This window comes from Eurytemora carolleeae, unplaced genomic scaffold (genome assembly GCF_000591075.1).
Source record: "Eurytemora carolleeae unplaced genomic scaffold, Eaff_2.0 scaffold459, whole genome shotgun sequence".
NCBI classification, from domain to species: domain Eukaryota; kingdom Metazoa; phylum Arthropoda; class Copepoda; order Calanoida; family Temoridae; genus Eurytemora; species Eurytemora carolleeae.
Window position 1 is genome coordinate 179944 of NW_019396361.1, and position 66186 is coordinate 246129.

At 33.1% G+C, this 66186-nt stretch overlaps 3 protein-coding genes across 3 annotated transcripts in view; 1 reads left to right on the forward strand and 2 right to left on the reverse strand.

The window, feature by feature from the left end:
• The window catches only part of LOC111701718 (latent-transforming growth factor beta-binding protein 4), a 22120-nt gene extending 4249 nt beyond the window's left edge, over positions 1-17871 (reverse strand). Inside the window, exons 1-12 of the mRNA XM_023473123.1 lie at positions 17687-17871; positions 14725-14845; positions 14403-14452; positions 12596-12668; positions 11881-11954; positions 11207-11302; positions 9953-10065; positions 6364-6431; positions 4756-4835; positions 2867-2976; positions 1248-1376; positions 348-458 (exon numbers count right to left, since the gene is read on the reverse strand). Of these exons, the coding sequence (XP_023328891.1) occupies positions 348-458; positions 1248-1376; positions 2867-2976; positions 4756-4835; positions 6364-6431; positions 9953-10065; positions 11207-11302; positions 11881-11954; positions 12596-12668; positions 14403-14452; positions 14725-14823 (1003 nt within the window). The 5' untranslated portion in view covers positions 14824-14845; positions 17687-17871. The remainder of the gene's footprint in view (positions 1-347; positions 459-1247; positions 1377-2866; positions 2977-4755; positions 4836-6363; positions 6432-9952; positions 10066-11206; positions 11303-11880; positions 11955-12595; positions 12669-14402; positions 14453-14724; positions 14846-17686) is intronic.
• Positions 17872-25336: 7465 nt separating this feature from the next.
• Positions 25337-35298, reverse strand: LOC111701726 (alpha-(1,3)-fucosyltransferase C). Its single transcript, XM_023473135.1, has 13 exons — positions 35210-35298; positions 34736-34789; positions 34360-34439; positions 33965-34062; positions 32136-32205; positions 29865-29953; positions 29005-29191; positions 28233-28401; positions 27483-27509; positions 27374-27426; positions 26903-26962; positions 26140-26211; positions 25337-25429 (listed from the first exon to the last, which is right to left on the reverse strand). The coding sequence occupies exons 1-13, from the start codon at positions 35259-35261 to the stop codon at positions 25337-25339; spliced, it is 1104 nt and encodes a 367-aa protein (XP_023328903.1). The 5' UTR covers positions 35262-35298.
• A 311-nt stretch (positions 35299-35609) lies between these two features.
• LOC111701727 (uncharacterized) lies at positions 35610-56816 on the forward strand. The gene is made up of 5 exons (XM_023473136.1): positions 35610-35859; positions 50724-50775; positions 52474-52506; positions 55136-55235; positions 56706-56816. Exons 1-5 carry the CDS (start codon positions 35610-35612, stop codon positions 56814-56816), a joined length of 546 nt encoding a protein of 181 aa, XP_023328904.1.
• Positions 56817-66186: the final 9370 nt, after the last annotated feature.

Consider the following 66186-nt stretch of genomic DNA (forward strand, 5'->3'; position numbering starts at 1 on the left):
TTTTTTAAAGATTTGTTCAAAAACATCGTTCGATTAGTAAAAAAATGATTCTTTTTTCGAAACTTTGGTAAAAACAATTGATCTTCAAAAATCAGTTCGTTCAGTAAACAAATGATTGTTTTTTTCAAGTATGTTTGATTGTTATTACATCGTTTGCTTTTGATTTCTTTATCGTTGGTTTTTTAAAAACAAAAACTTTTTCTTTTCTCTGAACAAACTATGTTGTTCATCCATCGTTCGCTTTTTTTCTCTAAACAACACCCTTTTTCACAAAAATTGTGTACACTCTCAAAAATTGTGTTTGTTCAAGAAAACGATGCTCAATGGTGGACTTAAAGGTTTCTCACCTGTTAAACACCCTTTTTTATCCACCCAGTAATGCCAGTATGGTTCACAAAGACAAGTGCTTCCCAATACAGTGTTCCCGCACTTGGCATTAGCATAACAATTGGGCCTATCTAAAACATAAATTTCAATGGTTTACATCTTAAAGATTACTCCAGTTAAAAACATTTAATTTAGTAAGACATTAAACCAGAATATTTTTCAGAGAAGACAACCTGAGCCCGCGATTTAAAAACTCCGGCTTGAGCCGTATTTCCTTAAACCTGACTTTAAGACCCAACTCTGACGCCAGCTTGTGTCACTTGATTGCCAGCTGCAAGATCTTCGGCTCGACTTAAGGAGTTAAGCCCAATGAAAATAAAACCGACCTTGGTTGGTTTTAGTGGAGAATAAGGCCCAATGTTTAGTCTTGTTCTCATAAGAACCCGGAATGCGCCAATTCCTACCATGAAAATCCACCAAATAGAATATTAAACCAGTTTTTTTTAACTCAACTCTGTTGAAAATAAGATGCAGCTTGTATCCGAAAGCTCAAACCGTAAATAAGGCCCAACGATAGCTTATACCCAAGCCCTATTTTCTCGAATTTTTAAATCGCGGGCTCTGAAAGAGAATGTTCAAGTAATTTTAAGTGACCCCGATCCATGCCAAGATGGCAATGACCGATTTTCAAAAGTATTCCCTTAAATTCTTCAACTGATCAATGTTGTGGGACTTGTTCTCATTTTTCTACAAAAAATATTTTAAGTTTTAAAACTATTAATATTCATGCTTGGAATTTTGTAGTTTTTGGAAACAGTTTTAATGTAAAAAATTCAGTAATGTCCAGTTACGAAAGTAGCGCATTCAGGTCTATTTACTCAATGAACAGTCAAAGGGTTTTAGGTATCATTGAAAAATACCTATATAACAGAAGTCTCTGATGCAGCCTCCTACTGGAGTCCAATCTGTCCAACCAACCATGCAGTCGCAAGTGTAGCTTCCAATATTATTATAACAATTCTTATAGCCCGTCCCGCAAATCCTAGGATCTTAAAGTAAAGAAAAGAATGTCAGATATCAATTTTGAAAAATTTATGATGTTGTTGTATGATATACATTTTAGAAAAGCTTACATACTTTTAAAAACCTTTATTAAATACCCTACTGAGAAGGCATTCTACACAGAAATTTAGCTTGGTATTAAAATACATAGTTTTACCATTTAAAAGTAAAGCCTGAAACTGATATAAAAAAGTCTAAAGAGTATAGGAAAAAAATATATTTACATTATGAAAAAAAGAACAAATAATGTTTGATACTATTGAATTAAATAAAACCAGAGCTTTTTGGCTGACTCTCCACCTGTCTTCTGCTTCATATTTAGGTTTAAACCTCCTTGCTTTAGATCTACCCTATTTTGGCCTTAGCCTGATGAATCCTAGCTATTTTCTCCACTTCTGTGGTGCAAGCCTATTGACTTGACTTTAAATAGAACTCTGGGGTTAAGGGTGGCTTGGTTTTCCACATTTTCAAACACGAGTTAAAAGCATTTTCTCTAGGATGGTATCTTTTAACGGATACATATCCCAACACATTACACTCAAGGCTACTTATCATCCGCCCCACTTTATGTCCATTCTATAGCTCTATACAAAAGAGCTGCTTAGCTCCGGGTCCGTATGAGGACTGAAGGGGTTACATCAATGGAACTATGCAATTTGAGCCTAGCTCCGGGTTTGTATGAGAGCTGAAGGGGTTACTATCCCTATTCCAAGCTATTGAGCTCACATAGCAATTCAGACAGTTTATCCAAGTGCTTTTTGAGTAAGCACAGATTTAGGCCTAAAGCCTAAGTTCAAGAGGGTTAGACGGTAACATAACTTTAAATTATAATGCCAACTAGAAAATTATGAGAATTGAACATTGTACAAAGAAAACACTACATAATATTAAGGTCATTTTTTAAGCACGTTCATCGGTTTTAGATACAAATACATAATGCATCACTCCTGTATGCCGAGTCCATTCGCGCCTAATCCAATCAGGTTTCAGTCATGTGTTTGATGTCTATTCTGAACCAATAGAAAAAGTTTGGCGGTAACATCTATCTTTCTTTCTATCTCATTATCCAATTAGAGTTATGAAAATTTAATCGGCGCTATCAGTAAATGGAAATATTTACTTATACTGAAACTATGGTGGCATAACGGTTGTATTAAAGGAGAGGAAGACGAGTAGGTCCTCTCTGGGTCCAGAATCCAATGCTAGTAATTTTCGAATTTATAATCCTCTTTCGGGGGTTTCATCCTCTACAGAAGTCTCGCTTAAATCGTCTTTAGCATATAGGGAATTCAAAACTAGGCTGGGAACCTTCCAACTTTTTTTGAAATCAATCAGTTCGTTTCTAGATTTAGGGCCTTCAGCTAGATCGTTTAATGTTGGCATAAAATACTATAGGAAAAAGCAGGCTCTCATCTATATTAAAGTCCCAAGCAGGTTGATATTCATATAATTAACATATTTCCCCAATTATTTATACCTGCACATTCATCAATATCTGAACAGCCTTTATAAGGTTTAAAATTTTCAAATCCAACCAGACAGTCACATCTGAAGCTTCCAACAGTGTTCACACATGTAGCCTTAGGCCTGAAAAAGGTGAGATATCCATGAAAAGGTTTTTTACGACAACAGGACATGGTCCTAAGTGTTGGATAAGTCAAGCAAACTTTTGAATTCAGCTTTTCCTTTGAACTGACCCTCTATTGTGTCCCCAATATTACTCTGTGTATGTGTATTGTGTACCCTGTGTACCCAATATTACTATGTGTATGTGTTTTGTGTACCCTGTGTAGTGTGTACCCAATATTACTCTGTGTATGTGTTTTGTGAACCATGTGTGTACCCAATATTACTCTTTGTAGGTGTATTGTGAACCTGTGTACCCAATATTATTCTGTTTATGTATATTGAGTACCCCGTGTACACAATTTTACTCTGTGTATGTGTGTTGAGTACCCCATGTGCCCAATATTACTCTGTTTATGTGTAATATTGAGTACCCTGTGTACCCAAGTATTAATCTGTTTATGTGTATTGTGTATTCTGTGCCCCCATTATATCTCTGTTTATATTTTTATTTTGTACCTTGTGCCCCCGATTTTCATCTGTGTATGTAGTATTTATTGTGTATCTACAATGTTACTCTGTGTATATAGTGGACACCATGTCCCCCGAGGGAGGGAACCCCGGACGCCATGAGCCTCCGCTATGCAGACACGAGCCTCCCAGAGTTGCTAGGCAGACCAAGCCTCCGCTTTGCAGAAATGAGCATGCGCAACACATCAAAATGTACAAGTGTAATACAGGAGGTTTTTTTAAACTTGTGTTTTAAGTTTAAATAGAAGATTTTTTAAAAATTTTTTAGACATAGTGGCATGAGAGGCTTCTCAAAGATGATAAGTATTTATTAATTATCATAAATAGTGCCTAATTATGACTAATAAAGTGGTTTCTAAAACTTTAAACATTTTTTACATAAAAAGGAAATTATTTAGAAAAAAAGTTTTAATTTCAATTCATCTTTTATAATCTTTGATTTTAGCGATACCTTTTTTTGAAGTTCAAATTAAATCTAAAAAATTTGTATTTATTATTTAAATCTTAACATTTTTTCAAAATAAGGTATTGTTTAAATCAAAGATTACAACAAAACAAACCAAGTTTACTCCAGAAATATTTCTCCAAATATCTTCCTTTCTGCGTAAGACATGTTTAAATTTTTAATATAAATCTTATAAACCACTTTATGAGTCCATATATGTTTCTAATCATGACAATCAATGAACAACTCTAATCTTTAGTAAAAATTCTTATGCCACTACGTTAAAAAAAATTGTTAAAAGTTGTCATCACTCATAAAAACCAAGATTTATGGTGGAGGCTCTTTTACTGCATAGCGAAGGCACAGTCTGCCTAGCGTAGGCTTTGTCTGCATGGTGGAGGCTCAGTCTGCCTAGCGAATCTGGGAGGCTCGATGTCTACATAGCAGAGGCTCATGGCGTCCGGGGGTTCCCTCCCTAGTCCCCATGGTGCGGCGTGCATATTATTGTGGACCTTATGTTACTCTGTTTATTTATGCTAAAATGAAAAAAAATGTTAAACAAATTTTGTTAAACCCTGATTCTTGGACAGAGCAGGGTGCCTTGCTTGTACAACTACTGGAAATCGTGTTAAATATATGAAAAAAGCCAGCTTCAACTTTAAAGTGTCGGAACGTCTTTGCCTTTGATTTTACATCACTAACTCACTTAAATACTTTTTGTAGCCCTAGACATTTTTGTGTGAGAGCATGCTCATGTTGGTATGCATTGTAGTGTATAGAACTACTGTGATGTTAATCTATGTTATATATTCATTACAACTCACCCACAGTAATCCAATGTTCCTTGTTGAGCACATTCATTCATATCTACACAGGCACCAACTTTATTCTTTGCATATCCAACCTTTAAAAACGTATAATATTCTAGGTTATCAAACTAAATAAATGTTTCTTCTCAATTTCATTGTGAAAAATGGTGCATGATTTGTGCACCATTATAAACCGAACACTTTACAACCTATTTCCTCACAAGATTTAATTATTATCCGACCATAATTAAATAAATATCAAAATGTCTCTAGGATGTTAAGATTCATGGCTAAAAACTTATCGGATTTGGTCAACACTTCTCTGCATAGAGGATAGCTTTATCTCTTGGGGATGGAACTGATCAGCTGTAAAAAAAACTAAGATTTATATAGCTAAAGGAGGTCCAAGACCAGCTTGAAAATGGCAAAAATCTGTTTAAGGCATTGATAGTTACTTGCTAGTGTCCGTGTAGATATTGATAGCTGATCGAGCCCATTGCTTTGGCATTAGTTGATTACGAGCTCGTGTCCTGGTTGACATTGATAACTGACAAGATTCTGTCCGGGTTCAGACATTGATAGATAAGTGAAAATTGTACCTGGATAGATACAGGTTCGAGAAATCGTTATGGAGTAGGGTATTTAATACATGCAGAGCCAGTTCCTTTACCTCTTCTACTGTAAGGAGAACAGCTGTTGGGGACCATTGCTATAAGCTGATGGGACCATATTTTATTGCAAGAAGGAATGTACCTTACTATACTAAAGCTTTTCCTTGTGTAAATCAACTCTATACTGGTCTCAGTGCTCAGGTTGCCGGCAAGAAAAACCTATAATCAGCCATCGCAGCCAGCCTTTTACGTTGTCATCAATAATATAAATCAAAGTTTGGTTTAAAACTGACAATGTCCTAACTCCTAAAAGTTTAATAATGGCTGGCCTATAATTCAGAATATATGGGCCATGGTAAAACAGAAGATTGCAAGGAATCAATGTGAAAAGCTCTATTGTCTGAAGCATTGTTGTGAGAATAGGAAATCCCAGCCGGTAGGCTGATACAGAGCATTTATTCAGACCAGGGTTGACCGGTAGGCTGATGATTTATTCAGACCAGGGTTGACCGGTAGGCTGATGATATATTCAGACCAGGGTTGACCGGTAGGCTGATGATATATTCAGACCAGGGTTGACCGGTAGAACAAAAACTTAAGCAAGTCTTAAAGAAAAAAAAGAGGCAATTTAAAGATTTTTAAAGTTGAATTTCTTGCTAAATATATTTTTTTTTATCATGATTTTACAAAAAAATCTTATAGTTTTATAAGAAAAGTATCTGCTTACTACCATAAATACCTATGTTAATAAAAAATTCACCTATTTTTCAGCAAAAACAGGCATTTTATACGTTCACCCCTAGATGTCCCACAAAAAATTTGGGCCCGATCGGTTCAGCCGTTTTGACGTTTATTGGATACAAACAGACAAACAAACAAACAAACAAACACCCAGACAAGCCAAATTTATATATAGATAACTTGATTTTCATTGAAGTAGATTGAAGACAACATGAATGGTGATGAAAATGATACTACGTCAAGATGATTTTGTGCATGCTTGATTATTTACCTTGCAGGTGCAGACATAAGAACCAGCTGTGTTCCAGCAGTTACTGTTAGCAACACAGTTATCTGTTCCTAAACAATCATTAAATGCTTTACTAGTGTTACCTTTTTAATCAGGATTCAGGTTATTGTTATTTTAAGTTATATACTTATTTATAGTTTATTTTGTTTGTTTGTAATTAATGTTGATTTTGTGTTTGGGTGTTTATAAGTGAAAGTGTATATGGAGGCCAATTTAAAGAGTTTGAAACAAGGCTTAAACTAGGGTTTCCACCGGAATACCGGGTTAAGGTTTACGTACGGAAATTATCCGGAAATTTTTTCCGTTTTACGGAAAAATCGTTCCGGAATTTTCCGGAAAAACGTTGAAGACATCTTAAACTTATGTAATAGATATAACTAGTAAGTAATGTTATCTAAATAATACTAGAATGTGCGCGTGGTTTAGTTAAAGTAATACTACTGTGAATTATCATGAAATAATATAAATCCTGACTGCCATGTCTCAAAATAATTTCATCAACAGTAAACTGTGGAAAGAAAGACGACATATATTAGCAATCTTTTAGTCTATTTGATGTTTTTTACAAAGTAAATTGGTCTGCATACTCTGTATACATTATAGTATACACTATGTAATTGCCGTGTCTCATGTTCATTGTACTACTTAAAGTCATAACTTTAGTCTAAAAGTCGTCCTCCTATCCCAAAGTTTTCTGGTTCTCACTCTATTTATATACTTTGCTCGTCTGTTTGTTTGTTCTCATTAAACGTCAAAACAGCTGAACCGACAGATTTCAAAATTTGTGAGGCAACTCACATGGCCCAAGTGAAGGCTTCAAAATGTGTGCGAGAAAAAATGTCGGAAATTTATTATTTGTTTTAATTCACAAATTTAAATTCTAGTTTTTATAAACTCTTATTTTAATGGTTGATTTCATCCCATCCTGATCAAATACGGAGGAGAGAAGAGGGAGGGGGTAGCCTATCCGATGACCCTCTTGAAAAATAAAAACTAATTTGTCAAGAAATATTGTGGGCAAAGTGAAAACTGTAACTGTACAATAGTCATGATGAACTATAGTAAAATATTTGTGAATATATAACTATAGAAATAAATGCGTATTTAATATATGACAACTATAAATAAGTTTTAACTTTTAATGTTTTAACATTGCTTTCTATGTCTAACGTTGTGTTGAAATGGTTAAAACTGAAGGGGGAGGTGTGTCCATGTAAGGGAGGTAGGTGTTCCCATGCACTACACTGCAGAGTGGAAACCTATGGATAAACATAGAGTCTACGTCTTATGGAAAACAAGAAATTTTGAGTGTACTACACAAATTCATAATCCCATTCTGGTTTCCAGAATGTTAACCTGGAAGTTTTTCCGGTTCACGGAATGAAACCTGGACATTTTCCAGTTTATATTACAGAACCAGGATTTTTTTGGTTTGCGGAATGGAAACTGGAATTTGTCCGGTTTACAGAATGAGACCCGGACATTTTTCCGGTTTACGGAATAAAGCCCTAATTTTTTGCTGAACATTCCGGAATACCAGAACATGGTTCCGGAAATTTCCAGTTTCCATTCTGTAAACCGGAAAAAAAATCCGGATTATGTAACTTAAACCGGAAAAATTCTGGTTTCCATTTCAAACAAATTTCTTAATCATTTCCGAAATGGATATTTTGTTCCGGAATAATGGAAACCCAAGCTCAAACACAGCCAGTTGGTTCCACTTGAAACTGTATTTAGTGTTATGAAATTTGAGCTGACGCTCAATTAGAACCAGATTTAGGCAGTTTAGTGACGTGGTTTTATTTGGAATTCGGCCGCAGGTTTTCAAAAGCATGTAATAAAAATAGTAATAAACTCCATATATTGTTAACCTGTGGCCGAATTTAAAGAATTTGAGCGACGGTTTAAATTTATGCTGTGGCTTAAATATGGTTGGTTCCAGTTAAAATTATATCAAATGTTTCAAGATTTAAGACGACGCTTAATTTAAACCGCGGCTCAAATTCTTTAAATTCCATCTTTGAACATACCTGTACATAAATATATTATGTTAAAACTTAATGGTACCCTAACTACATTAATTAATTTCTGAACAGGCCCATCGGTCCATATTATTGACATGTAACATTAAACCCAAAATATAGATTAGTTGAATATGAACTCTGCTTGATTAGGGTATTAGGTAATAAGTTCTTGGTAGAGAGTATAGATTTGTATCTTGTTTGATAGATACTGATCAATACAGAGAGTGTTGTATCTGTATTGATACTTACTTGAGCATAAAAAAAAGTTGTATCAGAATTGAAACCAACTTTAGAATACAGAGAGTGTTGTATCTCGATTGAAAGATACTGACGAATACAGAGAGTGTTGTATCTGGATTGATACAGACTAAAGTATTATTGGAGAATTAAGAGTTTGAGAGCAATTTGTATCTGGAGCGATACACACTTAAGAATACAGGGAGGGTTCTACCTTGATTGATGCAGTCTAAAGTATTGTTGGAGTAAGGCATTTAGTACAAGCATTTTTGTGTTTAAAAAAATCAATGTAAGAAAGTTTGATTAAATGTTAAAGAATTGTTTTGAACACTTCAATTTCTGAATTTATGAATTTATGAATTAAATATGAAGTATGTCACATTTTGACTGAAAGAAAACAAAAAAAAAACTATAAACATGTATCAAACAATTGAAACGGGTATAGAAGGTTACGAATTCTAGTTTGTTTAACTTTTGTTCTTTCATATTGTAAAGTTATCTTTTATCATGAGGTTTGCAATTGACACAATTTAAGTGCACCATTTAATTGCCCAATTGGCTGATACATGATTTATACTGAAATAAATTATATGGCAAACACTTGCAATTTTTGGCTTAATTTTGAACAAAAATTGCACATAGTTGATCACAAAATATTTAAATCTTAACAAATTTTACAGATAAGGGAATTATCTACTTGTTGCAGTACCTAAATAACATTACACAATCTTTTTAAAGCATGTTTGGAGATAAGAAAACCTACAATTCTAAAATTTTAAATTATAAATCAGCTTTAATATTTTTTTTTTTTTTTCCAATCAATAACACTATAATATTTCTCAGATATTCTATTTTTAGTAACTAAAACTAAATATCAAATATGTGCAATTAAATAAAAATAGAATTAAATAAACTGGATACATCAGGTTTCCACTTAAATATTGCAATAGTTAAGTGGAGCTAAATTATTTACATGTACAAAATGTATCATTGCGGCAAAATATTTATTTCAAAGTGACAATTTAGAAATAATTTTAACTAAAAAAACTCTTAACATGAATCAAGTTTTAAAAGATGTTTATATTTGATTTAATGAAATATGTTTGTTTTAAAATTGGCTACATTTCTACATTTCAACATAATTGACGATTTGGCATTCAGTTTTTCTATGGGATTAGGTATTTCCCCATTGGATTTATTTTTACCAAAATATCTAAACTGAACCCAGACAAAAAATAGCATCAGATACCGACAGAAAGAGTGGCTTAAAAAGACTGAAAATTACTGAAATTGTATATAATTAAATTTACCTATAGCGCATTCATCTATATCTACACACCCATCATGCATCTGCCAATCTGTAAACCCAGGCATGCATTTGCAGCTGAAGCTTCCAATTGTGTTAGTGCATGTGGCATGGTTTCTTAATACATTTTTATTTTATTTTTATAAAATATTTTGAAGTTTTTATTTATTGTTGTCCAAAATATCTATGTAATAAAACAAGACATTCGTATATATATATATATGCTGCATATGGCTGGCCAAACAACTGTTCCGATTGGGCTGAAATTTTTTGTGGACACTCATGGGTTAAAAAATTGATTTTTTTTTCAAACAATTTTAGATAAAAAAATTTTCCACGGGCAACGCCGGTTTGATATAGAAAATTTAAAGTTTAAGAAAACGACATTTGGTTGAAAAGATATTGGGGTTAGAAAATTAGATTGTGTGGCAAAAAATCAGTTCATTTGGCTTGTTTATATAGCCTTGTTTGTGCATATGACCTCAGGGAAACGGTTGTTTACATTGTTCAAATGGAACAAATTATCTCAATAAATAAGTACAATTTGATTTTTCTTTTCTGAGAAAAATTACGCTTTGCCTTAATTATCAATAAAAGAGACAGTAGAAATAATAAATAAACCCAAGGACTTAGTCCAGCACATAAATTACCATGAATGATATATAATAAAAAACTTTTAGGCCCTTATAACTAAACAACAATAGACAGCTAAGGGTTATACATATGCTTATATATCTTGATTAAACATCATTTCACATTTTTACTATTTTTTGCCTAAATATTGTTTCTGGTTTTCACTATCTTCTTGGCAAATGTTGTTCACATTAAACAGTGATCTTAATAATAATTTGGAATAAAATCCTGTTTTCTGTCTGGAAAAGGTTAAATTATAATGATTTCTCTATTGTTGCACAAGTGACTTTTGCAGTGAAACCTCAAATAAAAACCTAAAAAAAAAAGACAGAAACTTACTCAGACAAAACTTTTATCGATTAGGCAAAGCTTTCAATTGTGTCATTGTGAATTTTACTGGGAACTCTCTTATAGCTTACATCCTTATAGCTTATTTCAATCCCAGGGTACCCACTACCAATTGGTTTCCTTAAAAAAATGTTAGCCAATTTGGTCTTGTTGCTTTGCTGCCAGCTATATCTAATATACATATGAATATATGTATATATAAATGTTATAAGAAGATTGTTGCGTTTCAACTGATATATATATATGCAAAGAGCTTTATTATGCATAAGAAGATTACCCACAATGAAGAACTCCTGGGTAATGTCCATCCCTCATACGAGGAACAGGATCACATTCATTTATATCTTCACAATATGGTGAGGCTACATCAGTTCTAAACATTCATTTATATCTTCACAATATGATGATGCTACATCAGTTCTAAACATTCATTTATATCTTCACAATATGATGATGCTACATCAGTTCTAAACATTAATTAATATCTTAACAATATAATGATGCTACATCAGTTCGAACATTCATTTATGATCATATCATCCAGACTGAACATACACTTGGCTAAGTTAATTTCATATGAATAATCTTAGCTTGGTTAAAAAGTTTTAAGTTAAGTAGGTTGACTTTATAAAGAAAACTTAGATTTCAGGCGAAGCTGGGTTCCCAAGCTAGTATTTTTAGACATAATTAGTTTGAGAACCCATTATTGCCTAGGGTACTCAAATTCAACCTTGCCATTTACCCATGCTTCTTCATAAAATACGATTTTAGCTATTTTTCCGTTTGAAAGTGGACCCACTCAAATTAGAATCTCTCGGTACGAACCTTCACATGGTTTTCCCAGGTTCCACAATCAAAAATTTGAGGCAAACCAGTCCAGGATTCATTAATTATATATGATCGGATTACGGGACAGAGACATTATAACTTTATATATATATAGATACATACTTGCAGTATAGACCAGCTTTACAATCCTCACTTGTAAGGCATCCAGTTGAACCATAGAGACACAGATTGTACTTCTAAAATTCGGCTTATGAGATTTAACTTCTTACAATACCCATTAAAGCATGAGCATGAACTACCAACAACTCTTTTAACACCTCTTTTTGAAGGATTTCTGCCGAAATACAATTTCAATAGTAAATGTATTAGTTTAATGATTTTGCAAAGTAAAAAAAAAAAATTCATGGCTGCGATGAACTAGAAAAAAAGGTTAAAAACTGAATAAAAACTGCTTTAAATAAATTGAACTTTCAGATTTCTTCAATAAGACAAGCAAAGATACCATTATAAAATTTAATTTAGAATTTACGAAGCATTTAAAAAAGCATTTTTTTATGAAAGCTTTTCAATCGGTTTAAAGTTCCGGATCCAGACTAAATTGTATCCAGTTAAGGATAATTGGTTAAAGTCCTTATAGGTAAAGAGAAGAAAAGGAGGGGAGTAAACCCATCCATATGAGGATCTTGGTGTTCTCTCTGGGGACATATTCTAAAAACAACCCTTTAACCAGTATTGATTGATTGCTAAGCATTTGGCATTTTCAATCATGTCCACCTTATGGAGGCTATGAGAAGGAGTAAAATTAGTCGCAATCAAATCCTAATTAATCAGAATTCAGTCTATAACACAGTCTATAATTAAATGTTCCAAAGCTTTCCTTGTCACATTTTTTGTAACAGCATTTATCTGAAGATGAGTAGAAGGTTTCAGAGTTTCCAAAGAACTGAGTTCTGAAAAAGGGACTTTTATTGAAAAAACAAAATTCACATTTAAGAAAGTGTTCGCCAAAAAATGAAAGTGGGCATGGGCTGAATCCCAATCAATTTTTGATTTAATTGCTACAAATAAGTAAAAAATCCAATCAAAATTTGATTTAGATTCAGCCATTTTATTTTTCGCGAACACTCCCTTCAACTAGTCTAAAATTTATGTATACAGAAAATTAAAGAACATTTTGGTAAGCTCCTAAATTCAAACGTATATACAGTGGTAAGCAATTATATCAATACAATAAAGACGATTTTTTACAGTTTTGATTGTTAACGATTATTTTACGAATTTCAGGGTTATAAGTAATCAAAGAGAAGCTTTTTTAATTGATAGCTTCTTTTAACTTTTATGTTTCAGTTTATCCATGAGTTTAACAGCTTGATTTAAATCAAAATTGACATCAAAAGTCGTTTTCATTGTATTTATATAATTTCTTTCCACTGTAACTAAATTAAAATTCATTTATATAATACAGGAGTTAAAGTATAATGTGTATACACTGTACACTATATAGTTGTTAAAATTAATTCGAAATATAAGGAAGACGATTTTTCCGACTCAAATGCCGTAGCCTTTTCTCTAATCTCCTCTACAAGAGGATACTCACCCTGTTCCAAGGGTTCTAACTCTCCTCCACAAGAGGATAATCTCAACTCTAATGAGTTTACTAAGCGAACCTGGAGAGAGAAGAAACCTGTTGTTCCAGTTCTAGTGGATCTGCACCACCAATATGAAGTTATACATTACCAACATGAAGTTGCTGCTGATGTCTGTCGTTTGCCTTTATTAATTTCTGAACCAACCAATTTACAATCTTTATGTCTTGGTCAAATATTTCAAAACAATATTATTTTTCTTAAATAAATGTTATAGAATATTTTTTTTTTTTTTCTGATTTCTTTATTAGAATATTTTTGACTTTTTTAAAGGTCAACAATAGTAATTGATTGAATTAAAGGGATTAACAGCAAGGAGTGCTAGAGTGTAGCATTTATGTATGAAATATTAGGATTAATTCAATGGCAGCTATAGATAAAAAATGTGCTACACCTGAACGGACTCCACATTGTGAATCCGCCTGGAGAAAAGTTTATAAACATTTGAATAAATTGTAGACCCCCCCCCTCTCCTTCCTCTTGACCGCTCAGCCAGCAGTATAAAACGAAATATTGAACCAGGATTATTCAGTTGATAACGAAGTCCGAGGGAGAGGGTATCAACCCCTCTTTCCTCTCCCTTGGCCTGTTAGAGGTAACCAGCTGGTTTAGATGAGTTTTATCACGTTTCAAAGATGATGTTGCGTAGATGACCGCTCAGCCAGCAGTATAGAAGAAAATATTGAACCAGGATTATTCAGTTGATAACGAAGTCTGATAGAGAGAGTTTATCAACTCCATTCTATGCCATCTTCTCCAGGATGAAGAAAGGATGGATAAAGAGGATAACATCAAAGAGTCTAAAGTCTGCAATAGAGTCAGTGTATTTGGGGCATGGTCCAGTCCTTTTTTTTGAGACCAGAGGGCAGGGTCAAGCAGCGAGTCCTCCAATTGACATTTTAAGTTGAATTGTCCTCTTTTATTTCATCTTTTAACATGTCACTGATATCAAATTATTCCTAATATATCACTATTTACTACAACACTCTCTGTTCCACTACCCATCCTTGGGGGTCTCTCCCTTTAGAAAGTAAATACCTGGGAAAATATGTGGTATCCAGACAACTAGCTCCGCATAACAGATTTCCCTAGAAAAATATAAATCAAAACAAAACAGTGTAATAAGAGGAATTAAGTATTTGCAACAAACTCTGATTGTCTAATACCTAATTGCAAACCAATGCGGTAGACTTTAATATGTCAAACAATGAAATAATTTAAATTTGAAATATCAAAAGTATCCATCGTCAAGATTATAACTATAAGGTTGTGAAACTTTTAAGCTTTTAAATAAATTTTCAATAAAGGAAAATGTGTAAAATGTTGTATTTATAGCTGGATTTTGAATGACACACATCACCTGGCAATCTGTGTTTGATGTACAGTGCCCTTGTCCTTCTGTACATGGATGTTTAGCAGTGCAGCGTTGTGTACAACAATCATCATCAGCATCCCACATCCCCCCTGCACCAGGGTGCAGACTGGAACAAATAAAATTATAGATTTTACTTTTCGAGATAAATTTTATCGGAATAAAATACTTGTTCAAATAATAATTGGTTTGCAAAGTTTTGACCCAGCAATTCCAACCAAGATTTTTTAGGCCTTGATCACTTTACCAGCCTAAAATACTGCTTTAAACTAATAGAAAACTATCTTTAATGACATCTAAAAAATTTTGTTATAAAATATTTAGTATGTTTCATACAAATGATGATGAGTAATAACATCACAATTTTTGCTTTACTTTATCAGGAGAGCCTCCAATTCTATAACTAATTAAACAAATTTAGAAGTTTATAAACATTATAAACATTATAAATTGCTGACCATTTTTAGTGCCTACAAATGATTATTTATTTGATAACTAGCGTTACACACTTTTCGGATAAATTCCCAATGCAACTAGGGTAGTAGGGAACCAAACACAGGCTCATCAAAAGAAGAGCTAGGCCAAGTGGCAGTAGATGAATGGTAAGTATTTTTAATGAATAGTCGAGTTATTTGATGAACAGCAAACACCTTTAATTTCGAAATTATTCACGAAGGAAAAGGAATATTGTTTTTTTTTGTGGAGTGTTATACATGCTCTGAAACCAACTTTCAAGGCCTGCTCATTAAAAAATAGACCTCTAAATTCAATGGTTTGGGTGCAAGAGAGAATTAAAAAAGTCCGAAAAGTACGTCGGAAAGATGTTGTAGAATAATTATTTTTAAATCTATAAATTTTAGCCCTGTAGCTTAATTAATAAAAAAGTTTTAAGCCCTAACCAAACATTTGACCATCCTCCACCCTGCCCTTTGCATAAAAAAAAATTAATTCACATCTATGATGTTGAAAAAGTAAAGAAATTAAAGCATTCCAATGTCAACTGTTTTAAAAATATATAGAAAAAGCCACAGGGGGGTAGGTAGGTTACACTCATCCAGTTGGGGAGCAAACTCTAAAGAGAAGGTTGGCTTGCAGACCAAGCTCTGCTACTAAGATACACTAGTCTACTAGGGAACCAAACACTTTAGAGAGGAGCGGCTTGTAGACCAAGTGCTCCAGTTAAGATACATAAGATTACTCCGGACCAGACACTTCAGAGAGGATTGGCTTGCAGACCACGCACTGCAGCTACGTATACACTAGCCTACTAGGGGACTGAAAATTTCAGAGAGGTAATGTTATCTAGGGCTGGGCACGTTCCGACTTTTTAAAAATCTTTCCGTTCCGTTCTAGAACGAGGGCCTTCAGCTAAATCGTTCCGTTCTCGTTCCTTCTTTCTTGTATCGTTCCGTTTTGTTCCGTTCCGTTCCGTTCTGAGTAGAAGAACGGTCTTCCCGTTCCATTCCGTTCTTGGCGTTCTTATTTAAAGAACGGTTCCATCCCTCTCGTTCCGTTCTTAGTCAAAGAACATTTCCATCCCCCCATTCTGTTCTTAGTATAGAACAATTGCTAAAACCGGGTTACCCAATTTGTAGTTTTTTGAAAAATATTTAATTTTCATAATCAATATTTCAATAATATCAAAAAGATATAGAAATCAATTATAGAAAACAATTTCTTTCAACATTTCGCATAATTATATTCTTACGCTTTTATAACCGTATTTTTTCCCTCCTTTCTTTCCTATATTATTTTCTCTAATGAGTCTAATGTCATTTAGAATAATTCTATCTTTCAATTTCTGTTCACTACATATACAGAATAAATCTGAACTGGAAACACATTCCTGATTTAAAATGCGTTCCCAACTTAGAATGCGTTCTTGAAAATAAGAACTCGTTAACTATTTTAACCGTTCTTTTCAAGGAATTCCCGTTCCGTTCTGTTCTGTTCTTTTACTAATCGTTCCAAAATTTTTAAGAACGCGTTCTAAGCGTTCGTTTTTTTCGGAATGATGGGATCGTTCTTGATCGTTCCGTTCGTTCTAGGGAAAGGACGATCGTTCCACAAAGGAACGCGCCCAGCCCTAATGCTATCATACCAAGTGTTGCAGCTAAGATATACTAGCCTACTAGAGGACAAGAAACTAAAGAGGAGAAAGGGTTGTATGCCCTATCAGAAGGATTCTCTAGTCTTTAAGGGGATCAAACATTACAGAAAGGATATGCTAGCAAACACATTCAGTGAACATGGCAGCTAGAATAATTTAGCAGACAAAATATTGAAACTAGGAAAGGAGTGCCCAACTTTAAGATATGCTTAAGGATCAAATCATGCTGCTAGAATATGCTAGGGGACCTAGTGCTGCACTACTGATAGGATACTCCTCTGACCAAGCACTTCAGCTAGGATGTATTCAAGGACTAACCACTGCTGAGAGGATACATTATAGGACATAGTGCTGCTAGGATATTTTGCTGGTAGGCTTCTCCTCTGACCAAGCACTTTAGTTAGGATGTATTCAAGGACTAACCACTGCTGAGAGGATACATTATAGGACATAGTGCTGCTAGGATATGCTGCTGGTAGGCTACTCCTCTGACCAAGCACTTCAGTTAGGATGTATTCAGGGACTATTAATCACTTCTGATAAGATACATTAGAGGACATAGTGCTGCTGCTAGGATATGCTGCTGGTAGGCTAAGCTAGGAACCAAGGGCTGCTGCTAGTATATAAAAGAAATCCTAGCCATAGAGCCAGATACTATATGGAAGCAAGCGCTGTAGTTATCGAATAGGCAGTTGCTAAAGCAGTTATGAATGTGATGTGACAGTACTTTGGAACTGTAAACTTGCAAAGATCACATTGGGGATATTTAAAATTTGGGAAGTTACTAAAACTCAAATTGCATTTAATGGCTGCAGTAAATCTTAATAATATTTTACTTACTCTAAACAGTTGTTCTTTCCACAGATAAGAGAACCAGAGCAATCATTATCAATTTCACAATCCCCCTCCCCAGCTCCACACTTTACACTATTACTAAATACGAAATTAATATACTGTAATTCCAAAGAGAATAGATTAGTTTAGAGTGGAATTAAGTCAAAAAAAGGTATAAAACACATTTGTGCTATGTAACCTTTTGGGTCCTAGAACATCTTTCATAGAATAAAATGTTCTTGAAAACTATTTAATTTTCTCTAAATCAATACAATCAATACACAGTAAATCAATACATTAACCCAGATGAAGACCTTCGGTTTCCTCCTATCATTATTTGGATTTGATAATTTTTTATTTTTGATAGATATAATTGATAATATAACTGATACCTCTGTATCACATGACCATGGGCATGTGATACAGTTTCCATACGGTAGGTGTACTTCACACATTTTGTCATTGGTGGAAATTCTGGTCACGTTATACAGACGTTTCATTTTTTTATCAATTATATCTTTCAAAAATTAAAATATAAAATTTTAAAATAATGATAGGAGCACGCCTAAGTTCTTCAGGCTCCTCTTTGTTATCGCAGTTTTCAGATCAGTTGCATATTTGCTGTTTAAAACTTAGATTATTATACCAAATATCATATACATAAGTTTCCCAGCAAGAAAAAATACAAAGAACGGAGGAGAAAAGGTGCACCGTTAATCATGTCGCGGAGTTCGAAAACGGAACTCCGATTCTCAAAGAACGGAGGTTAGCCGGTATCCTATACTGATGCGATTGAGGTGCACCGAACGGTGCACCGAACGGAGTGATTTACGGAGCACCGTTTCTACTCCGCTATTAGAGCTCCGTTACTACTCCTCTCTTAGAGCTCCGTTACTACTCCGCTCTTGGAGCTCCGTTGCTCCTCCTCTTTTGGAGCTAGCACAGCTAGCACCTAATGGGGCCACCACAAACGGAGGGAATGAGGAGGATTCTCCACAAGAGGAGGAAATGAGGAGGATTCTCCATTTTCGGAGGATAAAAGGAGTCCTCCTCTTGAGGAGGAGAAGAGGAGAGCGGAGTAGGTTTTCTTGCTGGGTTTGGTATAACTTTGACACAGTTTAATACTAACTTCTTGACACAGGAACATCAGATAGCTCTTTTAGTTCTTGATCAACCCCTAAATTGCTTTTAGCGGGTTTAAGCGTATACCCCCTTTCATTTTCCCTTAACAGTCCCTTTAAGATCAAGCAGTGAAATATACAGAGCGTCCCATATCATATTAGATTATCTCTAATCTTTAACGACAAAATAAACCCTTAATACTCGAAAAACTTATCATTTTCCGCAAGAAAATTCTTATATAAGCCTTATGTTATTTTTCAAATTGATTCATTCTAATTAAATTTTCTTATTAGTCCCGAAAATCGCAATTTAGACCCGTTGACGGTCTAATATGATGTGGGACACCCTGTAGCTAACTTGAAGCCTTGTTATACATTCTCGGAAAACCGATCTTAAAAACGATTAAATGATTTTTTGTACTCGAAAATAAACAACATTGAATATAAAACAAAAGAAACTTACAACTTGTACCAATTTGTTCAAAATAATTATAGTTAAACAAAACATATCAATATTTTATGCTTTTGGGATCATCTGTGAGTGATAAGATATAGAGCGTGTTGTAATTTTGATTCTTAAATCTAGGAAATTATGGTGTTAGTTAGAGGTTCCAATTTCAAACTTTTGTGACTATGTTCAACCCTTTAACCAGGGGCGTAAATATCGATTCTGTAGGGGGGGTAAATTATTATAATGTGGCGAATTTCCCCCCCCCCCTAGAAGAATATCATGATGTATATCAAATTATTGGTTTTAGTTGGCCGGTTTGATTTGCATTATATTCTGATGTGAAATAAAATAACTCAAAATTTTAGGATGTGTCATTTAGTGGCCTCTAGCAGAGTTTCTGTGAACGAGCCAGATCATTGTGCAATGTCTTGTAAATCATGTGTAGCTAGTATCTAAACCTTTTGACGCGGGCCGAAAACTGATGTGAATGAACAGCTGTTTTCCCGGGCTCAGTCAGTCCCATTCCAGCCTAGTCGGTACTGAGTCCACACTCCAAGGCCACGGAAAAACGTTGATTTAATTTAAAATCATCATTCATCAACTATTCAAAAGCAGTTTGTGGTTTCTCTGGAAGACAATTTCCTACCTTTTTAATTCGTGTCTTACAATTTTAATTCTATATTTGTCAATCAACACAAGCTTTTCCCGTAAAATCGAATTAATTGGAGAAAAAAACGTTATTAAGTTAGTGGCCGTCCTAGAGAACGATTTTTGGAGCACCCCCCTCCCCCAGGGCCCTCCCACCCCATTACAAATTTTGTACATCACCACTTTTTCAACAATTTTCAATTAAATTAGTATTTATTTAGGGTTAGGTTAGGAATTAAGACACTTTCTGGGCTAAGCGCTGCAGCTAGGACAGGCTAGGGGGCCGAGCACTGTGGACGCATGATCAATTATATCCATGTCCTACATATAAGATTAGTATATATTTAGGGTAAGGTTAGGTTAAGGCACTTTCTTAGCCAAGCGCTGCGGCCTAGAACAGGCTAGGGGGCCGAGAACTGTGGACACATAATCAATTATATCTATGTCCTACATATAAGATTAGTATATATTTAGGGTTAGGTTAGGTAAGACACTTTCTGGGCCATGCACTGCGGCTAGGACAGGCTAGGGGCCGAGCCCTGCAGTTAGGACAGGCTAGGGGGCCGAGGGCTGCGGCAAGGACAGGCTAGGGGGCCGGGCGCTGCGGCCACATGGTCAATCATATCAATGTCTTACATTTGTACAAAATTAATAGGAGGGAGAGGGGGGGGGGGGGGGTCCAAAAATTGTTTTCTAGGAAAAATACAAGTTAAAGGGCCACAAGTCTAAACCCCTGATATCACAACGCAATTTTCAATTTTTAGTGTTAAATAAATTGTCATAAATTTTAACTAAGATTTGAGCTTTTTTAATTTGCTTTTTTAATCATCATTTATATTTGTCATTGGAAGATAACATATTTTTTTCCGTAAAATCTAATTGTTTTGCTAATATTTCATAAAACATATTCAAAAATTCGTTCTAGAAAGCCAAAATGTAGCAGATCCAACGGATTCTGATCCTTTAAGCACTAGTTTTAACGAAACTTTACCTTTACATTCTAAAAGTTTTTATTTAAATTAAATGAGATTCATGAGATCAATAATCTGCCAATAAAAAATCTGTTTTAGATTTTACATTGTATGTTTATTAGGACTTTGAGGCCAGCGGAGAACTGAAGGATATTGCGGAAGGAGTGTCAGAACAAACTGGCCGACAAGAAATGCATGCCGGGAACTCTGCCCTGGCCGGAGAAAAACACTACGAAGGAGGAGAAACAGAAGATTTCAAAAAGTATACAAACAAAACCCTATAAAGGCTGGGGGGGGGGTCTGAATCTATGCAAAGGCCCCCCTAGAAAAAGGCCTTGGAGAAAAGTCATAGGGTTGAAATGCATGTTCAATGTTCATAGCCCAATTTTTCAAGGCCAGCCTATAGGAAAAATATTAGATTGATAACTTTTATAGTTTGGGTGCTTGAGAGGGTTGAAAAAAAATGCTGAGAAAAGAGTAAAAAAAATGTATAAAATTTTATTTTTGTTTTGAACAAATATCATAGTGTGACACATGTTTCTACGTGCATTTTTCAAGTGCTTTTCAAAATTATAGTTTTTAGATCTTTAGCTTTAAAAAGTTATGGGCTATTTTAGATTTTTTCACAGACCGGACTTTTTTTGCGCCCTGTACTTCTGTACAGGGGGGGGCGCCAAACGCCCCCCCCCCAGCCTGTTTAGGGTTAACAATATTGCTATAGTCGAAATAATCCCCAATTCCCTATTGTTTTAATTTGAAACATTTACACCTTTATAAACCCCTTCAACCCCCCTCCCACTGTCTTTAGAGCAAGAAAGAAATTTAATTTATTTCAATCAAGAAACTTTTTTAAAGTTTATTTTGCAAGTTTTTCATGATTTTTCTCCCCCAGTTAATTTTTCATTATTTTTTTTTCCTCAGAAGGAGAGTGAAATTTCCCTTGAACCTGGACAGTGCACATGCCCATCCCGGATCCTACAATATCTACCACACCCCTCTCCTCTGTCAACAAGAAGGGAGGAATAAATGGAACTCTCTGCTCACTTAGCTCCAGGTATAACATAAACTCGCTGAAGTACCTGGCATTGCCCCTGGAAGAAAACAAATTTCGAATTTTTAAGAGAATTTTTTTTATCTTTTGTTACCCCCAGGGTACCTGAATTTGGTCCAACCTTTTGGCCAACTATAGCTAACATTCAACCCAAGCTAAAACTTTATCATCAGTTGAGAACTGGACAAACAAATANTACATACCCAAAGCCCTCCCTTTAGGCCTAAGACCGGGCTTTAATACTAACTGCCTGAGTCCTCAGGCACACTGCCTGAATGACTGCTTTTTCCTGTAACAAACTAAATCTTTTTTTTGACACACTTCCACTTGTCAGATTTTAAAAAAATTTAGCTTTTTGGAAAGCCTATGACATAAAAAACGAATGGCACAAGCTTTGCAAAAAAAATCGCAATTTTTTTTGAAAACAATCTGTCAAAGGAAATTGGCACATTTTTAGTTTTTTTTAATTAAAAATCAGGTTATTTAAAATTTTGCAAATTTTTTTGCATATTTGAAATTACATGGTCAAGGGCTTTTAAAAAATGTATAATTTTTCATTTTTTGGACAATTTTTTTTTGCAAACATTTTCACTATATAACTGGATTTTGCAGTAAAAAATTAAATTTTTGCAAATTTGCAAATCTAAAAGTAGAGCACAAGAGCTTTCCAATGATGTATCATTTGTCATATTTAGACATCAAACATGGGATTTAGAGGGATATCCTGGTTTTCAAGTACCCCAGCTTAAATGAGGGTTAAGAGATTTTTTTTTAGCTTTTGTTACCCTTGAACCTGAATTTGTTCCAGCCGTTTGGCCAGCTATAGCTTACATACAATTATATACATACATGAGCGCGCTAGAGCTTCATTATATAGTTTATTTATTCTGGATGCTTAGTGTTCTCGTCAAAAGATTAATAAGTTGTAAGTGGAAGAATTAATTTATGTAATATTTCATTGGACCTAAATTTTGCCTGCCTCTTTGAATAAATGGCTAAACCAATCGACCAGAAGGTCTATTCGCCAGTAAAAATTGTATTAGAAAAAGGTCATTTATATTATTTTTCAATGTCTAAAAAGAGACGTCAAAACATGTCAAAACTCAAATATTTTGCCTGACAAAAATGTCTCTTAATCAGTCATGTATAATTATGTTCAGGTTGATTGATGTCTCCTACCCTACTCCTGGTTTGGGGGGGGGGAGGGAGGTGCAAGAGGAAATGTGAAGAGAGATGGGGTGGTTGGATGNTAAAGAAAAGGAGAAGGGGGGGTTTGAGTACATGCTGTCCCGCTATAATTATTTCTGAGAATTAATATGTACTTTATTTATTACGGAATTGTTTCGTATTACGTAATTTTGCAAAATTGTGCCTTAATTATGCGAAACTAGACTTTCTTGCGTAAACGTAATAAACGCGTAATTATGCATAATGCTCCTGCGTAAGTGAAAGAAAGTGTTATGCGTAATTACGCGTAATTACATGTAACATAATTACGACTGGAAACCCTAGACAGTATTTGCCAGCTCCAGGTGCATCTCTTGAAACCAAATGCAACATGTTTATAAAAGAAATTTACTATTGATTTTTTTTGATGTTTGGAATGCTAAGAGCCTAAGAGCCTGAAATTTGGCAAAAATTCTTGTATTTAATGAAAAAACCCAAAAAGTATGCATGGACGACAGATTTTAGATTTTGACAATGATGGTATGATAATACTAATAATGTCTAGGGGTTCACGCTTTTACAAAAAGCATAAAGTAATTTTTATATTATTTTTCTCATCATTTATCACATATATTTATCTTTATCATACGAAAATACTTGTAATCAAAAATTGGTAAAACAAAATTGTAACTGTCCAAACCGAATGATAGGCTTTTTAAGAGCACAAAAGTCAAATTAAAAATGAGTTAAAGTTAACATTAAATAGCCTAATTTTTTTTAAGAACATCCATGAGAACCAATTAAACTTTGCAGAACAGTACTACAATATATACTACAGCTAAATCATTAATGTTGTACAATGATAATTTAATGCTTTAACTAGCTCATGTGCTCAGCACTGACCTTGTAATTATAAAAACACTTTGGAAAAAAAATTCTAATTTTGAACAAAAAAAGAATTGCTAAGTTTATTTTAATCCCATGGGCTTGCTAAAAAAATCTGCTAATATGTTTTAGCTGTTTGGTCAGCTATAGCTTACATATATATATGAGCAAAAAGCTTTATTATAAAATTTTTTTTTTACAAATTGAGCTAAAAGCATGAATGATAAGACACACTAATTTCACAAAACATACTTCAAACTTTTGCTATAATGAAAAATTAATCAATAATAATATTTCCAAGCAGCATCACATTTTTCGATCCCATTTGATCTGTGATATGTTTTCAATAGTCCTGAAATATTACAAAGTAAAGAGTTATCAAGGTTCAGGTTTAGGTATAGTTGAGAATTTAGTTCTACAATTCATTCAGTATGAGAATTAATATGTACGTTAATAGAAATGATTTATTTTTGGTAACTTGTGCTTTTTTTGAAACAATGGAGGAAATTGTCAAAATAAACATGCATTCTAGGGTTTCCATTTTTCCGGAAAAAAAATTCCATTTTGGAAATGGAATGCTCCGGAAATTTGTTGCGTAAACCGGAATTCCGGGATAATTCCGGTATAAATGGAAACCGGAAATTTTCCGGTTTACATCATGGAAACCGGAAAAATTTCCGTTTTACGGAATGGAAACCGTAAAATTTCCAGTTTCCATTTCGTAAACCGAAAAAATTTGCGTTTTCCATTCTGTAAACCGGAAATTTTTACGGTTTACATAACGTAAACCAGAAAATTTCCGGTTTCTGTCACGTAAACCGTAAAAATTTCCGTTTTACGGAATGGAAACCGTAAAATTTCCAGTTTCCATTTCGTAAACCGGAAAAATTTTCGGTTTCCATTCTGTAAACCGGAAATTTTTACATTTTACATAACGTAAACCGGAAAATTTCCATTCTGTAAACCGGAATTCCGGCATCCATCCATATATTGTTAGTGTTACTAACTGGTGTTGTATTTACATATGTAAGACTTTAATGTAATTCTGGTACCAAATGTTCCGGAAATCGGAAATTTCCAGAACGATTTTCCGGAACAATATTCCGGAACGTTCCAAAAATTTCCGGAACGTTCCGGAAATTTCCAGAACGTTCCGGAATTCCGTAACAATCCGTAATTCCGGAACAACGTTCTGGAAATTTCCGTTTTACGGAAAAAAATCATTCCAGAAATTGTTCCGGAATTCCGGTTTTCCGGAACCTTTTCCATAATGGAAATGGAAAAAATTTACAGATCATTTCCGTATGTAAACCGTAACCCGGAATTCCAGTGGAAACCCTAATGCATTCTCAAGTTAGAAAATTACCCGTAGCATGTGTTTTCCCACCATTGACCAAACTCAGGATACTCTCTCCTCTCTCCACTTTGTATTCTTTGGCACAATTCACACATACTCTACAGAAGGAGGCTGTACATGAAGTTTTAAGTGGCCCTCCATTTTAAACAGAGTGGCATGTCTGATTTACAAGTAATTATTCATTTTTGAGTAAGAAAGTCAGGAAGATATCCTCGTAATTCGATTTGTAAAGAAATAATATCACTCAATTTTTTTAATTTTAAGATAATAGATGAAGTCCACATGTTATTTTTACTATGAACTAGACCATCCCTTTTTTTTATGGAGGGACAATAGAAATAATCTTCTGTTTTCCCTTTAACGAACCATAGATTGAAGTATGAAAGAAGTATTTTAAATACAATTATACCATTGTGTCTCATCTCATCTGGTTTCCCAGCAATTTGAATTCAAACCTTTAAGCTTATCATATACTGCTGTAAAGTTTATTATCATCATTATTTAGTTCAATATCTCTATTGAATTCAACTCTCTGTTTGTTTGAGTGTCTGAGAATTACACTCATTATAAATTTACCTAAAATTTTGATTGGTGAACTCAGTAAACCCACAGGAATTTTTTTAGCTTAGTTAATACATTGTAAGATGAGTGGGTTGACTTTTATAGGGAAAACTCCATGCTGGGTTTCAAAGCTAGTAGAAGTATAAAACATATGCATTTTGTCATGTTCATATAATAAATATTTTAACTTTTTGTAGAAACTATCAATTTAAAATAAAACTGAAAATCAAGAAGTATAACATTTTACCTGATTAAACATTTTTCTCATTGGAATTATAACCTTATATAATCTTTTCCATTCTAGATATTTATTGTATTCCTGAAACCATGATTTAAACATTAGTCTTGTAGTGTATTTACATGACGGAAGACAACTTTTGATTTCAATTTTTTATTTCTACCAACCTTTTAAGCAGCTTGCTGCATGGATATGTACAAATAGTCATGGAAATTTTTAATTTTAAACTTGAACTAAAAGCATGTTAGAAATAAAAAATGCGGATACAATTTTATCACAGAACTTCGGAGTTTTATACCATGGTGGAAAGCAAGTATCTCTATATAATGAAGACAACTTTTAATTTATATCAAGCTTTTAAACAACATGAAACAAGAAAACATGGAAACAAAGAGAAGCTTGTTATTCAAAAACAGCTTGTTAACAATTAAAACTTAAATAAAAAGTTTTCTTCATTATATTGACATAATCGCCTTCCAACGTTTTATAACTTCATCTCAGTAATTGTAAAAAAAAAAATATTCATGAAATATGCAAGAACAGTTTAAAAGATCTCCAAATAGTTAATCAACTAACAAACTAAATATCTGAAGCATTTTATTATCAGTAGGTTTAAAAAAAGGAGCTTTTATAAATTCTTTGGATGCTTAGAAATAACTCATTTACAACTGTAAACAAGTTGTCTTCATTGTATTCATGTGAACGCCGACCACTCTGTAACAAATTTAATATCATAAAGAAATGCTTTATATTATTTCAATAAGTATTCTACCTCAGGATTTTTATCTAAATACAGTATATAAGTTGCAAGCTCTTTTGGGCTCTTGTAATCCTGAAATGAATTAATATTATAATTAATGTTGCCTGTTGAATTCCAAAAATTGTCCATCACTTGCAACTTTCACCTATCCTACAGGATACCCAGGGGGGTAAGTTTAACATGTTTTTATTGGAATTTTTGTTTTAAATTTAATTTGCCTTATAGAATTGCAAAGCGTTGCCCCCTCCCCCCACCTTTGGGAAAGATTTTTTTGATTAAAACAATTTCTTTTGTGTAGTAAATTAAGACGATAAACTTTTGGTAAGAAAAGAAAAAGAAAAGCCGTAGCAGTTTAATGGAAAGTTGTATCTAGCTTGTATCTGGCTTATTATTTTTATTATTATTTCTTTTATAGTTATTATTATTATTACTATTATAATTATCTCCTCTTTTTTAAATTCCCGATAGCATATTTCATTTTACCTTTACATCTATATATGAATTTGGAGGGGCAATTTCTTTATAAGGTCCTGAACCTAAATCATCATCAATTATGGCAAAAATGAAAATTGAACGTGTAAAAACAAATTACCTAAAACAATCGGCACAATGTTCTGTCCTGCAAACAATTGAATTTTTTTAATTAAAAATCTTATTTAGTGTTTTATCTGGACTTTACTTGTAGACTTTGTTTACTTTCAATTAACCCTTAATTCATAGATTTGAAAATTTGATTACCAAGGGTACGCTTTAAACCCTTGTCTGGTAAACTGTTAGGCTAAATCCTTTTTTTTTTTTTTTGCGCAAAAATAACTCACTTTCAACTGTAGTTTTTCTATCTTAGAAACAAAAAGAGAGATTTCCGCAAATTCTCCAATATTGGTAACTTGGAAAGCCTCTCAAGAATAGGTTCCTGATTCCCTGGTAATTCTCGAAGGGTTCTCTAAAGTTGGCCCCAAATTTTCAAAGATTTTGGTGAATTGAGCTTTCACACTTGATTTCAAGAAATTCTAGAGAATTTCTCTGAAATATTTATCAGGAATTTCCTAAGAAAATCCTAATCAATTAAGGAAATATTTCTGGGAATTCCCGCAGATTTTCACCAAAATTGTTTACTGTGATTTGAAATTATGGTTTCATGCTGCAGAGATCATAAAGGAAATTGTGAGAATTCAGAACTCCTCAAGATAACAACGACAAATCCTGTCTCATTGTTACTGAGATATAGGGGTCAGTGTACAGTGTGCAGTTGTCGGACATGTCACTTTATATATGGAAGTTCAATTTCAAACTAATTCAACAATTGCTTTAAAAAGTTAATTAAAAAATTAAATTGTCTTTCCTAAGAAATTCCAAAATTTTTCAGTTACATAATCTTGGCAGAGAGAGTTCTCAAAAGAGAGATAAAACTTGTAGTTTCCCTCCATAGAATCATAACATTTCTCATTATCAGCACATGCTTTCTTGTTACAGTGTCCAAATTGATCCAGAGGCATCCATTTTTTCAACTCCTTGTTTTGTGAAAAAAAGATTAATGCTGTGATGAATATACTTCTCTTTGCTCTTCCGGAGATCTTATTGTTTCTGATTGCAAACTAAAGATCTTCAAATACATATTGTGCTTCATCTTGATATCCACATAAAGCTCTACATTTTTGACCATCACAGGGCAATAACGCACAAATTTTATTTTAATTGTGAAAAGATATAAAACAATTCTTATTGAATGCAAACAAAAATTTTATTGAGATCTGGCAACAAAATAAAAAAAGGAGGAATAGTTGAACTACGTAGACTGAGTAGAACCACTTTTCTTCAACATGAAACAGCACACAACAGAAGTACAGTTCAACTACTTCTCTTAAACTTGAACCAGTGCACTTTAGAGAAGTGGTTTAACTACTTCATGCTTTTCATACAATCAGTGGCCGAAATTAAAGAATTTGAGCGGTGGTTTAAATTTAAGCTGCGGTTTAAATATGGTTGGTTCCACTTTAAATTGTATCAAATGTTTCAAGATTTAAGCCGGCGCTTGATTTAAACAGGGTTTTGGCGGATTTAAACCGCGGCTCAAATTCATTAAATTCCATCTCTGGTCCAAGAAATTAGTTTACCTTAACATATTCTTCCCTTCTGGAGTTCGTCTTACAATGGGAAACAATCCATACAGCTAGTTGTCTTGTATCATTTTTTAAAGGTTCCCATTTGGATTGTTCAGTTAACTTTTCAGTCTTCCCAAACGGTGTATAGATATCAGAATCTCTTCTGTAGGTCATCGTCAAATTGAAAAAGGAATTAAACCTAAAGGAATTAAGTTTTTCCACAAACTCCAATTTTTCTAATCTATACATCTTAACAACCTGATGGTGTAAACCTTTGAGTTTTTAAACAGAATTAACAGTCAGAGGTCTACCTGACATCAGGTTTTCAAGATTTTAATAACAAAGTTTGTGACAAAAACTGAATTACGGTTTCCAGTCGTAATTTAGTTACACATAATTACACGTAATTACGCGTAACACTTTCTTTCACTTACAGAGAAGCATTACGCAAAATTACGTGCTAATTATGTATAAGAAAGAAAATTCTAGTTTTGCGTAATTGGGGCATAATTACGCGAAATTACATAATACGAAACCATTCCGTAATTAGTAAAGCACATATTAATTTTCAGAAATGAATAAAGTGGGAAAATATTTTAAGGACATGTGCGATACAATTACATATCCAATCTGATTGGATAATTTAAATACACTAATTTCCTTAGATTTTAAACTCAGGCTTTCTTCCCTCAATGTATCATTTAAAGTCTCAAACAAATTAGAATTAGAAATTTAAACGCCGAGGGATTCAATGATGAAAGAGAGCGGGTTTAATGAAAATTGTTGCATACCTAAAAACCAGCTTTTTATAAAGGAATGTTAAATTATCTCTTTTTGTTTTCCAAATTATATTGAGTTGTCAAATAAATTGCCTGGATTCAGATCCATTTATTCCATCAAGAAAAGGACTCTCATAAGAGAAATAAACATAAAACTGTTTTGAGCTTCTCTTTGTAGGAAACTAAAGAAATAAAACAATTAATTATTTCCAGAATTGTGTAAAGGAGATTTATTTGTATTATATTAAAGATGATTTCAAATGATCCTCCATGCAAAGATGACAATGCCTGATTCACTAGGGTTCCCTTGAAACTTTTATTTAATTAATAATATAGAAGATGTTATTGTTTTATTAAATTTGAGAGTGTTTTATTCTAAAATATCTCCTTCAGTAAAGAAACTGCAATTAAAAATATTTTGTTTTGAAGGGCACTTCTATTTAAAAATTGACAAATGAGTTCCGTTGCAATTTTTTTTTTCAAGTTTTGTTGCAGGTGGATTTGTAGCAAAGACCTACTCCATAACAATTTACTCAAGATGTATCCATCCAGGTCTGCTTGTTACCAAGATTAACCAAGACTAACTGCTCAGACTCTACAGGCCACTCAGGCAATATCTCAACCAGGATTAACTCTCAGGCTCTAAATGACACACAGGCCGAATTCTCAACCAGTCTTAACTTCCCAGTTCTAAAGGACACACAGTCTAATGAAATTGCTACACAGGCAATTACTATTCTTGTATAATTCAACAAGTAAAAAAGCTTTCTTTCAATCTTACTTAGGTTTCTGATAACCTGATCAAAACAAGAGTCTTATTCAACTAAACTTTCTTCAATAACTTAGGTTGCAAAGTTAACAGGAATTGAGATCATTCAAATTTCTTATGTTATTGATATCACATGATTAAGACCATCATTTATCGAACAGTTAAAGTTTAAGGTACATATTTAAAGATTAAAGAGAATAGATAAAACGCATTGAATCCTCTCTGCCCATATTTTATAGTGTGATTTAAGTATTTGATTGAAACACAGTTTCAATAAATAATCTCATTAGGTCTAAGCTTTAAACATTATATCTTTTATGACGTATGGTACTGCAAATTTACAGAATTTCATGTTTACGCTTTTTGCTACAGATTTGCCTGAACCATGCTGAGCCTACTTCAGATCTCACCATAAATATCCATCAGTAAGTGTTATATTTTATTTTATTAAGACTCATTAAAAAAAAATTTTTTCATTAAATTTTTTTATGTTTTTTGAACCTTTCTCCTTATGCCATACTTCTTTTTTAAATTCCAATAAATCACAAGATCATTATTTTAGGAAAGTTAATCGTGATGTTTTTAAAAAAGTTTCAGAGGAGAAAGGAAATTTTTATTGATGAGCCTGTTGTGAGCCATGATAAGCCAGGAGCTGCTGACCACATTAGTGTTGATTGGAATGTTTTGTTTAATTCAATCCTGTCCAATTCAGGATTTTGCCCTAGTTACTAAAGGTTTCAAGAATCAGTTGTATAAACTTAAATTTATAAGAATTGATAATTGATTTCTAATTCCTACTTGATCAGACTAAGCTTTCAAGGGTACCGTTGTAGATTGGACATTGCGATCTATGTATGGAGGGTCACATAAAATTTAACAGATACTCCCTTTAAGAAAATTAAAATTAAAAATGAGTAAGTAAATAACACTGCTTATTAATTTAGGTGAAAAGAAAGCATTAACCATACTATTTACTATTGGATTGAATAGTGAACTATCATTCACCCTTTTTAATCACCATACACATACCCCCACTATTATTATATAGCATTTATATTGTCACAACAAATTTTTAATGAAAAACCACGATTCATGAAGTGTTAAAATGTAAAAAAAATTAACCAATAATTAATCTCTATAGTCTATATGTACCCATAAATTGCAAAAAGTAAATTTTAACATTATCCAATTAAATAACAATCTTTAATATGTTTTCTCATGTGTATAAATTAAACTTTTAACTATTATGAGTTTATTAGTTTTAGTTTGCATGATTCTATCAATACTTTCAAATTCTAAACGGTTTCGAGAAATTGGATTATTGCTTATGAAGATCCTTTAACAGTTTTGTTTCGCATCAGAAGAAAAAAAGGTTTTTTTCTGGGAGTGAGCTATTTTGGCAAACCAGCCCCCCCCCCCCTCCTCCAAAAATTTGTGTGCAACCTAGCAAAAAAATAAGTCTTGGAAGGTTTGATTAAAACTTTGAGATATGAGGGGGGCTGTCCTGTTGTATCCAAAAAAATTAGGAAAATTCAAAATTATTGTATTATTTTGTTTAGATATTGATTTCTAATTTTCCTTTCAAATGACTGTACCTTAAACTGATATATATTTCTTGTATTAAATATGATACTGTCAAAATCCCTAATATTGGCCAACAAAGACCTATAAATATTGAAGTAAAGTAAAATTCAAAAATTTGATTTACAAGGTTCTACACAATTAGTTAGAATGCAGTTATGACCTGAAATGAGATTATTAATGAAATTGATAATTTTCAATCCTGTATCTCTGCAATCTGTTGTTGTATAATGTTACAGTTCTGCTAAATCTAATAGGTTTTCGATATCAAAGGTTTATAATTCAGATTGCAAAGATATAGATTTAGAAAATTTAAGTTTTTGCAAATTAATTTGATCAAATTAAACATTTTATAATTTTATGCAACTAAAACATTTCTAATTCCTCATTTTTTCTTTTATGTCAAAACTTGGCGTGTACAACAATGCTGTTTAAGGTTATAAATATATATAAAAAATATAAAATATTCAAATCGTCAGACAAATTCTCAGTGGTAACGTGTGTGTGGTTTTATTATAGAAAAGCCACTTCGCACCCCTCTTCTAGGAGGGGGAGTCCAGAGTTCCTCAAAGAGTAATCACCACCACCCAAATGTGTTTTGCGGCAAGTGTGCTCCTCAATTGGTAAACACCGTAAAATTTTGTTTTCTGAGATGTTGATTTTATGCACTTTTATCACAATTTTATTGACTGTTTTGACTTAAACTAAAATTTCAAATTGTTTTCAGATTTGTTTGGTCAACAAAAACTGAGAATAAAGGCACAGTTCATTTTAGCCGAATCTTAGATCCAATTCGCTCATTTAATGACTGCATTTCATGATTGGCATTAAGATACTAAAAGGTCAGGCTGCCTGTTTACTAAAAATTATCTCATCCCAAGCAAAGTAATATCTATCTCCGTTTAAAAGATATTTTCAAAAAACCTTTACAGTGTTTAGATTTCTGTATTCGCCTCCTCAAGTTCAACATCTACAACAAAACTAATTATATGCATGGAAAGAACATAAAATTTTGAAAATTAGTCTCATCCCACCCCCTACTGAAAATGAAGTATTAAGTCCACTAATAATGTGTTAAAGATTCCTCTCTGTATAAGGAGTTTAAAACAATAACATTCAGAGGAAAATGCCGCAAACATTCTTAAACTTGAAACTAAAAAAACGTAATAAATTTCTATATTTCTAGGGCCATTAAAAGAGGTCAATATGGTATTATTTCTAAGTAATAACTGATTTAATGTTAAGCTTATTTTGGCTGATTACCAATTGAGGTGGTGGAGATTACCAATTGAAGAGCGCTTGCCGCAAAAGACATTTGGGTGGCGGTGATTACTCGCTGAGGAATTCTGGACTCCCTCCTCCTTCCAGTAATAATTTCATGGTTTTAATGTTGCTTTTCAAGCCCCTATTTTGTTTTGTCATAGAGAAATTTTTTAAAGAATTTGAACTACATTTTGGGACTTCTAGATGCAAAACAGCTATTTTTGGGACACTCTGTTGGGTTGTTGGATTGTTTATACTTAATACATATCTAAACGGCTGAACCGTTCAGGACAATATTTTGTTTTGACAGACATGAGCCCAATTTATGGCCGGCAGAAATTCAAGAGATTTTTCTAGAAATATTTTGATTTGGAAACATTTTTCTAAATCCACCAGAGATTACAGAAAGTTTCGCAAAATTTTACAGTAATGATTTTTATAATGTACACTATACCCGGAAAAATGGTTGTGATATTTACGAAAATGGTAGCAATATTTTAGGATTAAAACTTACAAGAAAGATGGATGCAAAGCGCTCTGAAATTCTGGTAAAAATATATGATAATAAAAATTAGAAAACCTGTTATTGGTTACAAAACAATTGTTCACGCAGCAATCATTTTTAATAAATGGTTCTTGTCCATATCCAAATTCAAACCAATCAGTAAACGCATAAAACTTTAAAAGGAAGTAAGTGAAAACAACAAAGAATTTTTAAATTAAAATTAGATTTAATAAATTTCTAAAAAAATATTCACTACGAAGCAAAAATGTTTTAGATGTTGTCATGAGGCAAATAGTAGTTAACCTGATTGGCAATGTGAACACTGCACAATTTATGTATTTTATCTTCATTGAACATTATTAAATATCATAACTTGAGTCTGACAATAGTCATCATATTCCACAATGTTATGGGTCTCTTTGTACTTTAAAAAAACAGAGAATACTTTATTAAAATAGTTTAGATTTCACCTTGGAATAGTAAAGAATATATTTCAAAGGTTTTTTATCTTCTTCGCCCACTTTTGAACTTGACTGACAAGTATAATTTCCTAATCATTAATAAAAAACTATTAATTTTCTAATTGTGTTTTATTGTGTATTTTCTTCTTGAATTGTCATGCTATATGTAATAAATTTATGGTCGACTTAACAAACTTTCAGTAACACTAAAGTCAGCATATTATTTGCAATTTGTTTTTTAAAACTTTCCAATATGGTGATTTTAGACCTGAAGCTGAATAATCAAAGAAAGAAATGGGTTATATCAGATTTTAAAAAAAAAACACACTTTGTTCATCTTCATCTTTATTTTTAGATTCCTTCTAAATGTGTTAAAAATTAAAACCTGCTGTAAATGTCATGTCAAGAATAGTCCAGGAGGAATTGAAGAAAATCAAGCCTAAAGCAGTAAACAGTTTTAGCTTGGGACTTATTTGTTCCACCTTAATGCACTGGTTTGCAGTGTGCATATTGATTATTTTTGCAAGTAAAGAATTTTGTTTCAAAGGAACTGAGTTTTTGCAATAATACATGTGTAACCCAATGTTGTAGACCTTAAATAGTTCAAACTATGAATTCTGTCAGATAAGATAATCTAAATTTAAAATATCAAAGATTTACACCATCAGATTTCAAACATATGGATTAGAAAATTTGATTTTTTGACTCAATTCCTTTGTCAGACAATTTGAAAATATTATTTTAATAATTTATGATTAATTTTCATATTTGAATTATAAACAATGCTTAAATTGCAACATTTCTTTTAAGTTTGCGGTATTTTGTGTTTCTGGGAATTTGATGAAGTTAAAAAACTCACCTAATGTAAATAATATTAAGAGGAAAACAACCCATTTTATATGTGTTATCATCTGAAAAATTAATCTAGTTATTATAATAATAATATTGTGGAAGACGATGCCTGGCCGCGTTAAACTAGTTCCACAAGATTTAACAGAATGAGATAGAACGGATACGGGACATAGTACTGATATCATCTCTACAGTCTACACGTGCGATATCGATATTGACTCTAGTTCTGAACCCTCTAGTAATAAGTTATAAGAAATATATGTATACTGGAAGTTATTTATGCGTTTTATTAGAGTCTGACTCACGTCCTCTATATTGGTGACCCCTGACTTTGAACATACAGTTAAACGCTATCCAGTTTCGTGATTTTCTTGAACTTTGAACATTAAGTGATACATCCGAGCATCATGACCGACAAGAAAGAAACTCCAACCGAGTTCGTCGCCAAAGTCTCTGTCAAGCTCCCGGATTTCTGGACAGAGGACCCCAACCTGTGGTTCCATCATGCAGAGGCGGCCTTCAGAAACGCCCAGATCCCACAGTCAATAACCAAATTCGACCACATCGTACAGAAACTTCCCCAGAAGATTATGGTCTCGGTACGCGGCCTGATCATGGGTTCTGCTGCCTCCTCAGAAACCCCTTACGAGGATTATTGTATATACATAGCTATAGCTGGACCATATTGGCTGACATTTTTTTAGGTAACCCATGCGGTACCCTACATAGGTTTAAAAAATCAACATTTTTTCATCAAAAATAGATTTTTTTTTCAGAAATCGAAATATATTTATAAAATACAATTTTTTTAGGATAATGCTGAGGCTCACTTTGACATCAAATAAATTTGCTTGTTTCAATTAAATTTGACTAGAGTAATAGACATTTTAATATAGGTGGGTAATAAATAAATAATTATAAGCAAATAATTTAAAATGGTCTACATAAAATAGGTAATATTTGACATGTTTCCACATCAAATCATAAAAAGATATCCAAAAAAGGGATGGGCCTCATTTCAAATGTTTTCAAAACGATTGTTTTCCGTTTTGAGTGTCAATTCTGGGAATCATTTTGCTATCAAAACAAAACTGGTTTTTTTTTCAAAACAATAATCTAACCTTCAGAACATCAGAGTTAAAGAATTCCTTTTCGTCATAATAATTTCACAAAAGAAATATGTTAAGAATGAAATTTTGTATTATCTAAAATCTCTGAAAAACAAATTTATAAACTTCGATGTTTTACAAACACAGAAAAAACCAATGACCAACTTAATTTGTTAGTAATTCATTTTTAAAATCATGGAAAATTGTCTCATATAAATGGGGCATGTTTTAAACTTCTGTGTTTTTGTTTACCATGTTTAACACAGTATGTTAAACTACATAAATCCTGGAACAAGATGGTTAAATTATTCTCTGAAGTAAAAAGGTCATAATTGCAATGTAATCTAAGCTAATTTTTTAACAAATTAAAAAAACATTTTCAAATTCCACTAACACATTCGCCCCCAATAAATTTAAAATTGCCCCCAAAATTTTCATCTTTTCCATAATTTGGCTTTGATTGCCCCTAATTATTAAATTGACCCAAGAAAATATAAAGTTGTCCACATTAAAAAATGCCCCCAAACATAAAAATGTCCCTTTTCCACTCACATGTTCCCCCCAAAAAATTTATTTGCACCCTGTAAAAACAACTTTTGCCCCCTTTTTTTAAATTTTCATCTTACCCAAACCTCAACTCTAAAGAATCTTTTATCTTGGACACTGATTTCTCTGAGATTGCAGCAGGAGTAACTTAAGCTAAGGTGCAGGGTGGGAAAGAGTGATTCATAGGCTTTTTTAGCAAATCTATCCATTCCACCCAGTGCCATTTTCCTCCCATGCAGTTATCCAAGGGATGAGGAAGTTTGAGCATGTCCTCAGGGCTAGGAAGTTCCTGATCAGTACAGATTTATCAGTTATTACCTTCATACAAGGATTGAAAGAAACCAGAGGAATATTTGCCCAATGGTTAGTGTGCTTGTCATTATTTGAATCTGACGATCTACAAAGTTTAGTCAAAGCTAATACTGCAGCTGATGCTCTGTTATCAGGAAAAAAGAAAAGTTCCTTACACTTAAGATGTGATGCCCCTGTAGATGGGGTCGGTTCTTCAGCCACAAAAACTAGGTTTGATTTGTAAATTTTATATTAGATCTATACTGTGAGCTCAATTTTCTTGTTGACATTTGTTTTGATATATCAAGCTGTTTATTGGAGTTTATAATGAATCTTTCATTATTCTATAATCATTTAACTTTTGTAAATACACTTTTGTTTTAAGAAAAATAAATTATCTTGGTCAATCTCTTTTAGATTGAACTGTGTCACCCTTAACCAGAGCACTGTTTTTTTGAGAAGAGGATCTAAAAGAAGTAGATTTGATTCAAGAGAGTCTGTGGCTTAGGGGTAGTTCCAATTAAGCTTTAGCAGATCATGACGAGGTTTGATAACTCTAAGATATTTTTGAGCGAGTACGTTAGCTCCTAAAACATCCTCTTTCTGTGTTTCTGATAAACACAGCTACACACAAAGGATCTTTAAAGCACATGTCAAGGCAATTGGGGAGAATCCTGAACCTGACTAAGACTTAATATATACCAGCAATTCTGGAGTGGATGCTGTACAGCAGACCTCCTATTTAGATGGTGGAAAGTCTCACTGCCATAACAAATGTTTTTAACGCAATTTGATAACCCCCAGCCAAGAGAGTTTAAGGCTGTAGAAGAAACCTCAGATTAGCTACCAGGTTCCAAGGTAATGGATAATTAAACAGCAGAGCTGTCAGAATTTGAAATACCGTGCAAAATTGGCGATAAAGTTACCATACAAGTTCTATCAAGATAATATCATTGGTCAAAGTGGTTAAGTGCAGGAAACAACTTTTGATGGTGAAAGACTCAGCACAAAACATGAAAATGAAGAACAAGAACAGGTTCAATATGTTTAAGAACGCCAAGAGCTGATCTGGTTCAATAAGAACCAGATCAGCAAAAATAAGAAATGGAGGATGAATTCAGATCACTTTTGAAGGAGAATAAGAAGGGTAAACAACTCAGAACTGTTTTGAGACAACTTTGAGGGTGAAAAACAGGACTTGATGGTTCCAGAAAGATCATTCATAAAAGACAAGTTAACATTAGCAAAAACACAAGAAAGAGTAAGGCAAATAGAAACAGAACCAGAAAAGTACCTAGAAACTTCAAAAACAGAGTTTCAGAAAACAGAATGGGGGAATATATCAATGTTATGTACAACAACAGGACCCTCAGGACCGGCGGACAGTAATAGTCCAGAATGTCAGAGCTGCCTTAATTGTCAGAAGCCTGTGCAGCCAGATCAATAGGGAATCAGCTGGTGGATAGGAACTACTTCAGGAGCTTCTATATCTGAACCTTTTCTAGATTCAAAGGAATCAGGTGGGGATGTAACTAGAGGTGTTAGGTACTTTCCCAGAGGCCTTTTCCCAAGCAGCAACTTCCCTAGGGCATTTTCCCAAGAGCCAACTTACCAAACGTGCAATTTCCCAAGCCGCAACTTCCTAAATGTGCAATTTCATAAGGGGCAACTTCCCATATGTACATTTTCCCAAGCATTAATTCCCTCTAATAATTTACTTTTTATTCTTTAAAGCAAGTAATAGCCACAGTGCTCAGCTCCCTAGGTCATCCTAGCCACAGTGCTTAGCCCCTAGCCCATCCTAGCTGCAGTGTTTTGCCCCTTGCCTAACATAGCAGCAGCATTTGGCCTTCTAGCCCATCCTACCCACAGCACTTGGCCCTTGCCCATCCTAGCTGCAGCTCTCGGCCCCCTAGCCTATCCTAGCTGCAGCACATGGACCCCTAGCCCATCATAGCCCCGGAAGGCTCAACCTAACCATAAATAATAATAAGGATCGTTTATACATTTACTAACTAACTTAACAAAAGGAGAGAAACTGAATGTAATTTTATTTAAGTTGCATATTTTCTTAAAACAAAGTTGAGAAATTCTTTTAAGAACTTAAAACTTGAATGTTCATTTAACACTTCCTTCATGGGGAAGATGCCGTTTTTCCTTAATGGGGAAGAATTCACCCTTGGGAAAATGCCTTTGGTAAAGTACCTAACACCTAACTAGAACCAGACCTGGTATAAAATATCTTCATGCCTTGGTCCCTAATTTTAGTATGGAGTCTGCCCACACCTAGGGTTGTTAATCGTTTTTGAAAACGATCGTTAAACGATCGTTTTTTGTTTTAGGAAACAAATAACAATTGTTTTAGAAAACAGTCGTTTTTTTAAAAACAATTTGTGACAGTTTTTTATACAATTTTTTTTAAAAACGATCTTTTTTGAAAATAATATCATTAATGAAGGGTTGTCATTAATGATCGTTAACGAAGGGTTGTACTTAACAATAGTCAACTAAACGACAAACTTTTTAAAAACAGTTCTTTTTGGAAAAACGATCATTTTTGAAAAAAAGAATTACATGAAGCTGTATTGAATGTTGTTTTACATGAAGTTAAAAAGTTGTGGGGTAGCTAAAACTTCTTGATATTTTCCTAAAAAACACTCACTGGTAAGTACAGATGCCCTTCAGGTCGTCATTTAGGATCGTTAACGAAGGGTTGTCGTTAACAATCGTTAACAAATCGACGATTTTTATAAAAACGATCGTTTTGAAAAACAAATCGTTTTAAAAACGACCATTTTTAAAAAACAAACTTTTTGAAAAAACGATTGTTTTAAAAAATGATTGTTTCATTGTCGTTTTCCTAACAAAACGGTCAATTTTCAAAAAAATGAAAACATTAACATCCATACCCACACCTCATGTAAAGACCAGGGAAAATCACATTATTAAATTCCCTGGCCAGAAAACTCTGGGTCCTCAACCCAAGCTACTATGCCCAGCTGCCTGACCTATTGCTGATTCTATGCCAGCATAGCCTCAGCTAGCTCTGAGAACAAGAAAGCTGGTTTAGGACCTAAGACAAACAGGCTGGTGGAAATACTAATTAGTTTCAACCATGATGTCACAGAAGAGTCAAGGTTAACATCTTCTATAAGAGCTAAGGGTTTATCTTTGAAGCTCTTCAGTATCCATTAGTTTAATTATTGCCCACCCAAGTACTAAATTCATTTTGGTTGTTTCAAATGTATTTAATAATTATGCATTGAAACCAGTGTTATTACTCTTATATCTAGAGAGCCCTTTTATTGATTTCATTAATATTAATATTATTATTATAATTATAATTATCATGAATATTGTAATTGCTGTTATTAATATCAATACCATTATATTTATATTAGCTTCAATATTATTATTATTATTATCTACATTATAAAACAAGACATTCACAATTATATGGGTTGTCTATCCCAGCTAGCCAAATTGTGCAAAAAGAGCGCAATTTAAGCGTCACTTTTTGCATTTTTACGTAAATTTTGAGTGGACGTTTTGGCTCTTTTTAAGTCATGAAAGACATAAAATCGCAAATTTATTGGTTTTAGTAGATGTAAAATTTACGTAATAATATTATACAAATTTACGCCAAAAATGTGCATTTTTATTTTCTCAACTATAAAAAATTATGCAATATTTGATGCATGCATATAAGCCATCCCTGAGTAGTTAAGGTCATCTCTCTGAACTGTTTCCTTTTATCCGTCATCCGGTCATCCGGTTCCACATAGAGATTATAGCGTCAAGCTTTATACTTATATGAGAGTTATAAAAGTTATATAAAATTCAGTGCATTTTCCTAATAAAAATGTTTTATTTAAAAATCTAACCCTGTTCAAAAGAATAATAAAAAATTTAGCATGCCCTGAAAGTTATATGCAGCAGGAATTGACTTTGTAAGTGCACATTTTAGCATACACAATTTGTATATTTTTGACTCAAAGTTCAGTTGGTATTGTTCTCTAAACAGATGGGATGGAATGGGGACAGAAAAAAGATACTCAGGGTACAAAATATACACAGACAGAAGATACTCAGGGCACAAAATACTTTCTTAGAATAAGGAAGGCAAAAATTTTTAGCATTTTTTGGTTCTTTTGTACACAAATTTCTGTACAAATGTTTTAGATAAACATTTTCGGAATATTTGTTCAGTGTTTATTTTGTTTGAAGTTTAATTTTGCAAATATTTTTTGCATATTTAAAATGGCATGGTCAAGGGCTTTAAAATAAATTAATATTTATCATTTTTTTGACGTTTTATTTTGCTAAACATTTTTGCTAATCAACTGGATTATGCAAAAACCTTTTTTAATTTTTGGAAATTTGCTAATTTTTGCATATTCTTAAAGTAAAGCACACAAGCTTCCCAATGATGTTTTATGTGTCATATTTGGACATCAAAAATGGAATTTCCCTGGGTATCTTAAGAAGATTATAAAGAGTGTGAAAGAAGGAGAAAGAGGAAGAAACAAAAGTTGAGAATGGGGGATGAAACAACAGCTTATGATTATAAATGGGCATGTCCAGCTTTTTTTCATTTTATTCCTTCATGAACAGTTCAAATTGTAGGGTTTTTTGTTAAAAGTTCAAAAGATAATTTATCAAAATTATCCTTCATTTTCCATCTATTTCTTTTCTTTTTTTCACTGAGCAAGCATTCAGTAAAATTATTAGATCTGAAAAAATTTATTATTTATTAGTACTGTTAAGCTTCTTTGACCAAAAAATTGTTCCTTCTGAAAAAAAAAAAAAACAATATTGTATTTTAAATATTTTGAAAAATTAGTTTTTTAAGTAAAATTATGTACAAAATCAAATGTTTTATTGTTTTTTTTTATAAAATGTATCATTTACTCTCAGACAAATTAGAATCAATGGAAATTTAAATTTCAAATGATTCTAATTTGTCTCAGAGTAAAATTTATTCCTTTTTAAAAAGCTGGTTTTCACCTGTGCAAGCATAAATAAAAAATTTCATTGAAATTCAGCGGGATTTTTCATTAAACACTGCATTGAAAAATCTTAGAAATGCAAGAATTGTTTTATAAAATTCACAAATTCCAATTTATATCAGCCAGTTCTCTTTCAGCATTTGACATGAACAGTCGCACTTTTATTATAAAAGTATCCAGTATCCACGACAAGATGATCTTAGGAAATATTTATGAGCCTGGAACAATTTCAAAAGCTTTTACCAAGTTCTCTTTCATTAATCAAGATGGATTAAGTTGAATCAAACTGTGCCTTATGGAAATCTGATAATTTATTCTTCTTCAAATGGTCAGATCTCCGCCAACATCAAACATAAACAGTCGCACCTCAGTCATTACTTTCCTAGTATCCATACGTCTAAATGAACGAGATTGTTTCTGCGAAATATTTGCGAGCCTGAAGGGTATGTCTTCAGATAAAAGGGATTCTGCGGTCAGCTGGAACAAGATGAATTTAACTCTTCACACCCTGTGTCAAAATATGACAACTTGAATAGCACCATTGGATTGCATTTTTCAAGGGCCTGTTAACGTTATAAGAAACAGTCCTGAACAAAAAATCAATAATTACCCCCCATACCCCCCCCCTTCAACGCCCTAGCCTAAAAAATTAAAATATTTTTGAAATTTAAAGGTGTAAACCATTGATATTTTTAAACTTTGACTATTTTCTTGCCATAACTTATAGCAAGTAATCAGTGCCTTTAGTTGCAAACTTATAATCTGTAAATTGTGTACTAGTTAATAAGTCCTGAAACATAATCTGTAAATTGTGTACTAGTTAATAAGTCCTGAAACATAATCTGTAAATTGTGTACTAGTTAATAAGTCCTGAAACAATAAATTTTAAACTCGTAAAATAGAAAATGTTCTTAAAAACATATTTATAGTGTTTGAGAGAAAAAAAACAGGGACGGGCAAGTTTAATAATGTTGCCTAGAATGAAATCAATTTTTGACTGTAATGTTTGTCTTGTCGAGAGAAGAGTTGTAAAACCATTGAAAACCTGGCGGGATTCAATGGAAACTTTCTTATTTTAAAGCAATTGCAATGATTTTAGAGTAGCGGGATTCAATGAAAATTATTGCATACAAAAAACCAGCTTTTTATAAAGGAATGAATGTTAATTTCAATTTTTTTAGAAAGATAAGGTTAATGGTATGAATTTTTTCTTAAATGTTTTTTTTATCGAAACAAATAACCTGAACGTTTTCTGACCTTGGATTTTCCGATAAAAAATGTATTTTCTCTTTAAAATGCCGTTAACGATCGTTTATTAAAATTATACCAAAACGGAAAATAGATTTTGTATAAAAGCTGTAGCATTAAATTGATCATATTCAACAGTTAATAAACCAATCTGAAAACCATATCCCACAGGAGCCTGAGAATCTCAGGTTTGCTCATATTATAATTTTTTATTTTTTATTTTGCATTTTTAATAGACATATATAATTGATAATATTATTACATACATATAGTCAGTATAGTCCGTATTACGTCACAATAACTTTAGCCAATGACAGTGCAGTATCGTAGTCACGTGGTACAGACGGAAATTACGTGACCAGTATGCTGCACTGCCATTACCTGACGTACTGGTGACGTGATACGGACTATACGGATTAAATGTAATAATATTATCAATTATATCTATTAAAAATGGAAAATGAAAATAAAAAAATTATAACAGGAGCAAACCTGAGATTTTCTGGTTGCTGTTAGGTGTAGGCGTTTTCAGATTGGTTGCGTATTTGTTGAATATGATGTATATAATACTACAACTTTTATACAAAATCTGACATATGTCCGTTCTGGTATAATTTTGACACAGTTTTATATCAATTTCTCGAGACAGGAACATAAGATAGATGTCTTATAGGTAACGTTCAAAACCTGAAATTCTCAGGTTTTATCCTATACCCCCTTTCATTTTTTCTTTACAGTCCCTTTAAAAGTGTTGAATTCTGATAACTCCGATATATTTTCTTGCAGTAGAAATGCGAAAGTCACTTTTGTAGAGAAATCACACGAGAAAATAATAAGTTTAAAAAATCATAAATATGATGTCTATAAATTCATACTTCATCAGACTAACCTTTTAAGGTTGTCGTTCTGGCCTTGTAATCTATGCATGGAGGGTCACTTGAAAATACGCTTACAGTCCCTTTAATCTAAAAAAAGGAAGATTAATGAATGGTTTTAGATATCACTATTAACTCAGTGTTAAGTTTTTAATGGTATTCCTTCGAGAAACATTATATTTTGTAGATACAATAATAATATACATTACATTAACATCTTAAAAAGTCCTGTGAGTCCTACCTTTAGAAACCTTTTTTACCCATTAAAAGTAGATTTTTTTCGTATTTATTAAGATATACTTAAGATATATTTGGGGCTGTGTATTTCAAATTCATTTTCAGGTATTTCAGGCCTTTCTTATTTTGAATAAATTTTGAATGAGAGAAGAAAAAATAACTGAAAATACTCCGATACAGACTGCAGGATGCACTTCGATGCAGATAGTTTTACGTGGAATGATAATTTATAATTAACATATTAGTTAATTTAGAGCGTTTTTAATTAGTTTCTATAACTAAAAACTTATGTTTAATAATCGGTAAAATTGTTGCTTAAACATTTTTCTGTTGATGTTGGTCCACATTTTTAGACAAAATATTTTGGCTTGGTTTGGTTTTACCCTTTTCAATTACCGAGATTTTTTCTGTTATAAAGATTTATCGCATTTTGAAATTTTTTAAATTGATAAAAATATTTTTTTTTCTCTTAGCAACTAAAAAAACAATTAAAAAACTACCTTGACAAAAAAGATTAATCAGAGGTTACAGAGACGTAGACATGATTAATCAGAGGTTAAAGAGACAGTAGACATGATTAATCAGAGGTTAAAGAGACTGTAGACATGATTAATCAGAGGTTAAAGAGACTGTAGACATGATTAATCAGAGGTTAAAGAGACTGTAGACGTGATTAATCAGAGGTTAAAGAGACTGTAGGTATGATTAATCAGAGATTTAAGAGACTGTAGGTATGATTAATCAGAGATTAAAGAGACTGTAGGTATGAGTTCAAGTAACACTTTATTTAAAAATTGTCATGTCCGATACTTATTTAACTTAACTCTATCCTAGTAGTAATGAAGTTGCCATGATAGTCGCTTTATCTTTTTAAAGTGTTCAATTCTTACACAATCTCCTTCATTGTCTCTGCAGCATGAATCTGCAAGTCAATTTTACAGTGAGACCATGCAATTGATAATAAACTTTTGCTAAGCTGAAAAATAGGATATCTCATTTTTTCAAAATTCCAAATTTTTTTTTTTCAAGATTCCAAGGGCAACGCCGGGCACTTTAGCAAGTTTAACATAAATATAAACCTTGACTCATCTCATTCAGTTTCATATGTTCTGCTTTTTTATAACGACCAAAATCTTATATTTGGAAATTAATTACTAAAAACCTGAACAGTTTTAACATATCCTTAAATATGCAAATATATTTTTCTTTCAAAATTGAGCAAAATGCTAAAATTTTAATAATGTAAGTATGAAGAAAATGTTAAAAACAGGAGAAAACTTAATAATCTAATTACTTTCCACTCTCATCTTGCATTTATTAACAGACGGGGGGGGGGGGGGGTAAATGTAAACTAGAACTAAAAAGAGGGAAGAAAAGAGAGAAAACAAATCATAACTTTAGTTGAGAAAAGACTAAATAATCAAAGTAAAATAAGAATATCTGGGTTTACAACCATCAATTTCGAATTTGATTTATTTATATTTCGATATCAACTCTCAGTCGTGATATATATTCTTTTATGAAACTATTGTTTAATTTATCATTCTTCCTCACTTCATCGTGAATTTCATCATGAAATTGAAATCTACTTTATATTTTGACTTCTGCTTTGTTTTAAGATTATTTGACCTAGAAATAACCATTGAAATAAGACAAGTACACAAACGTTTCATAACACTATTATTTTGTTACAACGTGCTAAAATTTTTGGATTTTATTTTTCTCTATATCTCGAAGGTTCCCGATAAAGAGAAAATTTCTGTCCAAAAACTTAATAAGACTGCGAACCAAAATAACAGTGTTATAAATAGTTATTCTTTAACCTGCAGCTTCTCCTCAACAATTCTAAACTATCAAATGGGAAAATAGTTATTCTTTAACCTGCAGCTTCTCCTCAACAATTCTAAACTATCAAATGGGAAAATAAATGAAAAATCCTTTTAGCCCAGTTATTAAGAAAGAATGTAGAAAAAACTTAATTCATTCCGCTGAATTGAGGAAATCAACAATTTTTGGTTAAAATCATCAAAAGTTTAGGGACAAATTCGTCAGTTGATGATATACAATTTGGCATTCACTCCCCCCCCCCCCCCCCTTATCTTAAGAAACATTTAATACAACCCTGCTTTAATTAAAACATTTTTTAAGCCTGAGCGAAGTAATAAAAATAAAATAATTATATTAATTTTTAAATTGCCTTTGAAGCTTTAACTAAAGAGTTTAAAATTGTTTAAAATTGTTCTAAAATGTTTCAGAAAATGTATAAACAAAATGGTTACAGGAAACCCCTAGGCCAGAGAACAAGAACAAAATCTTTAGGCAAAATATAAATAATTGATTTTTTTTTCAGAATTTAGCAAATTTTTAAAAATGATTTGAAGACAAATTTTTTAAAGATGTTTATTAGCTATCTTAATTTTTAATGTTCTTTATGACTATTTTTTTTAATGAAAGGGACTACAAGCGTAATTTTCAGTAACCCTCATTGGAACAATGAAATTGCACGATTCACAACGATGCCCCTTAAAACTTTGTCTAAAAAGAATCAGTATTTAAAACTTTGAAAACTGATTATTTTTTAATTGTAGATTCTCCACAAAAGTATAAGGTATAAAAAATAAACAGTTTAAAGCCTAGAAAAACGAAAATATTTTCCACAAAATTGAACAGATAAAGATTAAGATTATCGTTGTGTGTGTGTTTTGTTTTCGGAAAAAAACGTTCGTTTTTTAAAAACGACCCACTCGTTCTGAACTTTTAGAAAACTAATAACGATCGTTTTTGAAAACGATCTTTTAAAAAAACTATTGTTTTTGAAATTTTTTTTAATGATAAATATGTTATCGATCGTTAACAAAAGGTCGTCGTTAACGATCGTTAACGAAGGGTTGTAGTTAACGATCCTTAACGAAACGACGAACTTTATAAAAACTGTCGTTTTTGAAAAAACGATCGTTTTGAAAAAAAATTACATGCAACTTTATCGAATTTCGTCTTATATGAAGATAAAAAGCTAAAACTTCTTGATATTTTCTTTAAAACTGCTCAATGATAAGTACCGATGCCTTCAGGGCGATTTCCTCTCTCCTACTCTCTACGTTATAGATCGTTAACGAAGGGTCGTCGCTAACGATCGTTAACGAAACGGCGAGCTTTATAAAAACGATCATTTTGCAAAACGATCGTTTTAAAAAAAAAATTTTCATTTTTTGTCGTCTTTTCATAACTAATCGATCGTTTTTCAAAAAAATGAAAACGTTAACATCCCTAGTGGAAATCGAGAAAAATGCTTGATCTTGATCTATTGTTAATCTAAAGATTAATTTAATCTTTAATCGATATCCCATGAACAACCAATCAGAAGGCAGAGAATTTTGCGTTCAACCAATGGGCGAACAGAGAAATTGCGGACATCCAACGTCAAGTGATCAAGCAGATTCTTCTTAAAATTTAAAAGTGTCCACTGTACATATCGAGATTAGGTGATCGGGATTTATGGGTATCGATGCACAATAGTTTCATCTCTGGAAACAAGGAAAATTATTGGTTATTTTGCATTATTTTATGATCATATTTGATATCAAAGTTTCAAAGTATTAGAACTTTTAACTTCCTTTTTTTCTATCCACCTTGTTAGTTAACATTTAGAGAAAGTTGAACTTTTTTTTAGATAAATGAGCATCTCAATTAAGATTAAGTGACAGCATATTGAAACTATTTAGATTCATTATGAAATAACAAAAGCAATAACTCCTTTTACAAAATATGATCGACTGTCTATTTTTGAAAATTTAAATATATATAGCAATTTGTCTTCTCTGTGTGTCTGAATTTTGATCCAATATTTGTCAAACCGGTTTAACTGATTTGAAATAGGAAATCCACCAGTGAAAACAAGGAAATCTGCGAAATTTTTCATTGTTTATCTTTTTTGAATATTTATCAGAAATTAGTAAACATATCTAACAGATTGAAACAAGGGTAAAATTATTTTATATTTTCATTTATTTTAAGGATAAAAAAATGTTGCTCATTTGAAAGTCCCCTTGTAATGATTTCAATTTAAAATGAGAATTTTATTTTACAATTCAAATTTTTTATTCAAAATACGGAAACAGCGCGTACTTAAATTTATATACAGTGATAATTATAAAACAATAGAAAGAAAGATTGAAGACGATAAGCTGCTGTTTACTGTGTATACAAATCTCTAAATGAGAGCAGTTATCTGTACATTTTGACGTAAAACGAATCTATTTTGATATCACATGGTCCGAAACAAGAAGGGGTAGCTAGGATCCAGACTGAAACGCCATGATATCTCAAATCTAAAAGTTACCACAATGGATAATGATATCCAGCATTGTAGATAAGTGCTTTTTCACAAAAAGTTCACAATTAGATTTTCTAGAATAAATATCACGCCAAACTAAAGTAAAATGAACGTAAGATCGAAATCTTTTATGTTTTAAAACATACCTCCTCTTCTTGAAGAGATATTGATAAGAGCAAACATGTTTTTAATTCATAATATTTATTCAAATAAATTTGCTTTGCTCATAATTGTACCTAAAATCAGAACTAGAGGAGCAACAATGTCACAAAGTCGTGCTAGTAATGTCAGCTGAATTTGACCCTCTCCTCCTAGTTTGTGCAGTGATGTAACATGATATATAACTAAAAAGCGGGCTTAAAGTAAATTAAACAGGGTTCCAGGGAGTTGTCCCATTTAGATTTAAACTAAAGATTTTAAATTCTGAAACATTTCAGGAAATTAGATTGTATGAACTTTACTACATGTGTTCTTAGTACAGCGCGATAAAGAATGCATACATATATATGTACATGCAAGATAGAGCAAAATAGACATTTATGAATTGTTCGCGAAAAATGAAAGGGGAGTAGGCTTACGGCGAAAAATAAGCGCTTTTGATCGTTGCTAATATTACTTCTATCTGTTGCGTCTATTAGAAGAAAATTGTTAAAAACGACTCATACCGAAGAACATAGCGTCCATACAAATTCAGAAAGTTGCAACATTCAACTCGAATCGTAAAAAATCAATTTAATTAATCCAAACAAATCATTCAGATGTTACAACCAATAATGATCGATAATTTTTCGACGCTGAAGTATGTTGGGCTGAAAATGGAAGACCTATTATCAGTCTATAAAACCTATATCAGATGTAATGTCGAGTACTGTTGTGTTGTATGTCACTCTTCTCTCACAGTTCCCCAAAACAATTCCCTTGAACGGATACAGAGAGTTTGCCTAAACATTATTCTAGGCAAAGATTATGTTGGATATATAAGTGCATTGGAGTCCTGTGAACTGGAGACCCTGGAGTCAAGAAGAGACAAGCTATCCCTCTCTTTCGCAAAGAAATGTATTAAATCTTCTAAACATCGTCATCTCTTCCCTGCTGCATTTCACCCACATGAACATCAACTACGCCACCAGGAGCAGTATCATGTCAATCATGCCAGGACAGAAAAATATAGAAAATCTGCTATTCCATATATTCCGAGACTGCTTAACCAATAATTTATTTGTAATATTATTATTTGTGAATGATAATTATTATTTGATTTTATCTCAATAAATCATTATTTTTTTGTTTTTATTTATTTATTTAATCTCGATATCCAATGTGAGCATTTGTTTTCTAGGATCATTGCTTGATCCCAAAACAAATATTATCTCTGCAGGGTATGACCATCACGGGATATAGAAGAGGGATCAAATTAATCCGTAGAAAGATGGAGATCAATGCCGAGATTCACAACATCCAAAGTCCACTAACGAGTTATGTGCTGAATTTGTTCTCAAATAAATCATACTTTTCTAAAATAATATATTACTCAATGTTCATGAAAAAGATTTTTAATCAAGATATTGTCACAAATAATGGAGAACTTATAATTGCTTTTCAGCTTTTGAAACAACATTTCCGCTGCAGAGCTTAGTGACTATAATTGAAAGGTTTTTAAGGATCCTTTAAAAACAATATTTGTCAAAATTCTTGAATATACAAAAAAAATATTTATTCAAAAAACCGTTCTGGAATAGCAAAGTAAGAAAGTAAAAAAGTGCTTTTAAAATTACATTCTTTTCAATATCAGCAGAATTTTGTAGACAATGTGACCCAACAAAATCCTGATATTTCGACTGAACAATAATTTCAATATTTTGACTGATATCAGGGAATGTTTTGGCTCCAGGTTCTCCTAGCACCAGAGGGATTAATTCTCACAGGTTAATATCTCAAGTACATCGGGTAAATATCTCTAGTACATCGGTCAAATATCTCAAGAACACCGGGCAAATATCTGAAGTACATCGGGCAAATAACTGAAGTACATCGGGCAAATATCTTAAGTACATCAGGCAAATATCTCAAGTACATCGGTAAAATATCTTAAGAACATCGTTCAAATATCTCAAGAACGCCGTTCAAATATCACTAGTACATAGTGCAAATATCTCAAGAACACCGTTCAAATATCTTAAAAACATCGTTCAAATATAAATTCGGTGCAATGGTGATGGACCAAACCTCTGTATGAGTAAAAAAAAATAGATGTTAGTTCCACATTTCTGTCTGGGTTGACCCTCGTCAGTTTTTGAGAGTGTTTCTGTCAGGAAGATTAAAAATAATTTCATTTCATCAAAAAAAGTTGCCAATTTGTCATATATAGCCTAGCTCTAAATAAAGTCGTACTGTATGAGTAGCATTTGATTGAAAAATAATCGAAAATGTAGTTTGTGTAAAGTTTTAAAATTTTCAATCCTTAAATTCAAATATCTTTTTTATTCATCACCATCTTTTCTTATTAAATTCAAAATAATTGGTTAAATTCTAAAATAAATATATTAGCTAACATCTGTGTGTCTGCTTTTATGTGGTTTGGATCTTTCATCAAACGTAAAACCTGAGTCTGAATTTATTTTACGTAGAAAATTTATTCCTACTTTAAAAATTCTATATTTTCAAGCGAAAATCTTTTGCAAATTTGAATACATTTTGCAGAAATATGAATTTATAAAATTAAATATGAACACAGAAGCTAAAATTTGTCCTTTTTACATTTTATGATGAAAAGAAAGGATTTGACCAGAAAGAATAATAGAATTTAAAATAGGTCAGTCTTTCAACCACTTGCTGCTAGATTTTCATTATAAAGAATTGTGCACAATTGAACGTGAAGGGGGACCTACTTTGATCTATTGTGCTGGGGAAAATGTTTAGAATTCTAAAAACTCGTTTTTAATCGTTGATCCATTTGTAAACATTTTCGTTCGGACGAAAATTTTTTCTTTCAATAAACTTAAAGTTTTTGTTCATTGTGAAACCAAAATTTTACCTTTCGTTTACAACTACTGTTAATTTTAAAGCTTTTTAAAAATCCATACCCTAGGCTCTGAGGTCATTTTAATCATTAACTGTTTGATCGTTCATTGGTAGATGATGTTCCAATCTGGGGATCGATTGTTCTTGTGATCGTAAAATTTTGGGAGATATTTGCTTGAAGATTATAAATACATTTTAGAATCAACTTGATTAAAGTCGATTATCACTTTATTTTTCTTTCTTAGAAGAACAAAGATTTATTTCTCTTTTAAGAGACCTCAAGACATTGGATGTTTATATTTGTTTTTGAAATTGTATTTTGTCCAATATTTTCATTTCGATGAACATAATAAAAAAATAAAAATAAATGTTTAGCTGAATTGTTATGATTAATATCTTTTGTAAGATAAAATATTTCACAGTTTAAGAGAAAAAAACTTTTTGCAAGTCAAATACAAGTTTTCATGTTTTTTGTTATTTGAAGAGCTAATTAAAGAAAAATGTGATATATTGTTAATAAGTGAGCAGTTCAAACTTAAGAAGCTATGAAATTAAATATTTGAAAACAAGGCCCATCTTTTTATCTTTTTACACGTGTTTAGAAGCTTGAGTGTGTGCAATGAAGAAAGTCCCAGGTAGGTTTTTCTTCTCTCTATCGCTCGTTTAAAATGTGTTTTTTAAATAAGAAGATGGGATGACTCTTGAATTGTAGATATCAAGATCAGTACTTGAACTCGATCTTTTGTTAATCTGCAGATTAATTAATCTTTATTCAATATCCCTCATGGTAATCGTAACCTGACTGAAAAGAAAAAACGAAAAATGTAAAAAATGTATTAGAATTTTTTAAAACCAGAAACAAAACAAAAAATTTTTTTTTATGACGTCCAATCGAATAAGATACAGAAAAGATTAAAAAGTTTATATCTGGAAAAATTGTATACAAAGAAATAAGCATATTTTATGTGTTTGAAACCATGATAATCGACAGGAGGAATGAGTTTTTATTAAACAGATTCTTTGCTCAAAATGGCTTATTTTTGGTCAGACTGCATCCTGCAACAATAATTGGTAGACATTGTATCATTGAATCCGTCGGTAAATAATATTCCTTTGTTAAGAGCTCTGGTTTTAAAATGGACCTGTATACATACCTTTTGTAGATGACCAGAGGCCGAATTTAAAGAATTTGAGCCGCGGCTTAATTTTAAGCCCATCTTTTTATAAATTAAATAATTATGTTTGATTATAGAGTTGTATAGGATTCCTCCTCTGACCCTGAATAAAAAGTATTGAACAAAATATTTGCGTTCAATTATTTTTTTTTTGGTTACTTGTAGGGTTTCCTTAACATGCTCTATCCGAGAAACTTGATACCCCTCTTCTGGCAATATTCAATTCATACCAGCATCAAATATCTAAAACAAAAAAGATTTTAATAAAATGAAAATGAAAGTGGAAAAGAAAAAATGATCAAATGAAAGGAGGGATACAATGATAACCAAAAAACTCTAAAATAGAATGGAGACTTTTAGATCAAGTTAATACATTAAATGTTCCAATGAACAAGAGGCACAGCAATTGTGCAGTGTAAACAGACCCATTTCACTTAATTAGTGATTTAAATAAGCATTTTACTTTGTTTCGATTCCTCAAATACAATTAATAATGTCGTCTTTCTATTGCTTTCCGGTTCTTAGAAAAAAGAATAAAATGGAAAGGATATGATAAAAAAAAACAATTAAAGAAATGAAAAAGGAAGAAAAAAAGCGAAAAAGGAAAAAAGCAAAGAAAAATATTTAGAATTAAAAAAAAAATTTAAAACGAATAAAGATAAAACTAAGCAAATAAATCGAAAATGTAAACAAGTGGAAAAAAAGAAAAGAAAAACACGGGACAAGAGCATTAGATATTTTGGAAAATATCTTAAAGGGTTTTCAGGTAGATATTCTTTAAGGTGCCCTCTGGGTCCTTGATTTATGTTACAGGAATAAATTAAACATTTTAATCTGATTTATTTCCTACTTTTTAGTTAAAAAAAAATAATGTTGGCTAATTCCGTTTCATATTTCTTTACTTTATTTCGTTCCCACCCTAGATAAATTAGACTAGATACCTCATGTCGTCTTCACCATACTGGAGTGTTTCAGCTGAAATTGAAAATATGAATTTACCTCTGAATTGTCCAAGTCCAAAAAGATTATATTAAGTACAATAGGTGGCAACAGAGAAATGAACCAATTATACACAACGTCACAAGTGTCAAATACAACAAGGAAAACAAAATTGTCATTGTCATTAGTTGACATGTTTTCCAAGATTTAATAAATTTATCACTATTATTGATAATTTTGTCAGACACAAAAACCAAATTGACACTTGTGACGTAAGAATACAGCCGTACTGAAAGTGTGCAAATTCTACGTTGCCATCTATTGTGCTAGAATCTATTTGGCTATGTCCCAGTCCATACAGACAGTACATTGAATAAGAAGAGTTGCGGCAAGCGTTTTGTTTTGTATAGAGGACTAGTATCAATATATACTATTCAGAATGGCAAGATGCTGATCAGTTAAAAATTGTTTCTTTAAAATTTACCCCGAGAAGTAAAACATATTCAATGACCTTTTTGTATGACGCGTTCATTACGTACAGTGGGTTGTACAATTTTCAGCTTTATAGCCTCCATAAACAATCTATTCTAATGTATCTTGGGCTACGACCTTTCTTCTGCACCCGGTGTATAATTAATCTAGTTATATCTACATATTTTCCTTGGTAAAATCAGTAATTTTTTTCATAAAGAAAAAAATTAAAAAAACATTTTAGATAAAAATCAGATGCATAAATATAGTAAACAATTAACTTAAAATGTCAAAATTAGGGAAACAGTATAGAATTTGTTTTAAACTTTTAGCATTTTAACATTGTAGACTTTTAAGGGTTAATGCATAAGTGAAGTAAAAACTAACTTTTAAAGACGAAAAGTTTGATAATTTCAAAGATTAATTGTGAACACTTTGAAAACTTTAAACTCTAAATTGAGTCTTTTTGACAAACTCTGAATTTCGAATACCTAAATCTTTGCAACCCTACCACGTAGACCTTAAATTTCAAACTATGAATTCTGTTAGATCAAATAATCTTAGTTTGAAATATCAAAGGTATACACAATCTGGTTGCTAAGATATAAGAATGAGATAAATTGAGTTTGTGGACAAGAGCCCATTTTTAATGCAGGACAGGTAAAAAAGTCTATTTTAGCAAAGGCCGATCAGCTGCAGGGTCAACTAGGCCGAGCAGGAAAGCCTCTGTATCAAGTCTTGGAGAACATCTTTCTACACTTATGTCTATGTCGACACAGGTATTATAGCTTTTTATGTTTAACCCAGGTCCACCGAGGGGATTTCATTGTGTTTACGATAGAAAGCTTTAAAAAATGTATCATAAAATCATTAAAAAACTTACAAAAATGAGTTTCCGCTTTATTGAACACCACTGAATTTCTCTCTCGGCGCAAAAAGGGTTAAAGGGAGTGACTGGCAAGCAAAACATTGTAATTGAGCTGAGAGTGCTGTTTAGTGGAGAAATTGTTCAAAATTTATTTGAGACCTATGAGAAGTTTTTACGGTTTATAATTGTTCAGCAAGAGCGCAAATTCAATCTTTAAAATAAGATCGCTTTAAAATTGACTTGCTGTTTTTTGCCACATTCTTCTTAGGTAAAAGTGGCAACAATCGTTTCATAATATTATTATTATTATGAACCTTCCTTATTTTATTAAATAATATGGTAAATTAGAGGAAAAACAACAAAAAATAATCCTATGATATTGATACATGTATTTATAAAATGTTTACTTGATAATATTTCCCAAATAAATATTTATTCATCTGTCTGCATAATTGAATATTAATATACTTTCATGTTGTTTTTGTACAATTAACGGTTATATAATTGTTTATATATAGTGTACTGTGCTTCTCAAGATTGCCTCAAGAAACCGGATATGAACTATTTTTAATTTATAACAATTAACATATTGATTTCTATAAAAGGTGATTTTGAAAACATATAGTTTGATTTTCACGATGAAATAATCTACTTAATCCCACCTGGTTTAACATTGTCCTTAGGTACTTTTTTATGCCAACCTGTATCTTGTATCTACAATTTTATTTATCCCACGATGTATATTCACAGTATGAACTATTCTTGATCGCAGTCTGAATATTGTATAACGTATGTACTGTTCTTGGACCCCCCCCCCCCCATGTCAGTGTATACAGTGTAACCCTAGATATGTGCTTCTCTTGATTTATATCTTTTTTGATCCCACCCTGTCTGTATATTGTAAACCCCTACGTATGTACTTTTCTTGACTTCACCCTTTATAACATTATAACATATGCTTTTTTATCCCACCCTGTATAACCACAAATATGTAAGGTTCTTTATCCCACACTGCATATAGTGAATATCGTATACCCCTGGGTATTTACTTTTCTTGCCCCATCCTACAATCCTAGGTATACGCTCTGATATCCCACCCTGTATAGTACCTTTCTTTATCTCACCCTTTATCCTAAGTGTGCACTTTTCTTGATCCCACTCTTAACCCTTAGTTTACAAATATATTGAATCCACCTTGTACCCTAGGTATGTAGTTTTCTTGATCCCACCCTGTACCCTAGGTATGTAGTTTTCTTGATCCCACCCTGTACCCTAGGTATGTAGTTTTCTTGATCCCACCCTGTACCCCAGGTGTTCAAATTTCTTGATCCCGCCATGTACTCCAAATAAGCACTTTTCTTGATCCCACTCTGTACCCTAGGTATGTGCTACCCTAGGAGAGAAGGTGTCCAGTAGACGCCAATCCTTGACTCCAAATGATATTTCTGACAATATTATCACTAACATCAAATCTTCAATGAAAGAAAGGTAATCAGAGATATTTTTATTGTTGCCGGAGGTCTGGTCATTGTTAAAATTATCTGAAGAACATTTGGTTTTAGAATTGTTCAAATTAGGTTTTTAAATTGTTGAATAGGACTGGATAATGGACATCTTTAGAACTATACCTGAACATCGTCTTCAATGTCCAGACCTATTCAACGATTTCAAAACCTAGTTGTAAGATTGTACATTTTTTAAAAGGTTTGGGCATCGTTAAAACCATGTATTTTAATGTTTAAACTATGTTTTTGCATAGTTAAAACTATGTTTTGCATAGGTAAAACTATGTTTTTGCATCGTTAAAACTATGCATTTACATCGTTAAATCTATGTCTTATCGCTAAAACTGTGTATTTGCAAAATTAAGACTATGTGTTTGCATCGTTAAAATTATGCATTTACGAGTGCATCGTTAAATAGCTATGGACATCGGTGAATATATTTTAATATATGAACTTCTACTATAATCTTAACAATATAAACACAAACAGCAGAGCTAGGTGAATCTATTGTTTAGGATCCAAAATTTAAAAAATGATATAGGAAAATGACAAACATTAACATAACTTGATGTTGAATCATAGATTTTTTCTTTATTTCCCAAATTTATAAACTGTTTGATGTATTCAGGACAGAACATATCTTATGTTTCTTCTATTCTTTCTGTTAGAAGTCTAATGCCCTCTCGAAAGCATAAAAAGATGAAAGGAATTAAAGTGCTTTACACACACTGCACACTAGAGATGTCAACGTTTTGATTTTTCTAGATTTTAGCTTTCGTTACGATTGTGTTCATCAAAAGTATTAACGTTTGAAACGTTACGTTGCACATTATGAAATTTTATGGCATAGAGTAACGTTACTTAATGAATTTTCTGCACTTGAATACCTTATACAACGTTAAGCTTTATTAAATGTTATTGAAAAAACAGTAAGTTCGTTACGCTTTTTCATTTGACGTTTTAAAAAACTTTCCCAACGTTGCGTTAAAGCTTATGTAATATAACCACAATTTTTTAACATTCCACTTTCATGCAAGGTAAATATTTTCAGAGACCTTACGTTACACTTTCACTTGGTTTAAGATCTAAAAGATGACAAACGTTTTGCTTTAATAAAACGTAATTGGGGCATAGTTCTGTACGTTACAATGCATTTCAGTGCAAAGAATATTTTTTGTTAGCGTTACGTTTTATCTTAACGTTTCCAATATAAACTCTTTTAATTACGTTAAGAAATTTTACTAAAATGCACTTTTTCTTACGTTACGATTTATTGAAACGTTATTGTGAAAACTTTTTGTTACACTTTTTTACAACTGACAATCAAAACTGTTTATTCGTTTCGTTTCTAAGAAAGATTTGAAAAAATCTTCTATGCGTTGTGTTGTATTAAAATGTTCAAGCCTTAATGTTTCTAACGTTACATTTTATTAAAATAATATAGTTTCTAAATGAAGCATTGAAAGATTTTTTCCGTGATAATTACATTTTTTTACTAACCCTGTATGTTGCTCTTGTATTGTTAACCTTTTTAGAGAATGTGCAGAAGAATATGCATTATGCAATATAAAGATGTTATAACATTATTACGTTTAACGATTTTTAAAATTTGTAAATGAAAGTTTTTAGCATTAGACTTTCAACTCAAAGTGTGTCTTTAAGGGACTAGAGACGTAATTTCAAGTGACCTTCCATTTATGGAGTGGCATGTCCATTGTCCAGTAGGGGTGATCAATATTGGAATAGAGCCAACCGCCCACCGGAAGTCGTTGCGTTTTCAAAGAAGGCCACAAAAAAAAATTTATTTTTTATTTTTATGTTATACATCATTTTCTTGGAAATTCAATGCTAAATTCAAATCTGAAAAGCGTTTATAACAATTGAAAATTGAGAGAGTCAGAGCTAAAAACTCATAAAAAACATTAAAAAGTTTAAAAACCGGAATTTAGTACCGTTATTTGGCCATAACTTCTTTAGATTTTAATATATTTAAAAATGGTTTTCGAATCTGAATTCAGCATGTCATATCCAAGAAAATGATGTATCATATTTATTTTTTGCAAGATACAAGATAGGAAAACACTCCTAATTTTCAAATCATCAATCAGATAAAGGTATACGTTATCATTGGGAATCGAGGCAAACCACTTTTGCATTTTTAACAGTAGTTCTAAATTATTTTAGATTAGTTTAGGGTTAATTTTTTCTTTTTTTGCGCAATGCAGACTGGCCCTTTTCTTCTATCTAACAGAATTCATAGTTTAAAATATGTAAGGTAGCAAAGATATAGGGATTAGAAATATAAGTTTGTGAACAAATTGCAATTCCTGTAGACATTCTTATCTAACAGAAGTCATAGCTTGAAATATCAAAAGTCTACAACACCAGCTTGCAAAGATTATTATTTGTGGTGAATTTTTAGTTCTTTTTGTGTTTTTTTATTTCACTTACAAAGTGAGTAAAAAAGCGGCATTAGCTTTAGTTTTCTAACCACAATATGAAAATGTTTTCAGAGTTCATGTTTGGGGTTAAAAAATATCAAATATCAAAAATATCAAAAAAATCGAACAACGCGAAAAAAAATTATTTAACATTTTTTTCTTTTTAAAAAAATCGATTAAAAAATCAGTTTTTTTTTCTATTCTAAAGTTTCATAAAAATCTATTGATGAGTAAAACATAACACGCATTTTCCAATTGATAAAATATTGTTGCATTTTAGTAAGTATCTACAATCTACATTTCTAAATTTTTCAACCTAAAACATGAACCATGCCAACTGAAGTTATGATTTCAAGTAGTCAAATAAGTATGAAACCCAGTCATTGTGTTTGTTCACAGACCCGTTCCACTTAATAAGTTGATTTTTTTACAATTAGTAAATCATTTGCTTTATAACAGAAAATACATATGTAAAATTTCTTAATGTCGTCTTCCTTTTCCAGAGTTTTAGTAAGTTTCATCAAACAATGGCAAATCAAAATTTTTAATGTCCAAGAAACATTTATAAGATTTGAATTTTCACTAATAGCATGTTACAAAAAAACTCGTTTACACTCTAGAAAGGAGCTAAGTTTTTTTTTCAAATTTACTAATCCCTATATCTTTCCAACCTGATGGTTTAAACCTTGTATATTTCAATATTAATGGTCTACGACATCGGGTTGCAAAGATATATTAAATGAAAATTAGAGTTTTTGGCATAAACTCATTTTCTTTAGTCTTTGCTCTTATAATCATCAGTCGAATCTCTTACATTGATATATTAGAGACGTTTTGAAATGTTTTGATTGACAGAATTATTGTTACGCTTTTGAAATTAAAAGTCAGCCCTAATAGTCTAACGTTTTATGAAAAATATTTTCATCAGACATATATCTAACGTTAGACTAATCAATTTCGTATTCAGAGAAAAGTTATGAAACATTTTGATTTACAGAATTACATTTTTTTAAATGTTATACATTACATTACTGAAATTTTACTCTGTAAAAAACTTTCGTTTCCTTATTATTAATATAATAACCCATTTCTGCAACGTTGAATTTTTCATTATACTATAAGGAAAAACGTTTCAAAACGTTTTCATAAACAGTAATGCATTTTTCAGTTATACAACGTTACACTTTTTATAAGTTGAACTTTGAAATAGAAATCCTTTCGTTACGATATTCAATCAAATCACAATTCATTTTTCAAACGTTAGACTTTCAAGCTCCCCTTGGAAACAAAACATTTCTTTACGTTATGGTCAAAAAAGTTGTAGATATTAGAAAAATAACGTTACATTTCCACAAAACGCTAACGTTGGGGATATGTTCCCCTAACGTTTAACGTTAACGTTAGGTATGAGCTCATATAACGTACACGTTAAACGTTAACGTGATATGGAATATATCCAAACGTTACACATTATTGTAACGAAACGTACAAAAACATACATTTTACGTTACGTTACACTATCGTTGACATCTCTACTGCACACTAAACACTGCACACTTCACACTGCACACTGCACACTGCACAGATCCTATTACTGTTCAAAACAATATTCAGACATTCGTTACAGATTAGAGAAATAATAAATTGATAGAAAAAATCTCTTTTAAGGACAGAGAAATGGAGATATCTTCTTCAATTGTTAATTGTTAAAAGAGGAAAGTTGGATTTAGGGTGTTCGAATGGAGGGTCACCTAAAATTGTGTCGACATTCCCTTTATTAAAGATTGAAATGATAATCAGTTCAAAGAGAAATATGTCAAAAACAGTTTTCCACTATCCATTTACCGTAACCTTATCTATTTACCCGAACCCTATCCATTCACCTGAACCCTATCCATCTTCCTGAACCCTATATATTCACCTGAACCCTATCCATTCACCTCAACCCTATCCATTCACCTCAACCCTATCCATTTACCGTAAACCTATCCATTCATCTGAACCCTATCCATTCACCTGAACCCTATCCATTCACCTGAACCCTATCCATTCACCTAAACTCTATCTATTTACCTGAACCCTATCCATTCACCTGAACTCTATCCATTTACCGTAAACCTATCCATTTACCTGAATCCTATCCATTCACCTGGGCTGAACCCTATCCATTCACCTGAACCCTATCCATTCACCTGAACCCTATTTATTAACCTGAACCCTATCCATCCATCCTAACTCTCCATTCACCTGAACCCTATCCATGTAAAAAATCTAGACGCGATTACTATACTCAAAGTCTAATAAAGAACACACTAATCTCTATCTCTAGCCAAAACTCAAGGCTCTCTATTCTCAGCCAAACTCTAGGCTCTATATACGTCTGTATAAATCAAAGAATTCTATTGAACTAGTTTTATTTATATACAGGTGGATAAACTGACCGGGCTATCCCGGCAGGGTCAATGAACAGATAATTAAGATATTTACAGATAACATAGATAGCATTATACTTGATACAGAATCTATTACAAATCCCCCAGGGGGGGATTGTCGCAAACTATCGTTTGTTCTTGATCCAACGATATTGAGACACTTACAGATTTCCAACATTTGAGACTAAACGTTCCATTTGGATGGGATCTATCACTCTCTGCACCTTGCAGCTTTTGAGCAAAGCCCAGTTCAGGGTCATCCTCGTGATCAGAGCTCCTAAAGTTGCTGTGGCTCCGTAGAGAAAAGTACTTGTCATGACGGATACTGTCAAAACACTGTACTCTATCAGTAGCATGGTATTTAAAAATGTCTTCATGTGTTCAATCTCTCTAACGATTGCGCCAAAAGGATTCAGAGAGGCGAGCATCGCCTCACTTCCCTCTTGAATATGTTTCTTGAATTCCTCGAGGTTCATACCGGACAGAGCACTCTGACCTCCGTAGCTACACGATTCTTCGTTGCAGAGCACGTTCAACAGACGCTGATGTTGAGATTTTTCATAGGATGGGAGTTGCTGATAGTTCTCCCAGTTTTTTAACTCCTCCATGGTGTACAACGTTGTGAGGGTTTCGGAGGGTTTATATGAACTTGATACCTCCATTGGGGGTGGAGTTTTGACCTGAAGAACTCGGGTTGAAACAGAGATCCAGCCAGAAGTAGTAGACTTTACCATGGTAGGATATAGGTCGTTACAGATCTGAACAGAAAGATGTGGAGTTATAACCCTCGTATCTAGGTTGGACATGTACTGTACGCCCCTGACTAACACTGGTACTCCGCTGAAACAAATTGGAGCTTCTGCAATAGGAATCTTGATCATCTTACAGGAATATTCATATATTAGTCTCCTGATCTGCGCACAAATAAACCCGGTTCCCGCCTCAGAGGATGGAGATAATCCTTATCATTATAAATATTCAGCCAGGTTGTGCATCCTCCATTCTCCACTCTATTGTTTATATCACTTAAAGCTTGAGCATTTTGATGTTCCAAATAACGCAATGTTGGGATCAGGTCTTGGTCACTTCTCACGTCCAGGCTCACGACCTCAGGTAGTCCATCAGCTCNTGATGTTCCAAATAACGCAATGTTGGGATAAGGTCTTGGTCACTTCTCACGTCCAGACTCATGACTTCAGGTAGTCCAGCAGCTCTCTTATCAAAGGTAATAGATACCGTGCCCAAGGCAGTATGATGTAGAGTTAATTGTGGACATCCAGGTAACAGTAAGACCTCAGTTTTTGTCACGTTGAATAACATCGCCAACTCGTCAGAGATCATCATCTTGGTGCCTTCTGGCCTCAGGTTAACCACTCGGATTCTCTTGAATGGACAGGCTTGAACTTGATCATCTAGCAGGTATACTCGAGGCCCATCCACACACCATTTCCTATTGCAGCCAGTAGGGAGGGAAACTCTAGAATGTTTAGCAGCTGTTTTCCCCCCTCTCATCCGGAGATACACTTCATGGAGCATAGAAAAACGGACTTGTGTTAGGATCAGTGTCTGATCCGCTACCGTCCCCTGATGTAGGGGTAGCGATACCCCTTCACAAAAGGTATTTGTGGGATGCACCGTTATCGACCCATCTTCAATAAACTGGTAGAGTATGGTGTCGCCGGCAGCAATTGAAACTCGTTTCCCGTCGGGAGTATTATAAAACCCTTTCTTCGCTGACATGCACTTTTCCAAGGTCACAGGCTCATCTGCCTCTACCTCTGGGACATCCATGAATTTCCAGTGCGAGTAAGCTCCGCAATATCCCCGGAAACGGGATATTGTTGCGGAGCAAACCACACCAAAAAATTCATGGATGTATTCTTCCCCGAGAATCCAAGCTGGCTGGGCTACGGCTAACTTCTCCGTCAACTTCTTCGTCGGGATGAAACAATGATCAGGCAGATGCAACTTATTCATCATCGTAGGGGTGGAACAGTTGAACGATTGTATTTTGAACGCCGACTCACGCCAGTCAGAGTTTCCTTCCACCTTCAAAATGGACGCAAGCAACAACATCAGCATAATCATGGTCTTTAATACCCTCTTGCTCCAAGATGACTGAATCCTCCCTGATTTTCTATTCAACTGACTAACTGTGCCGGTTATAGGATTTGAACTATCATATGTTGCAGCTGTGCTCAAACCAGCAGCTCTCACTTCTTCATACACTTCACCAAGGCTAGTAACTCCCCCTTGGCCCTGGAGTAGTGCCTCTCATAATGGTTACACTTCCGCCCCCAACAACCCAGAAAACGTTCTACTCCCTCCTGTTTCTGAGATAAAACCCCTGCAATGTTCAAAGACGACCAATCCGTAGTAAAGATGAATGGTTCATCTGAATCAAAATCTGGATAAGCTTGTATTCGCCCTGCTGAAAACTCCGCCTTGAGCTCCAGAAAATCCTTCTCCATATCTTCAGTCCACACAAATTTCTCCGCCTTCTTGAGACTATTCATCCTGTTGGTCAAAGCTGAGTACCTGGGAATAAATCCCCTGTAATAACCTGTGAAACCTAGGAATGACGACATCTCCTTGCAACTGGTGGGACGTGGCCAGCTCTGTATATCTTTCACATATTGATCCAACATTTGCACTCCGCCCTGACTCACTTTGTGTCCTAAATACTCGGTTTCAGTCTGAAATATCTTGGTCTTCTTAGGTTGAATCTTGATCCCTGCCTTGGTGTGAGCCTCCACGATGCTCTTCAGATGCTTCAAGTGGTCCCAGGTGTCCATAGAGTACACCAGGATATCGTCGAGATATGATAACCAGTACTCCACAGGTAGATGGGCCAGGGCTAGATCCAACATCCGGCTGTCCACACTTCCAGCATTTGACGAGCCGAAAGGCATCCTGATATAACGAAATGTGCCGAAAGGACTGATATAGCTGTACAATCCCTGCTCCCCTCTTCTATCTGTATCGCGTGATATGCCCCGCAGGCATCTAATGAAGTGAAGATTTTTGCACGCTTCAACTTTTGTAGATTTTCCTGAATATTCGTCAGAGGATAAGCATCTTTGATGGTGATGTCATTCAGCAGCCTCAGATCTGTCACCCATCTCGTCCTCCCATCCTTCTTCTTTACCGGAACTAGTGGCGATGCCCAGGGACTATTTGCAGGTTCTATAATCCCTTGTTAAATCCACTCATCCAATTGTTCTTTCAAGTTTGCCCGTTGATCAGGATTCAATGGTCTCACCTTAGATCTCTTAGGTACTGCTCCAGGTTGTAGTTCTATCCACAGTTCCAGTAAATCTGTTTTCCCATAATGATTAGGATGAAGTGCTAACGTGGAGAAGTTCTCCAAAAAAAATTTGATAACTTCCTCTTTCAACTTTGCATCTCTATTCAGAATTTCGTTTTCATCTATCTTGAAACTGTCCTTGATAAATCTCCTCCTACTCTCCTCCATTGGAAAATCCGACTCTTGCATAGAATTGACTGATTCTGAAGGATTACACACTTCCTCTTCGTCTAAATCCGATACCCTACTTCCCCTTAGTTCCTCCTTAATCCAGGCTTGTTTATCTATACACAGACTATGAATGGTGCCTAGTTTCTGTCCCACACCCAACTCTACGCACTCCTCTGCATGATTCTCTACATATATCGCTTGTACACTTCCTGATAGATTATATGCATTCTCAGGAAGTAAAATAGTCCTCCCCTTCTCTTGCTCTTCTAACAGTAACGATTCTACCACCCCAGCCCCAGTCCAGTTACCTTCAGTTCTCACCTTGACTAATTTAGCACTTCCTGCAGGTATAGTTATCTTCTCTGCAGCCCATAACTTCCTCTCTACTACTTCCTCTACTGGGTCTAGGTGATTCACTTCCGGTTCACGTTTCTCTGCTTTCCACACTGCTGGAAGTATCTGAGTATACTTCTTGTTTTCCTTATCTACTCTACCGATGGGATCCTGAGTCTCTGGTGTCGCTGATTCTTGCCAGGTTTGAGCAAAAGATGTATCCTTATCTTTCTTCTTGAGCTCCGCCATTTCCTTCTTAGTCTCCGCCAGTTGAGCTTGTAACAGCATAAACTGCTGCCTCATCTCCGCCATGCCGTCCAGTCCTGGGTGAGATGGTCCTTCCATCTCTCCTTCTGATTCCGAATCGTCGCTGGGTAGACTGGGATAAGCTTGCGAGGTAGCCACTGTATTTCCTGTAGCCACACCTGGTACTCTCACAGGCAAATCCTCTCCTGTTAAAACTTCTCTGGCTAACCCGCTAAAAAAAGGTTTTCACTTTACTCTTCTTCCGAAATAATTTCGGGGTCTCGGGCATCTAGATTTAGGGTTCTATTTAATCCCACCGCTGCCACCACTGTTGTAACAAATCTAGACGCGATTACTCTACTCAAAGTCTAAAGAGAACACACTTATCTCTAACTCTAGCCAAAACTCAAGGCTCTCTATTCTCAGC

What these genes read in the sequence shown, in the direction of transcription:
- LOC111701726 (XM_023473135.1), bottom strand. Translation starts at nt 35,261, where the DNA reads ATGATAACACATATAAAATGGGTTGTTTTCCTCTTAATATTATTTACA. An exon ending in TGACATGACATTTACAGCAG is followed by an intron (nt 34,440 to 34,735) that starts GTTTTAATTTTT and finishes ATTAATGATTAG; the next exon opens with GAAATTATACTTGTCAGTCA. An exon ending in CATTGTGCCGATTGTTTTAG is followed by an intron (nt 27,427 to 27,482) that starts GTAATTTGTTTT and finishes ATGATGATTTAG; the next exon opens with GTTCAGGACCTTATAAAGAA.
- LOC111701727 (XM_023473136.1), top strand. Translation starts at nt 35,610, where the DNA reads ATGACCGACAAGAAAGAAACTCCAACCGAGTTCGTCGCCAAAGTCTCT. An exon ending in AACCCCTTACGAGGATTATT is followed by an intron (nt 35,860 to 50,723) that starts GTATATACATAG and finishes GACTGATATCAG; the next exon opens with GGAATGTTTTGGCTCCAGGT. An exon ending in TGCAATGAAGAAAGTCCCAG is followed by an intron (nt 52,507 to 55,135) that starts GTAGGTTTTTCT and finishes AGTCTATTTTAG; the next exon opens with CAAAGGCCGATCAGCTGCAG.